At 47.7% G+C, this 72,089-nt stretch overlaps 1 protein-coding gene across 1 annotated transcript; it reads left to right on the forward strand.

Moving 5' to 3' along the window:
- Positions 1-7,373: 7,373 nt before the first annotated feature.
- Positions 7,374-47,069, forward strand: LOC119435579 (uncharacterized; the record flags this gene model as incomplete). The annotated part of the gene is made up of 7 exons (XM_049659871.1): positions 7,374-7,582; positions 11,131-11,522; positions 15,329-15,756; positions 31,222-31,371; positions 32,526-32,641; positions 43,844-43,986; positions 46,918-47,069. Coding segments are annotated over 7 exons (1,590 nt in total), but the record flags the coding sequence as incomplete, so codon positions are not given.
- Between the last annotated feature and the right edge of the window lie 25,020 nt (positions 47,070-72,089).

Raw genomic sequence — 72,089 nt, forward strand, 5'->3', positions numbered from 1 at the left:
TGTGCTCGTGGTCGCAATGCCAGAGCGGTCATTGCATCATCATCATGCCAGCGAATACACGCAAATTGCCCCGAGCGGCCAGCCACACGGCCATTCTCTGTGTATTCCCGGGCTTCTTTCAGACTCTGAAAAACAGATTTATGTAGCACGTATTGAGCAACAGACAGCTGTATCGGGAGTTTTTAATGTTGCTCTACAATTTTCTCTTTGACGCTTTTATAATCAGGACCATACTTCTCGACTTAGATAATTAATTACAAATACCTAATTAAATCTCAGTAACGAAAAAATTATTGGTGGCGACTCCACTGTACTGGAAACAATACGCACTAGGTTTGCTTCGCGTAACGCGGTCCTCTTTTTTTAAATCGTGCTGCGTGATAGCTAGAACACCCTGTATACAAAGTAAAGTAAGTCTGAGAATGACCATTACATATTTTAAATAAACGCGACTTCATCAATATGGTGCTACACTGTATTGCTTGTATGCTAATAGTATTATGTCGACACTTATCGTGAGATTGGTTCTGTCGTTATTTTACAGCGAAAGCGGGATATAGCTGTATGTAGAGTAGCAGGCCAGAGCAAACTAACGCTCCAGCCGACCTCTCTGCCTTTCTTCAAATAAACCTCTCTCTCTCTCTTGTATATGGCTAGGCGAAACGAAAAACCGTTCGTCCCATGTTTCGCTAAACGTCTCCATTGGCTGCGCCGTCAGTTACGTAGTTCTCTACGCCGCACCTAAGCGCGCGCGCCATTGGCAGCGCCGTTAATGACGTCGTTCTCTGCGTTGTACCTGCTCTGCCCGCAGTGCCGGCTCCTCGGCTCGCCGTTGTCGCATGCGTTCGATATGTCGAGTTAGCTCGGTTATTGTAGCTCGGCGTCGTGGTTAGCAGCATCCACCCACCATTTGCGCTTGCGTTCCAGTAGACACACAAACATGTAACCCATAATGGAGAAACGCTTCTATACAGCGTCGGGATTAACCCACTGCTAAACACCGGGGCCGCATGTTTCAGCTTCGCTGGTTAACCATCTATACGGAGTGCTTGGGCGGTTTTTTTTTTTACTTCTGCCCCGCGCTCCCTAAATTTTTTGTTTCATCTTCAGTACCACCCCAGTCCCAATTGTTTCACCAGCACTGTTCTACCCCAGTGCTGCTGCTCTCCATCGAGTAGCTAGCCAAAGGAGCATATTCGTTACATCCACCTTGCTGCTTTTCTTTTGTAATGTCTCCCGCTCTCAGTATCCCATACATCGTTATCTAACGCGTTTAATGTTCCCACGGTGTTGGTAACACTCACACTGTCTTTCGTGAAACATATACGGCAATATCTTGCAATATTTCAGTTAGTAGTAATCAGGCCGACATTTACTGCGGCAGTAATTAAAAGATTGTAACTCGGTTTGCTTGGTGCTTCGTCTTCCCGAGTCCATTAGGATTGGCATCTTTACTTGTGCCCTTACTTATGCATAATTTGTTTGGTATGGGCACCAGCGGACCGTTGTGTGCCGCCACTGGCGCCGTTTCCAATAGCACCGCTGGTGGCGGAATAGACCAACCAGGCATGCCATGGTAGCAGACGATGCGGCTATCAACTTTGTTTCCGGCTATAATGCCTTTCGTTTTCCTAGCCTGCGGTCGTAGTGCAACCACCGCGACCACACCCAGACGACTTCATGACTACGAATAAATGACAACGACTGTGTGACGACGATGGCACGACGACTGCAGCATGACGAGGATAATATGGCGATGTCAGAACGACGGCGACGAAATCATAATGACGAAATGACAGCGCAGTGGCGAGGACAGAATAGAACAGCAAGCCAACCTCCACTGGTTGCTGCTTTCGGTTTTCCGAATAAGGGCTAACAGACCGGCCACAGTTAGGGGCAGTGCCTCGTCGGCGCGGCGGCGAGAGGGAGCGGACCTGGCTACAGTGAACGGGAAGGTCAACGAGCGCATAATGGGTTGTGCCTAGGTAGTCGGCGACATCATCGGGTGGTTTGATTTGCTGTGGACGTGGCGCGTCAACGGTGAAGCCTCTATAGCTCTTTCATGTAATAAGTGCATCAGCGGTGGATGTGGCCCACTTCTCAGTGATAGTACAGCGGGCGGTGGATGGGGCACTCCACACGTCTCGTCTTCCTTGGGGCGGTGCGTGGGACAATTTGCGGCCGGGCTGGCGGCGATGTCGGCCAGAGACAGAATTGCGGCTTTATGGGCCCTTTATGTGGGCGCTGGGGGGAACGTGACGGCGGGCGGCAGCGGCGGAGCTCAGCGCTGCCTGCTGACGCTATGGCGGTGCCTGCGGGATCTATTGTAACTGCGAGATCTATTCGCAGACGATCTAAGGAATGTAAGTCACTTGTGACTGCAACGAACGGTACACCTTACGGAGGTTTTAACGCACAACGACCCTTATGGTATATCGAAGTTCTTCGGAGCCTAACGCGCGAACTTCATACATTGGCTTATGCAGTTGGCGGTCATATTGCCTGGTGCACATATTTCCAGCGTACTTGCGGAGGTCATTGCGTCCGATGAAAATTCCCGACGGGCTTGAGCAGGCTGCGAATTAATCCGGCGAAGAAGTATTTCTTCACATCCCGCATTAGGAAACGATGTGTCTTATCTCCTGACACGTCGTGGTCACTTGGCGAAACAGGCGGGTCGTCACTTGAGTGAAGATAGCCATTTTTTTCATTTTGTAGCTGCCTTCGGAGTTTTAGCAGGACTTCAACCTTTACTCTTCCCACTACGCCCATAAATGTCTATAGGAAGTTGCTGCGAAACAGGACCCATGTGGGTAGAGTGGACTTTCGATTCTGGTACCATGTCCGAGCGGCGTCATCTAAAGAGAAATAGACATGGCGCCACTTGTCGTCTCTGTTCCTTTTCTTGAATGTCGAGACGTTTTCGTGCGTCTCCAGACAGCTTTCCGGGTATTCAGTTAAGGATCCGCGGAACGTCATGGCTTCCTGGGTTGCTCCGGCATGATAGGTGATACTGGCGCGCTCATCGTGGCTGTTTAGAGGTTCTTCTGGGGTAGAAGTTCGTTCTCGGGTGTAAGTTAGTACCCTGGCAGCAAGCCTTGCAGCCTGCGGCTAGTTCGCTGGTTGTTGTAAACACCAAAGCTTGTTGCAAACACCATTCTCTGTATGTAGGCGCGAATACCATGTTTAAAAAGTAGATTCAGGATTCTTACTGTCCAAACGTACCTAAAAAATTTTGGTAATTCTCTCCAAAGAAGATCAATGCCTGTTTTCTATAATGAACCAAGTACATTTTTAAGTAACCATTGTTCGCGACTACTCACCCCTCAGATTGTATTCGTACAGGCACATCTAACACACTGAATGTGCAAATTCAAGGTATTCACACAAGTCAATCAAAGATAAGCCTCCAGATTGAATTTGACATCTTCCCCTCAAATGCTAAACTAATGCCATCACAATATTTGAATGACCAATTACAAGATCACCTTTCTCACCTGGAAACAAGAAATATAATAACAATTGACGCTTCACTGTCAGATGAGAAGGCTAGCGTAGGCATTTTCGCTCCTTCTCTTAGTTAGTCCTTTTCTATTCGCTTTCTGGATTACGCGCCTAATTTTATAGAAAAATTATTCGCGATTGTTCTAGCGTTGCGCAAACTTTCCGCGAATCAATCATCAGCTGTCGTAGTTACGGATTCTCTGTCGGTATGTGCATCCCTTTCCATAGGGAACGAATACAGCTATCTTCGGTGTGTTCCAAAATATAGACCCTACAACCTTACAAAAATCAATTTTCTGTGAATTTCTGGCCACCGTGGTTTATACATAAACGAAATGGCAGATTTATTAGCCAGAACATACCTAAGTGGACGTTTGATTCCTATTTTACCGGGACAACTCACGTCACGGCATCGAGATACAGAAAAGTATCTCGATACAAAAGATACAAAAAGTAGATTCAGGATTCTTACTGTCCAAACGTACCTAAAAAAGTTTGGTAATTCTCTTCAAGGAAGATCAATGCCTGTTTTCTATAATGAACCAAGTACATTTTTAAGTAACCATTGTTCGCGACTACTCACTCCTCAGATTGTATTCGTACAGGCACAGCTAACACACTGAATGGGCAAATTCAAGGTATTCACACAAGTCAATCAAAGATAAGCCTCCAGATTGAATTTGACATCTTTCCCTCAAATGCTAAACTAATGCCATCACAATATTTGAATGACCAATTACAAGATTACCTTTCTCACCTGGAAACAAGAAATATAATAACAACTGACGCTTCACTGTCAGATGAGAAGGCTAGCGTAGGCATTTTCGCTCCTTCTCTTACTTGGTCCTTTTCTATTCGCCTTCTGGATTACGCGCCTAACTTTATAGAAAAATTATTCGCGATTGTTCTAGCGTTGCGCAAACTTTCCGCGAATCAATCATCAGCTGTCGTAGTTACGGATTCTCTGTCGGTATGTGCATCCCTTTCCATAGGAAACGAATACAGCTATCTTAGGTGTGTTCCAAAATATAGACCCTACAACCTTACAAAAATTAACTTTCTGTGAATTTCTGGCCACCGTGGTTTATACATAAACGAAATGGCAGATTTATTAGCCAGAACATATCTAAGTGGACGTTTGATTCCTATTTTACCGGGACAACTCACGTCACGGCATCGAGATACAGAAAATTTTGCCTACAAAATAACTTAGGCAAATTATCGCTGATACCATATCCACGCTTTCAGCGCCTCGATTTTCGCTGGAATAAACAGTGGTGTCCTTCTCGGCAGTTGGAAGTTACATACACCAGATTACGCTATCTCATCCCACAATTGAATTTCTATTTACATAGACCTGGTTTGATGATGTCCCTTCTATGCCACAATTGTAAAGACATTGAATCAATAGACGACTACTTTCTAACAGGCAGACGATATTCAAACCAGCGAAAGACATTTCTCGAAGCTCCACTCTGCAAAATTGGATTAGGGTTAAGTATGCCGCTAATATTATCATTTGGGGCCCTCGGCCATAGGATAAATTCACAGAGACATTTGTTGCGGAGTGTTTGATTTTTTAACTGAAACAAAACGCTAATTAATTATTATTTTAACTGAAACAAAACGCCCTGCTAATTATTGTCACTTTATTCTACCTATCAGATCAGGATACATTTCACTGAAATTGGTTTCTCCAAATTATTTAAAACATTGTATTTATTTTCTCCTTGATTCTAACCCCTTTTAGCGCTCACCCTTCAGTTAGTCTCACTGCTCGCTCGCATACTATAGCCTGGTGATTTCAACATCTTTTTTTTTTCAATTTGCGTTTCTCATTTACAATGAGGAATTTTCTTGGGCTCTGCCACCCGATTTTTGGCCTATCCGCCTTAATGGGTACGAGCCATGACAGAGGCTCATCATCATCATCATCATCATCATCATCATCGCTGAAAGAAGATTAGGCCTATCGCGCTGCCCGGAATGGGACAACCGTGGCATTTAGAACTTCATTCTTTATTTGCCACTTCGACAGAAAGACAGTCAATGGGGAACAGGTTGAAATGCGTTGGAAACACCGCTCATAAACATGCAACGTGCGCAACCGTGCGTCGTAGAGGAGAAAGAAGCAACGTGCGCCACCGTGCGTCCTAGAGGAGAAAGAAGAAACCCCAGCAGTGCGCGTGCCGCTCTAGCAAGGTGAAAGAGACAGCGAACAGCCCCAACCTTTGTTCCTCATGGAAGGCCGACGTCAGCGTTCGTCATCGGAGTCACACGCGGTACGTGTTAACTTCAGTAGCGGCATGTCCCCACGGGGTGACGAGATTCATTTATACACGTCTGTAGGTACATACACTGCATTTCGGACCGCTGTTTAGTTTAGTCGTGCCTCTAGCAAGGTAAAACAACACGACTGAAAACAATTGTACATGTAACGCAATATCGCCTCTCAGTACGGAATCGTAGAACCATTTTTACGTTGCGGACGAGACACTTATCTCGAAGCTTAGCTACACCAACAAGAATAAAAGTTTACAGGGTCTCTTATGCTATCCATGAGACGACTTGAAGGCGCAAGCCCAAATGCCGATGCATTATAGATGGACTCATGACGTACGCATCCCCTTATTTCGCTTAGCCTGTTTCGCTTAGTAATCCCTGTGAATTCGCTTACACATCCTCCTTATTGATCGCTTACTTGATCCGCTTACTCATCCTGTTAATGCGCTTACTCATCCCCCTAATTCACTTCGTGTACTTCGCTTAGTCACCATCTTAATTCCAAAGGTCGAGGGTTACACTCCCACCCAAGGTCGTGGGTTCGAGGGCCTTATTTAACTAAATCTTAATTAACTGTGCCTTAATTAACTTTGCCTTAATTACCACCAAAGGTCGTGGGTTGCACTCCCACCAATGGTCAAGGGTTCGTAGCCTTAACGCCGTTGGCCATGGGTTGGACTCCCACCAAAGGTCGAGGGTTCGTAGCTTTTTTGTACCTTTCTTGCCGCTGACGCGTTTTAGTTCAAGGTCAGTTGACTAATGAGGCATATGTACTTCGCCCTAATTAACGTACCTTCTCATAAATTAAAGGACGAGCTCACAAAAGCGTGAAGTCAACGAAATCCTTGTTGCTTTCTCTGGCATTAGCTTGCATTCTTGTCATTACATAGCCTATTTTATGGTCACCGCAGGAAGACAGCCTCTACTAGCGATTTGCAATGCCCCCAGTCCACCGTCAGCTGGCTCCAACCTGCAAATTTCACAAATTTGTCTCACCATCTAACCATTTAGACCGGTTTCGATGGTTCCACTTCCCTTGACAGGTCGTCGTGCGTGCCGGTGATATTATCATTTGGGGCCCTCGACCATAGGATAAATTCACAGAGACATTTGTTGCGGAGTGTTTGATTTTCTAGCTGAAACAAAACTATTACCCTGCTAATTATTGTTCCTTTGTTCAACCTATCAGATCAGCATTCATTTCACTGAAATTCGTTTCTCCAAATTATTTATTAACATTGACTTTATTTTCTCCTTAATTGTAAACCCTTTAAGCGCTTGCACCGGTGGTCGAATAGACCGCCGGTTGTCTACACCAGCTACATCACGTTACATAGCATTAGGTTAACGCGGCATAAATATGAGATAGAACGTGGTAGCCAGTTAGCTAACCCAGAGAGTCAGAGTATTCTTCAAACACAGAAATAAGCCGGCACCGGTGGCTGTATTGACTTGAAGGTGCCAGTAACCGCGTAGTGTAACGGTCATCTTCACCAATTTACTTATCTTTAGGTTGAGGCTCAATAAAAGGTACCTGAACACATTACAAAGTTATTGACGCGCTTGCTCCTCGTTCTTGCCGATAGAGTCCCAAGAAGACTTCATCGCTCCACCCTCGGCACCATCGTAGTCATTCGAGCAAGCGGACTCCGCGGACGGGCTCGGTGCACGAAGATGTTTCCAGCGCCCCCGCAACAATAGACGATGCGGAAAGCACATCACCGACCTTGCCACTTGCGGAGCCCTCGCAGGCCAGTAAAAACGACGCACCTAGGGCAGGTGTGAAAGCCTCAGGGTACGTGCTGAGTCAGATGAGTCACAAAGAAAGGAATAACAACATCGCTATCACGTGTGATATAGCCGTCTTCGCCTAACGATACATGGTATGCAAGGGTTTCATGCGTGCTCTAATATAGCCGTCCCAAAAAAGCTCATGTCCTGAGCGTAACGGACAGCTTTGCTCGTTACGTGAACATTGACACGCGTCCTTGCTTACCTCACCGGGTAACAAATGTTAAATGTTACTGCACTGCACTCTCGATTTTTGTCGCTGCTTCCCTCAGTTGTCTATGTTGTCGCCGAATTTCGTAAAGGCTCATTCACACTAGGCTGACAAGACACCGATTTTGGTCTGCCGACTGTTGGCGACAGCAGTTTACAGGACGGAAAACGATGTAGTCAACGATCTCAAGGAATGAAAACGCTGCCGTGAACAGTCTGCAGACCAAAATCGGTGTCGTGTCAGCCTAGTGTCAATGAGCCTTAATCAGATTGCGTGCGCGACTCGAAAAGTGTGCCACATTCTCAAAGACACACAAGCATCGGTGATTACGCTGGAATCTTCCCCGAGCAATTTATAAGTAACTGACGTGCTCGACCTGTAGACCAGGGGCGCGATCTTGTACGCGTTCCAAAATGGAACGGAGGCGGTCCGTTCCATCGAGCCGCACACGATTGGTCAATTTGAACCGTGAGCCGCACACGATTGGTCATTTTGAACCGTGACGATCAAATTGGCCAATCGTGTGCGGCTCGATGGAACGGACCACCTCCGTTCCATTTTGGAACGCGTACAAGATCGCGCCCCAGGTTTCGACGATCAACGCATCTGCTCGTCACTCTGGTTCTGCCATAGTGTAACTTGTTTTCGTGGGTACAGGTTCGCCCAATCGAGAGTTAGTTTTGTGGCGATGGTCCATAGTATAATTGTTCACTGTTACGATAACGTGACAATATAAAGATTTACGTATTTAGCGCTTTGGTTATTGCTTGCCTTCCGTATAATATGCGTGAGAAATGGTGGCGGCCAGGGCACCCGCTAAGAGTGGAATTTGTCATTTCATCTTGCTCTTTGTCGCGATCGCAAGAACTGAATGATAACTATAACGAGCTCTTGCTTGGTCTTGTCCTACTTGGATGACATTGTACAAGCGATGACGTGCCGCTGTTTGTGGGATAAAATGCAGTTTTGGCACTGTGAGGCCGAACGACAGCCGCTGCTGTTTTCGCCTCCTTCTATCAGATGGCGCCACAAGATTTAGCGTGTGCCGTGCGTTTGGACTTCGCAGCGCTCTACTAAAAGGCTTTCCAAGGGGACGAGTGTAGCGGGGCCTCATCCGTTTTGGCTGCATCATCATAAACGCCCGAAATGCTGCTTAAGCTATCTATTGGCACGGCGTTTTTGCTGTACGGAGTAGTTGAGAGAGCGGACATGCCGTAATACAACGGCGGCCCTTTTTTTTAACCAAGCGCACGTGGCATGTTTGCATTCGTTGCGCGTTTAAATTTACTCTACAAGTCTCTATGAGTAGCTGCACCAACTTTATTGGTCCATACCCAGATCACTTTCCCTGATCATATATGTTGTTTAGTATCAAGGGGGCGAAACACTCTGTTAGGGCCAAAAGTTGCAGCAGCTTGAGTTTGCCAAAAAGGCTTGCGGTAATATTATTTCACTTATGAAACGCGTCTTATATATATATATATATATATATATATATATAAATCTGAAGTGGCTTGTTGGCCTAGTTGGTACATGGTTATATTAGGAAACTTGAAAAGGGGAAAACTCGAGAGGCAAACAAAGACAAAGCGACAGGAAGGTGGCTGGCCACCTTCCTGTCGAAGCAGCAAAGATTACAAAAGCATACCGCTGCGAATAAATTTGTTGCAGCGGTATGCTTCGGCATACCGCTGCACCAACTTTATTCGCAGCATCCTCCGGAACATTTGCACATGCTACAACCTCTAAAATGGAGGAATATCACATAAATTTATAGCTTGCCAAAATGTATAATGCTTATCACGCTAGCGACGAAGACAAGTACAGCTCAGCATACTCACTCACGAATAAACTGATTCGTTCGTACTCTCTTCACACACATTTCACGGATAAGGCGTAAGTAAATGAAGGACGTGAGTGAACGAGGGCGTGAACTTGTGAGTGATGGTATGTTTGAGTGGAAGCGAGTATAAGCAGGAGTGCCGCCAAACGTCAGTACAAACCAATGTCAGTGACTGACTTTTAGTGGACGCGAGTGTCAACGTAAGTGATTGTCGCGGATTGTGAGTGGGCTTGAGTATGTATGAGAGTGAGTGTCGCTGAGTGGCAGTTGACGCCACTATGAGCGTGAGTGGATGCAGGTAAGTGCGAATGGAAGTGACTATGGATATGAGCGAATGTTGGTGAGCATGCGTAGGAGCGGGAGTGAGTGGCGACGAATGTGATGCACGCCAGTATGAGTGAGTACATAGTCTATACAGAACTATGAGTGTGCAAGTGAGTGAGTGAGTGAATGAGTGCGAGCGAGCATCTGCTTATTCTGCCAACCTGTGAAGACAGGACAAGCGCAAACTTGTGCTGAAGGCACGATAAACAGGAACCACACAAAACCCTGACTATAGAGAAAAAACAAAGACAAAATATGTGAGTGAATTTGTCTAATCAACTAAAATTAACAGCTATTCGTCACACAGACGGTGTTAACCGCTTTCCAGTGTAAACAATGTGCCACTAGTGTGCTCTCCTTCGTATAGGATAAGCATCCAACAATTATTGTGTGAATGCGTAACCACTCTTGCTCAGAATTCGAATATTATAAAGCAATGACTAGGTACGCTGGCTTTGCAGCATGACGTGTCGCTAGGCAGAAGTCTCGCGGATTCGTAAAGCTCCCCTTTCTTTCCTCTCTATCAGGTGAAGTTTCCTTTTGGGAGTTCAAAACACTCCTCTCCTTTTGCTATCAAATACAGTGCTTCTGATTCAGCACCCTTGCTAGATGGCAAGCTGCGTAGCTTAATCAATGCGCAAGAAGAATGCTCGTCAAACCTAGGCTTAGTGGAGACTCCGCATCAATTGTGTTTCGTTTTCCTCAAAGTTAACATAACCAACGACAAAAGAGGCGGACGGCTTATGGCCAATAAAACTTATGGAAACAATATTATAATGCACCTCAGAAAAAAAACAATGGGTTTAATTTACGTTGTATACATTTATCAGACATATTTACACCTGAGCATTTTTTAACCGATATGATTATATTGTATGTTTGTGTGTATGGGGCATTTAAACTTTCTTAATAGGACATGCTATTCAGATAATGTGTGCGGTGGGGTTCTTAAACGATTTTCTTAATTGACTTACCCTAAAGACAGAGCAGCGCGATGCGTAGAGGGTGAATGGAAGGACTTTGAAGCAACGAACACAAAAATTGATGTCAGGCGGTAACTGGCAAAAACATTTTTATTAAAGGAGATAAATTTTGTTCAGTACAGAGACTGGGACATAAAAAGAGAAATGGAATAATGGGACTACACAGCTTAATTACATTAACACTCTTTCAGACGTGGATCGAAGGGACCGTCACCCACAGCTGCTGAGAATTCGGAGTCGACTGCGCAGCGACAGCGGGACTGTGACTGCCCGTCCGAGGTCGATGCCGTGACCGCGCAGCGACCTGAAAGCTCCATGAGCGAGCAGACCGCGTTCGTCACGCCAGCCCCCGTCCACCGACCATCGTGCGCAGACGGGCTGCTGCAGGGTGCAGACTCCGACGCGCACTTAGCCCGAACTGACGAAAGGACCGTCATTCCCAGCGTCTCCTCATCTTCTACGTCGCCGATGCAACCGATTCGCTTGCTGAGTCCCCAGTTTGCCAACAGCGAGGAGTCAGCGCCGCAGAATCCCGAGAAAGCCGGAGTCCCCAGTGGTGTGGGCCCGAGCTCTGGCATTCGAGGTACAAACGCTTTGCTCTTGGCCTCTGAGGTAGCACCGGATAGGTTACGCGGGTGTGTCCTCGGGAGGTTATGGTTTTCATCGAGCCGTTCGTAAAACTGCATACAGTGTGCGCTGTCAATTGCATGCGTGCTTGCCTCCATCAGGGGCCTTGAGTGAAGCCAAAATACTTGGTGTCAAGGCGTTCTCAGATTTGATGACTTCGCGGCTTAATCACGGGTGCCTTAACTTGCCTCGCTGTTAGGTGAGATTCCCGATTTTGCAACTGTGGTCATTGTAAATGCAACCGGAACCTGGTGAGACGCATTAAGAAAACGTGAGCGTTTAAATTCATTACAAAGGAAAAAAAAGAACTTGGAGGATGCCTAAGCTTCGCCTTTAAGCGTGGAACGCGATAGCATTCAAAGATCCCTGACTGCTTGTCAAGCTTCAACGGCAACTGCAGCTTATGTGACCGTAATGCTTACCTGCAAACGCCGGCTGCGAACGTTATGCACGAAATCGAGCTTTCTGGTTCTTTTTATTTTTCCTCCGCACGGCGGGATGCTCCGCTGACACGGATGCGTGGACGCGAGCGACACCTGGATGGTGCTAAATGGAAAGAAGCGCGCTGCGCCGCCCCCACTAAAATAAACTTCAAACGGCAGCTGGAAAATTGGTTTATGTTTGAGTTTGTTTCCGCGTAACATAATTATGTTTTCTCGTACATTCAAATTACAATCCGAGGCTATCATGTCTATAGGTTGTGTGTAAGTCATACTTTACGCATTTTCTGACGCATTTTACCTAAGTAATTTCAATTAGTTCAGTAACGCCTATGCGCCACGCGGAGGGCCTGCGTGGTTCAGGATGCGTGGTTCGGTATGATTGTTCGCTAACGGACAACGCCTCCGACGCAGACATCGGATTTTCTGCGTAACGGGCCCCTTAAAGCTTGTCGCGTAAATACAAGTACAGAATGAAGTCACAGCTTCGCCCGAAATACGAAGCGTTAATTGCGATAGCAAATTAGCGGACAGCTATACGAAAAAGGATAGTAGTTTTATCGGCCGTATAAATTTGTAAACATAGGCATACTAACTAAATTAATAATCATGATGTCACGCGCGCACAAGAAAACATGAAGAAACATGAACACATTTCCCTCGATGACCGCGGAAACTCGTTGTCAAACGCTGGATTGAAGAAGCGCAGCAGCTGCAGCGAGCGAATTGGCCTTCGTGCTGCGTCTCGCCCCTACGTGAACTAAGCCGCGAAAACAGCGCACGGCAGATTGTGTCCCCGACGCAGATGGCTTTCATGCAAGATACAGCGGCCCCGGCGGCTGTGCGCAGCCGCCCGGGACGCCCGGAATAGAACCCCCCCCCCCCCACCTCCCTCCCCTCCCCCCGGAGCGTGGTGCGCGATGGAAGACGGCGCCCTTCCTTCTAGATTTCCGCCCTTGCGTGCGCGAGATTGAACCGCGATCGTCCACTCACCCTCGCACGCTTTCACTCGCACATAGAGCAAACGGCGCGCGGCACGGATTTTATCGCCATTGGACTTTAAACGGATCGTCACGGCGACGACGACGACCAGTGCTGGGCAGCATCAATGATACATCTATCTTAGATTTTATCACGTACTCTTTGGGTATCTTGTATCACCTGTATCATCATACGCCTGCCAAGACGTGCATCATTAGACAGTAGACAGTTTTAGTTTAACGTTAGCGTAATAGCGGAGTTAAGGGAAATAGCGTTACCGTTCCGCAAACGAACTTTGCAGAAAGGGAGGTTTAGTATAGCGCGATAGCGTAGTTTACGTGCGGGATGCTATTCCATGACGCTTTGAATTTCGCATACATAGGGCACATAAGTGTATGTGTGTGTGCGTCCGGAAAGTGCGAGAGGCAGCGCAATGGAAGCCAGGAGCGCGTTGTATTTTTACTTCCCATGTCCGCCGATCTCCAGCGAAACACACAAGCAGTACAAGCTGTCTACCATAGCCTCCGAAATGTTGCCATCTCGGAGGCCATATGCCGCCGTCACGCCTATCTCCCGACTTTACCGACAAGTGGCGGTCGCATCTCGGAGAAAATTTCTCTTAGGCGCGTTCGAAACGAGAAGCGATCTCGAAAATTCCTCAAGGTTAGCCATAACACTCTCTCGTCGAAGTGGCATGAGACTAAGCAAGAGCCGTTTACGCAGTCATTTCCTACGAACGAAGTGAATTCTACAAAAACAATGCCAAATTCAGTTCGAAGCGGGTGACCGGGACCGCCGCCATGTTTTACGTAAACTACGTAAACCACGCTAACACGGTAACGTTAACTCTGAGAAATAGCGTGCGCACGGTAAACGGTATGGGTCGTTTAGCGTTCTGCGCATGCGCGTTTCAATCCCGCTATTCCGGTACGCCCGCTATTACGGTAAACACGCTAAACTAAAACTAGACAGTTTTAGTTAACCTAGTGGTAGAGCGCCCGCCTCGGCTGTGGGAGGTTGTGGGTTTGATTCCCACCGCCGCCGGGCACCCAATGGTTCAAATGGGTACAAGCGTACCCCGGCCTGGCGTTCGGCTTCCTTCAGGGGTGATACGCTTGGGAAAGGAGCCTGCGCCCCGAATTCCCGTAGAAACCAACGTGAGCACGGAAAAAAGGTGATGTCTGGGCTGCTCCCATGGCGGCCATTTCCCATGTGGCGCCCCAAGCCCCTATTGAGGGTGGGGACGCCTTCGGGTTGAGGTCAAACAACCCCTTCCAAGCGTTGAGGTCCCATAATGGCCGAACACCAGGCCGGGAGCGCGATTGTACCCATTTTACCGGTAGGTACCCGGCGGCAGCACTTGCCTCCCACAGCCGCGGCGGATACTCGTCCACAAGGCCGTCTGTGGTTGGACAAGAGGCGCCCAGAGACAAGTCCTGAAATCTCTATTGGGCCCTCTATCGAGATGTGAACCCCCACGACAGCCGAGCACCAGGCCAGGGGACATCTCTACCCATTAAAAAAGCCGGTGGGTTCCCGGCGGCACCTGGATTAGGACTCGGCACCTCCCGCATATGAGGCGGATGCTCTACCGCTAGGCCATCGCTGCAGTTATGATGTACGGACACGCGTGATCAAACCACACTTCGTTCTCACAACGCCCTGGGGTCGTTGTGAGAACGAAGTGTTGGGGCACCAGATGGAGTTGTAATAACGAATTTATATTTCCTGTGGTTCCTTTTATCCGACTACATCGAAACTCCGAGAAATCAACGAAATACGTCAGTAAGCACTGATGTATAAGCAGAGTAAGCGCAGTCCGTGGGTTCCCCTATTTGCTTCAGATTATATAGCAGCAGAATGCGGACGCTTGTTGAATATGCCGATTTTCTGCTATGAAGGCACGACGGCCTATACCACTTCCTGGCTGATCGGCATGCAACATCTTACTTAAAAGACTTGATCTCATAACGTTTTACACATTAGCTTCTGCTGCTGGAGCCAACCATTTTGACGGCATGGGAATCTAACAAGGTTTGTGTAATGATGGCAAACTAATTCCTTCTGTAAAGAAAGAAAAAAGGTAGTGGCTGCGATATTGACAGCGTTCGCCGCCATTTTCACAGCGAATGACGCAGCCGACATCACTCTAGTATGTACATGGCTATCGCTGCACATTCTAAATGAATTCATGGCTTGCGAGGCAACTGCCCAGAACGTGTGACACAGGCATCCCTACAAACATAGCCTAATGTCGCCTTGCCGTCAGGACAGCGGCGTGGTAGCATCGCGCGCTATCGGAAAAAGCAAAACACGTGCCACGTGGCAATGTCCTTCGCAGGTTCCGAGTCACGACGCGTGCCCTCGTTGTCTCCAACTGCAGCAGCGGCCATTGCGGCAGCCGCGTCGTACGCGCCCTTTGTCGGTGTCAACTACGATGCCGTTGCCGTGCCGCGCACCGACGGAGGCGAGGCTGCGATGGGCCCAGAAGCCGCTGCCGCTGCTGATGCTTACGCTGTAGGGGCAGACTCGCAGCTACCTGACACCGGCGGTGGCGCGGGCCGGCCGTATCGGCCCCGCAGTCTCTCGGACGGTGCAGCGCTCAAGCGGCTCTTTGACCTGCTGGCGCAGCTGGACTGCTTCTGGCTGGCGCACGATTTGTTTTCCGGCGACACGCAGCGCGTGCAGAGCAGCATTCGCGTGCTGGCCACCATGGTGCTGCTCCTGCTCGTGCTTTGGCTGGCCGCTGTCCCAAACTCGGCCGAAAAGGTGCGTCCTCGATTCGTTGCCCAACGAGCGCCTGCTTATCTTGAAGTTCCGGAATGTTTCGTCGAGTTTCCGAGTTTTCAGATTACCTCCGCCGTGAATGATCAGTATATAGCTTCAGTCATATCTAGTCTAGTTCCGCGCGGTACGCTTGTGCATCAGGTTTGCTGTTAGGACGGATGATGATCACCTTCTTCCAACTGAATCTCACGCTTCGTATTGCTACCATCTTTCTTGCTTGTGAACATGCAACGTGTGGACGGAGAAAAGTATGGAAATCACTTCCATACTTTCATAAGTGAGATCCAAGCTACAGTGCCTGTGAGGATATGTTAACATGCGCTGTGCATCCACTGCTCAGCTTCTAATCCAGCCTGCAAGCGCTTCTCACACGCGGGTATAATGCTTTTGTTATAGAGGAACAGCAGGGAATAACGATGGCGATTCTTATTTTGCACCAAGTGGGAGCTCGGAGGGTTATTATTTTATAGTGTCAGATGATGTTCAGAGTGGTGTGAAGTTGGTATGGCTGACAAGATTGTTATTACAACACCAGTATTAGCGCGATTACTTCTTTTGGACAATACGTGACGGCATCACTACACAGCGGTAGTTCCCAATCTCAGAGGCACTACTGTAAATAGAGCGTTAGTGTGTTAGTCCACTTTGTAGTTATTTTCTTATCCCAAAGTAAACACTGAAAAAATTCGGCAGTTACTAGAAAGTTTTAGTTTAGCGTGGTTACCGGAATAGCGGGCGTACCGGAATAGCGGGATCGAAGTGCGCATGCGCAGAACGCTAACCGACCCGTACCGTTTACCGTGCGCACGCTATTTCTCAGAGTTAACGTTACCGTGTTAGCGTGGTGTACGTAGTGTACGTAAAACATGGCGGCGGTCCCGGTCGCCCGCTTCGAACTGAATTTGGCGTTGTTTTTGCAGAATTCACTTCGTTCGTAGCAAATGACTGCGTAAACGGCTTTTGCTTAGTCTCATGCCGCTTCGCCGAGAGAGTGTTATGGACTAATCTTGAGGAATTTTCGAGGTCGCTTCTCGTTTCGAACGTGCCTAAACCTAACGAGAGAAATTTTTTCTGAGATGCGAGCGCCATCTGTCGCTAAAGTTGGGAGATAGGCGCGACGACGGCATATGGCCTCTCAGATGGGAGGATTTCGGAGGCTATGGTAGACAGCTTGTACTGCTTGTCTGTTTCGTTGCAGATCGACGGACATGGGAAGTAAAAATACAACGCACTCCTGGCTTCCATTGTGCTGCCTATCGCACTTTCCGGACGCACACACACACAGAATTAGGTGCCCTGTGTATGCGAAATTCAAAGCGTAATGCAATAGCGTCCCGCACGTAAACTACGCTATCACGCTATACTAAAACTCTCTTTCTGCAAAGTTCGTTTGTGGAACGGTAACGCTATTTCCCGTAACCCCGCTATTACGCTAACGCTAAACTAAAACTGTCTACTGACGCTTCGAACGTTTCCTGCATAGAATATGTTTCCACTGCTCTGCAGTCCGCCTTACCGCCAATTCATATATAGTCAGCAGTTGAGTAAATTATCTTAATTTCGCGCAAAGTCGTTGCAGTTGTGTGCAGTGGCGATGTGTTTTTAAAGGTGGGCTTGGTGCTGTCCATGCATACGCTATAAAAATCATGTGCCCGTCGTAAGGCACCACGTGTCAAAGATATTACGCCGCGACTTGTAGAGCATACCACAGCCCGCAGGAGAAACGCAGGACGTACAGCGTTTGGCCGTGCTTCGAAAAATAGCACATTTCTAATTAACTTTAGAAAATTCAATATTTATAAGGCTGCCGCCACCACCGCTGCTTGCATTTCAGCTATATAAAGACGCGCGACAAAGATATCAAGTGCAGCATATCGAGCGAAAACGAACACAGCCCTACGTTAAGTGCACTGACCGTTTTTGACCTCCTTGACTCTTGCTCACGGTGCGTTAATTATGCCGCGAAGCATTGAAAACCATTAGAAGGGCTCAAAAATGATATATGTGTGTTCTGACTGATTTCTAAATAAATATGCTAATTAACGAAACCTATATTTTCATAAAATCTGGGAAATGTTCAGAGTGATATGCAGGCAAATATGAAAGTGTTTATGCTAAGGACACTTTCATCATCTATCACCACTTTCAAAAACTATCACCATCAGCAGTGGCTCGAGCGTCGTCGTCTTCTTCCGCAGCTGGCTCGTTGGCGCCCCTCGGTTTTCGCTCGTGCCGTTGCGCTCGTGCCGTTTGCGCTCGTGCCATCCAACACCTTTTCTTTCAATTTTCATGCGTTGTACGAAGCGCGTAGTTGGTTTTCCTGGTCTCCTCGAAGAAATGTGCAACGAACGCTGCTTATATTTGCTTTGACGACGAAGCATGGTACGGGTACAAACTTATCTTTAATCTGTGTAGGGTAATTGCAGCCATTGAAATATATATAAACATCTGAGATCGTCGTGCGGATATTATGCGCAATATTTATCAGATCTCTAAAAGAACTAGACCTGACAGCAACTTCACATTCAATGGCAGTGGAGGGCATGCTAAATGTAATGTGTGGCATTGGTTTATCATTCATAACTTAATTAGGAGGGTTGGACAAAATTTCTGAATCCTGCTTTTACGCTTATTATGCGTTATACGAGGTACACCTTTCGTTTCCCCAGCGTCTACGGTGAACCAAACAAAACACGTCACCCATATTAGGTTAAAATTTGGACAGACAAGCGGTTCTGTGTAGGCAAAGCTGAAACTGGGTGGGGTAATTGCAGATTCTGCAATAAATTACGCAAGCAATGCGGAGCGTTACGACTGAGTTTTACCAGTGGAACAAAATTGAACCCGTTGCGCTGGCATAATTGCCAATGCCCCGATATCTAAACTTAGAAAAAAATGGGAGAACGAATGTGGCAAATTTACACGCCAAGTGAATTGCGTGTGCTTAAAATGCCGCCTTTAAAAGCAAAATCGGCAGGAATCATATCAAGATGATTGTCGACGGTAATGCATTTACCATTGAATCAATATACGACGCAACGTATTGCCACTGTCCAAACGAGTCACGTATGAGGTGTCCAATGCTTGGGGGCTCCTCTTTCGCGCTTACCTAAGGACATTCAGCGCCATCTAGAAGCGCCGCCGCGAAGCATGGCCTCCGTAATGCATGGCGCGGCGGTGCCTGCGAACACTGAGAAATGTTCCCTCGCTTGCCGCACACCCAGTTTCTCATCCACAGGGACCCAAGTTGTCGAGCGGTTCGTTCAAGAGCGGCACGTACCCAGTACATTCATGGCGCCGCTCGCTGGAGCGTAGGCGTGAAAGACGTTCATTGGAAAGCGGCACCTACCCGGTGCATTTGTGGCGCAGCCTGCTAAAGCGTCGGGTTGCTGTCCTTGAGCAACCATTTGCCGCTTGGTGTTCGGTTGGCGCGGGACGCGTTTCTATGCGTTCACAGGCATCGACTTGCCATACATTTCGGATGCTAGCCCAGGCTTCGTGGCGGCTGCGCTAGATGACGCCAAGTGTTCTTAGGATACGCGAAAGAGGAGTCCCGCTGCAAAACACGCCTCACAACTCGTTTTGACGTTGGTAATACATTGTGTGGGTTATATTGAATCAATGCTAATGCGTTGCCGTCTACATTCATCGTGAGGTGGGTTCTGCTGAATTTTTATGACATTGCTTGCCGCATATGTTGGTGTATTACCTTTCGATGGCAGCAAATAAAATCGCTAGAATTTGATGGGGTGTCCGATTTGTAGTCATAAATAGCCCCGTAGGTAGCGGCGCTTCTGACTACCCACTCTGATATTCAGACAACCAGTTGCAATGTCCGTCAGAACATGAGTACCGTTGGGAGCAAGAGGATAGCTTCGGAAAAATAAACAATAAAACAAAACTGCGTAGGTCTGGAACGATCCGATCAAACGTGCGACGAAATCAAAACGACTTGTCGCTGCACTGTGATTGTTGGATGAGAAGGTGGACGAGAAGTGGATGAGAAGCTGTATTGCACAGATGATATGGCCACTTTCACATACTTAGAGAACAAAATAATCCACTCACGTACCTTAATCATTAAGGCCAGTCAACCGATATTTCTGCGCTTGCGTCCCCAATTGCATAGATAATACCTACACACAAATAAGGCGACACAGCAGTAATTTCTAATTGTAGATCCATTTCTTTAACTGGTACATCCTGTAAGCTTCTAGAGCACATGATCTTAAAGCACATAACGGTTTTTCTAAAGAGCATTGGCTTCTTGTCTCCCTACCAACATCGCTTTCGCAGTGGTTTATCAACAGTAACCCAACAGAAGTAGTCCACGATCTTGCATTTACTGTCAATCACCGCTGCCAGATTGACATGATTTTACTTGACCTTTCTAAGGCACTTGATTGTGTATGCCATAACAAATTAATCATTAAAGTTGAAAAGGTTGTTGGGAAAGGGCTCCTTTCCGCCTGGATAAAACAATATCTAGCCAATCGTTCACAATTTGTAATCTACAAAAAAAAAAATGATCTCTAACACCGTCGCCGTTACTTCCGGAGTTCCCCAAGGCTCAGTTCTTGGGCCATTACTCTTGATAATCTGTATTATAGACATCACAGCTACCATTAGTTGTAATATAAAACTGTTCGCCGACGACTGCGTTATTTATAGCGAGATCACTAATTATAGCGACCACATCGCACTTAATACATCCCTTAACACTCTAGCTATTTGGTGCTCTAATTGGTAGATATCAATTTACGTAAGAAAGTCCTGTGACCATGAACGTAACAAGGAAAACAAGACCACTTCACTTTACATATGAGATTAATTACATACCACTAACTAAAATTCAACAACATAAATATCTGGGAGTTACATTAACCTCAGACCTCAGGTGGGACAAACATATTTCTAATATCACCGCAGGAGCGTTACGCAAATTATTCTTCCTTAAAAGAAGCCTTGCGCTCTTTACGACATCAACGAAGCTACTGGCCTACACATCGTTCGTTAGGCCAGTTCTCGAATACGCAAACACAGTCTGGTTTCCTCATACAATGACTAACATAACAAAATTACAGGCAGTACAAAGAAAGGCCATAAAGTTTATTCAAAACAAATATAAACGCGATGACTCACCGACTAATTTTCTAAGGCGGTCTGGATTGCAAACGCTATCTACCAGAGCAAAACACGCTCGCCTGAAGTTGTTGCAGCTTCTAAGAAATAACTAAGATTTGTCCAGGTACATTTCATTTTCCGAGGCTCGAAAAACACGTAACAAGCATGCGTACATTTTAACAGAATACACATGCAACAACGACAGGTTTAAGTATTCATTGTTCCCCCTCACAGTAGCTGAATGGAACCGACTTGATCCTTCTATAACCGCCACCGAATCGCTGCCCAAATGTACCTGACAAGTAGAAGCTGCAGTACGTAAATAAAATAATTTATCATCGCATGAATCATCGTAACAAATTTTGCATTGTGTTACTCTCGACGTCCCATTTTTCTTTTTCCTTTTTTTTCGTTGGTTGCCGTTTGCCGTTATGTGGACATATGCTACGCTCTGTTTCCAAAATAAATGTTCATTACAGTATTACTTCTAGTCCTAAGAGGATTGTTGTAACTGCCATGTTCTTGATAATTTCTTGCCTATATTTTTTTCCTCAATTCGTTTCTTCTCTCTCAAAGTGTATATGGTTAAAGTGCATTTCTGCACACAACTTTATATTTCTTGACGCGTTAAGTGTTATCTTTCAGTTCGTTCTTATTTCATGTATAACTGGTTACTTACGTGTTCTTCACTGCTAGTATCATGTTAGTGAACTGTCGTGTGAAAACATGCATTTTTGTTTCTAAACTAAGCTTCCTTCTTATATTGCCATCCTTGGGCAATTGTTTTCTTTTTATTTACTTTTTTTTTCAACGAACTGTTCTTCCTAATGCGTACTGATATACATGTATACTGTATCGCCCAACTGCCACGCTCTCAAATTAGAGTAGCCAGTATTGTAAATAAGTTTAAAAAATACCTTGACGGAGGTTCTTGCGATTGTGCTCTAAATCACGCCGTAAAATTGAGAGCAGTGCCCCTTCGGCTGCTAAGGCTATACACACAGTGTTCTGCCGGTTCAAGCTTCTTGCAGGAACACATGCCACTGAAATTTAGGTCGTTCGTTACCGCGAGAAAATTGTTGTTTTTAATGTTGCAGAGTAAAAAAATGTTGCCACTACAAATAACATTCCAGCACACATTGCAGCATAGTAAATTGTACATAACGAAATGCTCTTTCCAAAAACATACTTTTAAAAGCAACACAAAAAAGAAAATATTAGGTAACACACAAAAATTCTAGAAAGCGCAATTTTGGGGGCCAGATAAAAACAACAATAAACAATGTATCTACAAAACCATTAATATCTAAGGAAATTCAGAATATACATTCAAAGATAAATCACCCAGGAGTAGTGTCTAAAAAATAAATGCTCAGTACATCGCCGTTCTTCGGATACAAAAAGAAACTATAAGACCATGAACTGCTTCACGACTCGTGCCATGCGGTGAAGCACTGCCTGGTTTTTGTGAAGTGTAGGTTCACTCCCCATTTATTGCTTCGCATTAAATGTTTTTAGAGCGAAGCTGTTAAGGGCCAGTTCCCCCAGGATCGTGCCCGCGTTAAAAAAAAAACAAAAAAAAACAACGCAGCTACTGCGTTGCCGTTAATCATTCCAGCGTAGAATTTCACTTTTCTGTGAAATGGGGAGGCCCCTTTAAGGAAGTATGAGCCATTCATTCATGGCTATTGCTTAAAGAAGTATGAGCCATTCATGAGCAACTGACCACGTGTCCTAATGCGTTTGAGCAACGCCGCCGCGAACGCGCTCGCAAAAGGGTTCGTCTTCGACGTGCCGATTCTAGCGTGAGGGATTCCGAAGCCTAAGCGAAACGCCAGCGAAGAGCCGCGGACCCCGAGTTGAGGGAGCGCGATGTTGAGACCAAACGTCGGTCAACAACCGCCGACCCCGAGTAGCGGGAGCGCGATGTTCAGGCCAAACGTCAGCGTCGTCTTGCCCTCCAGGAAACCGACAACGGTGGTGCACCCCTCGGCAACGCTTGCGCCAACTTCCCCGGTGCGACGGCCAGGTTTAAACGCGAGTTTCTCAACCGGAACGTTTATGAGACATGTTCGGTTGAGTGATGCCCAACGACGATACGTCCATTCTCATCGTAGGGGCAATATTCACTACAGCAAACCCACCATAGACACAGCTTCACTCGCTTCCACCCTCACAGTAATGAAAGGGCTCTGATTTTTTTTTAACTTTGCGACCTTCGTAACGCATTTTGCAGTTTCGCTATTCTGCATCTTCTGAGGATAGTCCGATGAGAAGTTTAATAAACATTACTAGTTCGCCTGGAGACGCCTCTTTCTAGGACCCATCTCTGTGAGCGTAGCTGGGCAACTCCAGAATATGCATCCAAGCAAATTTGTTTGCCTTTTAACGCGGTTGCGTTAAAAGGCAAACCACTTCGCAGAAACTTTGGCGTCGGCGTAACCATCGGCATCCGTGGCGGAGAAATTCATGCCGAATTACCCCGACCACACAGGCCCTCCACGTGGCGCAAGGCATTAGTGAAAAAAATTTGAATTTTTTAAAGCGAAATCCGTCAGAAAAACGTAAAGTACGGCATAACTAAAACGTACAGACATAATAGCGTCGGACTGTAATTCGAATGTACGAGCAAACTTAATTATGTTAAGGGGAAACTCAAACACAAACCCCTTTTCCAGCATTTGTACCATAACAACAGCGGCGCGCTCGGTTAGGTTACTTGCGAAAACAAGTAACCTAATTTTATAACAGCGCCCTTCATTATAATTGCACCATCTCCCGCTGAAGGGGACGCTAGCACAAACGCGTTAGAAACGTGCAGTACACTCTAGTAAGGGGGAGATGCCACAGCGTCTTACGCAGCCGTTTACACATGCCGGAACGTGCACCGCGTTTGCCGACGCCATCACATGACTGCTGAGAGAGTATAACCCCCGTATTCATAAACGCTCCTCGACTTGAACTTGACTTGCCACCGCCTTCAACGCGTTTCGAACGCGCTGCCCAAGGCGGTGGCAAGTCAAGTTCAAGTCGAGGAGCGTTTATGAATACGGGGGTAAGGCGGAGAGGCCACAGCGTCTTACACCAGCTTCTTACACGGGCCGTAACGCGCTAGCACAAACGCGTTAGAAACGCGCAGTCTTTCGTTAATGTTGGGTATTTATTGTCATCGTGGTGCGTGTGTCCTTCGTGGCGTATCATTCTTTCGCCGGCTGTCGTGTGCGTCGGACGCAGGAATCATGAGCTCCCTTGGAGCTGCATCAGCGGCCCTTGCTGGTCGCGGAAACAGGATTTCCGGGACGCAATTGATCAAGCTGGCATGCTACCCGAAGTGGTAGCCTTAGGAGCTTATCAGATCAACCACGTGTGGGCCGTGACTTTGAAGAGCGCGGAAGCAACGAAGCGGATGGTTGACTTGAAAGAACTACAAGTGAAAAGGCGACGGTGTCTAATGATAGACCCACAAGACCACCAGATCAGGCTCAGGCTACACTGGCTTCTGCACGGGGTGGACGACGAGGATGTGCGGACGGCGTTGGCGACTTTCGGCAAGGTCACCGAGATTACTCGAGAGCGTTGGCGAGTGCAAGGTGTGAGTGACAAGGGGTCCACAACACGTTCAGTGCTCCTCAAGCTCAAGCCGGGCATGAAGGTAGATGACCTGCCTCATCAAATAAGGGTAGGCGGTGAACTGGCTCTAGTGGTGGCACCGGGGCGTCCGATGCAGTGCTTGCGCTGCCGTGGCGTTGGCCATGTACGCCGTGATTGCAAAAGTGTCGCGCTGCTCGCGGTGCAGGCGGTTTGGACACACAGACGCACAGTGCGTTCGCACCTACGCCACGGCGACGGGTCCGGGTGCTGGAGTTGAATCGTCGGAGCAGATTATGGACATCGTTGAAGCAGAGGAAGCAGCCGAAGGTACCAGTGAACCAGAAACGCTGGCAGCGTCCAGCAGCGAGCGGCAATCGACGCTCGACTGGGCGACCGGCGAACAACACAATGGGCCTTCAGTGGGCTCAGTCGTAGTAGAGAAAGAGGCAGAAAAAGTAGAAGAAGCCACCAATTCTCCGGAAATTACCGAGGTTTTGGAGCTTGCGAAGCCACAGAACGCACCAGCAGCGAGCGTCGCCCGGTTGGGCAGCGTTGGTGCCGCAGCGAAGCGCGGCCATGACCAGACCGACAACGCGCCAGCCAGCAGCCACGAAGAGCCAGCCACCAGCAAAGGCGGTCCAGGGTCGGAGGAGTAGCCTTAGACCACGGCCCAATGTGCTGGACAGGAATCCTTGTGACAAGCCCCCTCCGACTGAAAGCGAGGCCGTTCAATGTGACGGCTCCGGAAGCGTCTAGCGTGGCGCTAGACGTGAAAGGTAAGCGCCATGCTCCGGAGCCTACCTCCAGTTATAATCAGACATGTCTTCCGAAACGTCCCTGTGTTTATCTACTTTAAATGTACGAGGATTGGCTGCTAAAAGAAAACAGAGTCAAGTATATCGCTTAATGACTGATCAGGACCTGGATGTGTTAGCCATCCAGGAAACAAAAATAGCAGGGGAGGCAGATACCGCGAGCATGGTGCAGCGTTTCACGTCACGGTATTACGCCGTAGTCAGCCATGCAAATGGTGCGTCAGCTGGGTGTGTGCTTTTTGTTAAAAAACTGTCGGGACTGGTTATGCAGGAAACTGTCTCGTCACCAACAGGAAGGTTAGTTTTATGTGATTTTTTGTTATGCGATAAGGAATGGCGGATTTTGTGTCTTTATGCCCCAAACGAAGTGGACGCGAGAGAAAATTTCTTCGCGAATGTTAAGCAGTATTTGAGTACACAGAAGCGCGTTGTTTTAATGGGCGATTTTAACTGCGTGTTGAATGGGCGTGATAAAACGAGCAGGAGTGCTTTCAGAGACAAAAGCACAGATTTGTTAACAGACCTAATCAAGGAATATGACTTGGATGACGTGGCTGAATGTCTACAGACGGCTCATGGTGTGGAGTATACGCACTTTCAGGGCACTAGCCATGCTCGCCTCGACCGAATTTACGTTTCATTGGACATGGTTCCCAAGTGTAATAATTACCACGTGCTACCAATGTCCTTTTCAGACCACTGCCTTGTTAAATGCCTGATAGGTACGAAGAAACACAGCTGCAGTTTTAATTGGGATTTATGGAAAATTAATACGAAGCTCATAAGTGACAAAACTTTCATTGACACAGTAAAAAATAAAATAAGTGAAATAAACTTTGCATATGCAAGCAATATGGGAGAACAGTGGGAATGGTGCAAACAGAACATTAAAATGAAGGCTCTTGAAAGGTCAAGCTGCATAAGATACGAAGAAAGAAGGAACGAAAGCGCACTAAGAACAATTCTCAAGAGGTTGATTGAACTTGAAAGCAGAACGCCTGGTGCATTTAAAGATGATGTGCGAAAAATTAAACAAAAGCTCCAAGTAATAGCAGAGGAAAAATACCGTGGTGCAATCGTGAGGGCGAGGGCGGAAGCACTAACCGCAGGGGAAGTGCCAACGAAAATGGCGTTAAGGTTAGAAAGGACATACGCCAGTCGAAATCAAATTCATGAGATTGAGTGGAACGGTAATTTGGTAATGGATAACTTTAGCATAGAAGATGTGTTTTTCCAGCATTACCAAGCGCTCTTTTCGCTCCGAAAGGTTGACGTGCCTAAGTTTAAGAATGCTTTTTTGGGTGTCATGCCACAGCTGGACGATGAATTAAAAGAATGATTGGAGCAGCTGATATCAAAGGAAGAGGTTTATCGAGCTATAGATAACTTAAATAACGGTAAATCACCCGGACCAGATGGGTTGAGTGCAGCTTTTTACAAAGCTTTTAAACAGGAAATTACCCCAGTCCTTGCCGCAGTCTTTAATGAGGCGTATGAGCTTAATGTGCTGCCACCGTCGTATCGCACATCTCATACAGTCCTCATACCAAAAACAGATCAAACGGGAAAACTAAGGTTGCCCACGTCATACAGACCCATCTCATTGACAAACGTCGACTATAAGATCTTCATGAAGATCTTAGCAGCCAGGCTTCAGACTGTTATGCCCGAAATAGTAGGCGACCATCAAACTTGTGGTATAAAGGGTCGTTCGATTCTAAACAACATTCATAAGGCTAGATGCATTCTGGAGTGTTGTGACGTTATGCAGGTTTGTGTCGCGGTTCTCCAGATAGACCTCGAAAAGGCATTCGACAGTGTATCACACGATATTTTGTTAGCTCTATTAGAATACATCAATGTTGGTACTGTTATCAGACAAGGTGTAGCCATGGCGTACCAGAACTGCTCCACACAGTTAATTGTGAACAAGACGATAGGAAAGTCAATTAGTGTGCAACGTTCTGTACGCCAAGGCTGCCCTCTCAGCCCTCTTCTCTTCTGTGTGTATATTGAAACACTGTGTCGCTCTATATTGCAGAATGATGTCATTCAAGGTTTTCGCCTGCATGCATCAGAAGTTAAACTCTTGGCGTATGCAGACGACGTAGCTCTTTTCTGTGAAAACAACGAAAGTATTATTGAAGTAGTTAGGGTGGTTAAACAATTTAGTGACATCTCTGGAAGTCCTGTCAATTGGGGAAAGTGCCTGGGGTTTTGGCATGGAGAGTGGCCTTCGACCCCTGACACTTTTGCCAACATTAGGTGGGAAACTACTCCGGTAAAATATCTTGGTGTGCCGCTTGAATTTTATAAGGATAATGATCGGTATTGGCAACAACAAGTGAAAGATGGTATTGGCAACAAGTGAAAGAGATGCGTGAGAAGGTGGACAGATGGAAAGTGGCTAATCTATCCATCTTCTCCAGAGCAACCGTGTGTAATTTGTTCTTTATCAGTAAGATTTGGTACACAATGCAGGTGTTATACTGTTCTCGGCTAAACATTCAGAAATTTCACCGCATATTTGCCGTGTTTGTGTGGGCCTCGAGTTGGGAGAGGTGTAGTCGGACGAACCTATTCAGGCGCGTCAAAGATGGGGGAGTATGTCTGGGACACCTCTTTGTGCGTCAGCTCGTAAACAGATTTATATTTTTTTCGAGACGTCAGGGACCCTTTCTTGCGCACTGTGTGTCAGATGAGAATAAGCAAAGCGCTACCAGATTTTATTGTTGCCACAAGCAGTATTTCCGGAACGCTTAAGGGGTTCTTTAAGGAGGTTGTCTCCACTGTGCTTTTCCTAAGTGTACGTTTTTCAACGGATTACCCGAGTTCTGTCCAAAGAAAAAGGCTGTACAGGGATCTATGCGACACTGAATTTCCGGTTCCTTTATATAGATCCCTTTACAGAGGTAGCCAGGGCCAAAATGTACTAAAAAGGGTAAAGCGTATGCAAATTCCACCAGGGGTAAAAACCTTTTTTTTTTCAAGGTTCATACAGGAACGCTTTCAGTAAAGACAGTTTTGAAAGAAAAGGGTTTTTTTTTGTACCGTGGGGAACACATTGCTTAATCTGTAATCAACCCGAGACAATTGACCATGTTTTTCTACATTGTTGGGAGGGAGTGTTCTTGTGGGATGTTTTACAAAGGACAGTCAAAAAAGAATTCCCTCTAGATCCCTACGGTATCAGATATCTAGCGATTGAAAACGACGGTGGGCTTCCTTTTGATCTGGTAATGCTCGTTGGCCTTCACAGTATCTGGCGCGCTAGAATGGCGGGCTATTACTGTGACCCAGACGCACGACCTGCGCGAATGTACTTCCGAGAGAGTATAAATAAATGCCTTTCTGGAGGTGCAGAAGGCGCATGAATGCGCCCCGGAGTGGTTGTCAAGGTTAGAACCTTTGGCAACATTAAGAGAATTTTGATGTGATTGCAATAATGCTGGTTGGTAAATGTTATATATGATTTTCACGTGCTACTTCGTTGAACTGGGCTGTTGATAAATGAGTGAATTTTGCACATATGAGACAATAAAGAAAAAAAAAAAAAAGCTTCGTGGCGTAGTGGTTAGCGCCGTGCGTTCGGCAGCGCTACGGACACGCTCGTTCGCGCTACGGACACAACTTTCGGAATATTTTTTTTCTCATAAAAGTAGACGTGGCTACCTACTACGGCGACGACGACTACTACGACTACTACGCTCGCTTTGCTGGCGCTTTTATGGGCACGCGCGGCAGATGTGCTTTATTTCGATTAATATACGTCGTTAGCCTGCTTAAAACCACTCTACTTGGTTGGAGGAACGTCCTTTTATATTTCTGCCGACATTCCGATTGACTCCGACGCGGCGAGCAGCGGTAAGCGCAGCGCGCCGTCTGCTCGAGCAGACGACGCGTCTCTCTCGTGTTCGAAATGACGGTATTTTGACTGTAAGTGGTATGAAACCTTCTACCTGCTTAGGATTTGGTGTCTAAATAACGAAAACTTGCATATTTTTGGGTATGGGTGTTTAAATGCTGACGGAGGTCGTAAATTATCCACTGTTGTGCCGCTTCTCCAAGGCCTCCTGAATACGTGCTGCCCCTAGCGGCGGCGCTCACTTCCGGTCACACGAAGTGGCCGCTCTCTCGCCCCAGCGCGGGCGCGCCGTCGGAACACCTTTCTTCTTATACCGTGGTCTGAACCTTTTATGCCAGATCACGGGCCCACATAAAATTTCGTTGTGGCGCGCCGATTTCATGTTCGTATTTTGCAGCAGTTCATTGACTTCTATGAAATGTTAGTGGTGGCCCTCTCAAACGGTTCCTTCATAAAGAACCCGGAACATTTCCTTGCCTCTTAAGTAGACACGACTCTTGTAGTAGGAGCTATAGTACAGAAGTGCGCGACTCTTAACAGCGCTGTTACCGACGCGCTTGTTTATTCAATATTTATTTAGGCAATATTTGCTATGGTGAAGAAAATGTGAAATAACTGCAATGAAGTAGTCTGTGCATGTGACCTGACAAAATTTGTATGCCCTCAGCGTCAGCGTCCTCACAAAACTTGGTAGGTGAACTCTCTTCAGAGCTTTGCCACTATAATTTGCCAAAGAGAAAGTAAACTTGCATGATAATTCCTACGGCAATTTTTCTTGGCGTTTATGGGTTGCTGCTAGCTCTTCAAAAGCCGTTGTCAAGAACCATGCATTCGATGATTACATCTGCTACATATGGCAAAATACAATACGTATTACGAATTCAATATTTCATGAAGGACCCTCGCCGCGCACTGAACCGCACGAAAAAATACTTTCGCATTAAAGAGTGCGCGCTTTCAAGACCGTGGCCAGGATTTTTTTCTCTTTGTTGTCGATTGTGGAACGGGGTGTGACACTACTTCGAAGATCGACTTCACACTCGTAGCAGGTCTCGAACCTCAGATAATTATTACAGACTACAAAATGAATTAGAAGAAGGTAAATTTTATAAAGACTTTTATTTCCACTTAATCAAACATGTGCATCAACGTTTGTGGCACTTGCGACAATAGAGCCCATGGCTCCATAGGTGCGTTCTTGTACGTTCGTTGCATGTTTATTATTATTATGTATGGCCTATTGCGGTGCGGTTTACGGTTTTCTTCTTGCTTTGCCTTTTTTTTTCTCAGACGGACCGCATAGGCTTATGTTTTAGCTTGTGAACTTCTATTGTGAACTTATGGCTTATTTGTCACGACTTCTGAACTACTTCCGGGAACTCATTGTTGGGTGCTTCTTTATCGCCATGGCTATGTTCTTCTCAGGGCTTTGTTGCTCTGCCCCTACAAAAACTTTAATAAAAAAACTGACCGCATATCTGCTTGCTTCGCTGCAAATGACGTCGAAAGACGATAGTCTTTTGCCAGCGCCTGATACGTAACACCCTCTCTTCTCCCCCTCCCACCTCTCAGGCTCTTGCCCTCCCAACTCACTCCTCCCAGGATGGACGCAATGGAGATTTTGCTGAATTCAATTCAAATTTCCCGCGTACGCTGGCTTGTTTTTAACGCGTAGCGTCCCTTCGACACCATTGCTAACGCGTTGATTTCTCATTTAATAAAGTACAAACCAGTCCAATATGTATTCTTAATTAAAGGAACGCTGCGGATCACGGTTATCTGCATATATTTTGCCTAAAATAGGCCTGAGATTTCCTTTGCTTTGTATAATGTTGACATGTATGACCCCGTCTCACCAGTGCAAGTAGCTTGGTTCGCGTTAGCTGGGCGGTTGAATTGAGTGTCAGACCATAGCCTCCTATATTTTTCCGTCAGGCAGACAGAGAGACAGACAAAGTTTTTCTCGTTTAGATAGCCCAAGAAAGACAATCGTCTTTAAAAAGAAGATCTCCGTGCCTTTCGCTGTTGAGATTACGTCTTGCCACTTTGCAGTCGTGGCGCGCCAGCAGCGTGGGCCTGCTGCTGATAGCGTCGCTGACGATGGACCTGGTGGCGGCACCGATGGCTTCACTGCTGCCATTCCTGTGCATGCCACTTTTGGAGCTGGCCGACGCGCGAGCCGCTGCACTGCCCTACTCCACGGTAAAGCTCCCTATAACTCTCTCAATTGACGTTTTTCTCAAAATTTAAGGTTCGGAAATTTAATAATCTTCACTAATTCATGGAACAAAACATAATGCAAAAACTTCTTCATAGACTGGCGTATAAAAGCATTTGAGTCATGCCCTGCGATAGTGCACCCGCATATTTTTAAAGCTATCGAACCTGTTATATAGTACAAACGTGAATTCCGAATGCGTTTTAATGCTATTGTGGGTAGAGCGAGGTAACGCTTATGATGTTTGGGCAAGCCATGAAATGGTAAGGCGGGCGCGCATCTGTTGGTGCTAATATTGCCGCGAGAATTTTGTCGTAGTTCGGGGAGCTGACGTCGGCAGCATGCAATTTCCCACGAAATTTACCAGAGTCTGTCTCTAGTGTATACGGAAACAGCAAGTATGGCCGCTCAGCCAGCGTGAGCATGACGAGAAGTACATTAATTTACCTAAGCTTGGTCCAGTTAAGCTTTCAAACGGATTTCTGGCGTTGTAAATCGATAATTCCCGACAATATTTACGCTACTTCTTATGGCGCTTCTCGTTTACAAAATATTGATTGGAAGCATAAACCAATAAACGCAAAACAAAACATTTAAATAAGGCCACAGTAACGTCTGACATCACAAGCGAAAACAAATACATGTACTAGCCATCATTAAAAAAATTTTTAAAATAATTATGTGATTTTACGTCCAACGCCGCCATCTGATTATGAGGCACGCCGCAGTGGGAGACTCCGGATTAATTTGTACCACCTGGGGTTCTTTAACGTGCACCTAAATCTAAGCATACGGGTGGTTTCTGCATTTCGCCCCCATCGAAATGCGGCCGCCGTGGCCGGGATTCGATCCCACGACCTCGTGCTCAGAAGCACAGCAACATAACCACTGAGCAACCACGGCGGGTAGCCATCATATCCGTGGCAGCTGAAGCGACGGCAGTGCAAGTGGCAGTGCTAGTAATTTTACGAGATAACCACTTGGCCAGCAGCACTTGGAAGTAGCTGAAAATGTCGCAACGCCATCTGCCGGGTGCGCGATGGCAATTTGGAACAAAAAAAAAAGAACATGGACCGGACGTTCGTTACCTGTGTTGGAACTTTAAGGTGAATCTGCAACCGAGAAGAACGCTGCGCAGGTTCGCCAGATGAGTTTCCTGTGCGCCATGCTGCTCGTGCTGACCATGGAAGAGTGTGGCCTCTCGACTCGCCTGGCGCTGCTCATACTTAGTCACACGGGACACAAGATCAACAGGTGCGTGTGACGCAGACCTTGTCTTTGTGCTATTTGATAAACCCCACGGAAGTAGCATACTCTGACGAGCATGTTCGTGAAGTGGGTTATATCTGCAAGCTACGGGTTCTGTTCTCCCTGTCTATATCACTCATGAGGGACAACTGTGTGCAATTTTTTAAATCGGAAATAAGTGTCAAGCAGCAGTCGCGAGAAATATTCGCTATCGCCGGTTATTATTTGCGAAAGCTTAACTAAATGTTGCCAATATTTAAATATAATAGAAGGGTTTGAGCCAACGGAGATTATGACATGGGAGTTACATGTCGACGTGGTCCTTTCAGTCATACGTTTTAACAGCGGAGCTGTTTAAGCCGGAGGTTGGCCCGTATAGCGTAGACCAGTAACTGCGCCTGGCGATGACGTCACCGCGCGTGGCCTAGCACCCACTTAGCCCAGCTGCGCCTCGCTTCGCCGCCGCTCCGCACCGCCACGCCGAGCTGCTAAAACCGCGCACCTGCTCCGTCTAGCCATGATGTCACTTCACGTCGCCGAGCAACCACATGTGCCTCGCTTCACCTAGACATCTCAACGCTTCGCCATGTCGCGTCTATAGCGCGTCGTGGTGCCAAGCTAGAATCTGCGCGTCAGTGGCGAGCCGATCCGGAATGCCGTGCCGAAGCTGCACCCAAAAAGAGGCGTCGTCGAGTCGAAGATCCCGAGTTTAGAGATCAAGAACCCGAGAGTCTGCGGTTGAGTATCCAGCATCGTCGGGATAGCGACCCTGGCTGTAGCTTGGTCGATCACAAGCTCCGCTGTGTGTGCCAGCCTTGCACCATTAGTGCAAGCTGTCGTCATTTTATTGCGATAGCAATTATATGGACACTCCAAAGCAGATTTCTGCCGTCGGCGTCGCCGTCGTCGTTGCCGTCGCCGTGAGGTTCAGTATGACGTCAATGGAGATGAAATCGTCGCCGCGCGCCACCGAACGCTGTATGTGCGAGTGAAAGGGCGCGAGGGGCGCACGCTTTCACGGGGAGTGAACCCACCGCGGAGAACAAACGCGCGTTCTGCGCCGTGCTCCCTTAAGGGCTGCAGAAGTAGGCGTCTCTTTCCTCCTCTACAATCACCATATATGTAGAGCAAACGTACCTTCTTCCGACGCGCGAAAGGCCGTGGGGGGGGGGAGGGGGAGGGAAGGGAGGCGACGTTTAGCTGCGGCACCAAGTGCCTATTTATATCAGAGGCTCCGGCAACAGTCACCAACGCCGCACGCATTTTGTGTGAACACGGGCAAAACGCCGACGGCGTCGACAACATTTCTGCGTGTTGCTGATGCTGCTGCATGTCCAAGTTTATACAGCTGATAAAGCTACTATCATTACAACGTATAGCTCTCTACAAGTTTGCTATCGCAATTGATGCTTCGCCTTTCAGGTGAAACTGCGACAACTTTTTTGGGTTACCTTACACAAATATTAAGCTTAAATAGCTCACCTTTATTAACGGCCCTAGTCCATGGGGCATCATGCAGACGTTGTGGGAAATGTCAATAAATTACCGATAACACCGTATAAAGCAGCTGTGGTTTTGTGGGTTCCTTTTTATAACGATAGCAATTGTATGGACACTCAAAAGCAGATTTCTGCCGTCGGCGTCGCCGTCGTTGTCGCCGTGAGGTTCCGTATGACGTCAATGGAGATGAAATCGTCGCCGCGCGCCGAACGCTGTATGTGCGAGTGAAAGGGCGCGAGGGGCGCGCGCTTTCACGGGGAGTGAACGCACGGCGGAGAACAAACGCGCGTTCTGCGCCGTGCTCGCTTAAGGGCTGCAGAAGTAGGCGTCTCTTTCCTCCTTTACAATCACCATATATGTAGAGCAAACGCGCCTTCTTCCTACGCGCGAGAGGCCGTGGGGGAGGGGGGCAGGGGGAGGGAAGGGAGGCGACGTTTAGCTGCGGCACCAAGTGCCTATTTGTATCAGAGGCTCCGGCAACAGTCACCAACGCCCCACGCATTTTGAGCGAACGCGGGCAAAACGCCGATGGCGTCGACAACAGTTCTGCGTGTTGCCGGTGCTGCTGCATGTCCAAGTTTATACAGCTGATAAAGCTAATATCATTACTCCGTATCGCTCTCTACAAATTTCCTATCGCAATTGATGCTTCGCCTTTCAGGTGAAACTGCGACAACGTTTTTATTGCGATAGCAATTATAAGGACACGCCAAAGCGGATTTCTGCTGTCGGCGTCGCCGTAGGCGTCGCGGTCGCCATCGCCGTGAGGTTCCGTATGACGCCAACGGTGATGAAATCGTCGCCGCGCGCCGGACGCTGTATGTGCGAGTGAAAGGGCGCGAGGGACGCGCGCTTTCGCGGGGAGCGAAAGCACGGCGGAGAGCAAACGCGCGTTCAGCGCCGTGCTCCCTGAAGGGCTGCAGAATTAAGCGTCTCTTTCCTCCGTTACAATAACCACATATATATATATATATATATATATATATATATATATATATATAGCGCAAACGTGACTTCTTCCGTCGCGCGAAAGGCGTGGGGGGACCGGAGGGACGGAGAGAGGGAGGGAGGCGACATTTAGTTGCGGCACCAAATGCGTATTTATATAAAAACGTTGCTAGGCGAGAAGGTGGTAAAGACTTCCCACGTTGCTCGACGAGTGTCCTGTTCTGATCTCGTCGAAAACCTCCGAACCGCCGCCCAGAGGCATCGGCAACGGTCGTCAACAGCAGTGGCCTCAAACATAAATACCGTCCTCTTGTACGATGTGCACGTCACGCACGTGTAAATCTAGGGTGTCGCGTTTAATGAGGACCGAAGATGCGCACCCACTAAGAAAAGATAGCGGCCGCTTGTTTCCAGTGCTAAGCTAGACAGTATTTCACGAGGCGTACGCGTGAGATCATTGCAATTCCTGGTGGACTGTCACATAGTACGTTTTAGGGGCGAAGCACCTTAGGGTCGGGGCTCGTCCGTCCATCCACGGAGCTCGTGGTCTTGCGCGGGCCGATCCTGGAGGTTGTGCACAGCTGCGCCAAAAAAATGCCGCATATATATATATATATATATATATATATATATATATATATATATATATATATGCACCAGCGGAACGTGCATAGACCTTGTCTTTGCCAACTTCAGGCTAGATCCCATCGAAGAACCATTGGCTCCAAATTTCACGCACCACAAAGCAGTGATAATGAAGGGAAAACGGAATCCAAAACTCACCACGACGTACGAGTTATGACAAATAAAACTCGCGTTGTCACTCATTTACATGCGCGAGTGAGCAATGTCACGGGTGATTTACGGTAAGAACGATCCCAAGTGCTTCGCCCACTCGTCATGATTCAGTTTGGGGAGATCCATGATTTTATCGCTATAGCAATTATATGGACACGTCAACCGAATTTCTGCCGTCGCCGTCGCCGTGAGGTTCCCTATAGATAAAATCTTCGCCGCGCGCCGTATGCCCGAGCGGAAGCGTGCGGGGACGCGCGCTATCACGGAGAGCGAACGAACGCACTCAATCTCCCACGCGCAAGCAAGGAAGCAGGAAGCCAGCGCCGGAGAGAGCAGGGGGGGGGGGGAGGGGGGGGCGCACTTCTACTCTGCCAACAACCGCGCTCGTCGCCCGTCCGCACCGTCTCTTATCTCCACACGGCTCTGACCTTTATGCGCCGTGCATTCGCCGCTCAGTTTCCGTTGAAGCGATAGACCGCACGTACCTTCGCCCGCGGCGGCGTATGCTTGCTGCCAGCGTTTTGACAGTCGTTGTCTGCAGTCATTCAGTGTGATCTATTCGTGTTTGTTTGTGCGCGCTCACACCACGCTTGTTCATTCAGTTAGTAATAGTCGGGTCACATTTTCCAACGCACGCTACACATGCAATGCTGCCCGGATCGGCAGTGCAGCGCTACAGGTGTGTCCCTTCGCACGCGCTGCCCACGGGAAGCGCTTCTCATCAACACAACCGTTTCACACGCGCCTTCTCGTGGTCATCGAGTCTCTCTTCATGTCGGTCTACTTACGCCGCAGCACACCTGCTTACTTAATCAGCTCATGTTTACTACAATTCATATTGCTACCAAAGCCGCTCACCTTACTTCGTATGACATTGCTGTGTTGCTATCGCATTTATTGCTTCGCCCTTAGGGCGAAACTGCGACATTTTTTTTTTTACTTTCGCGTGCTTTTCTTCGTCGGCAGTAAGGACTGCACAAAATTTGGATACCTTAATAAACGGTGTTACCGCTCATTTTTATGTCCCTCTGGGGAACGTTTTCATTGTGGGGTATGTAAGATAAATAAATGTTGGCTCTTTAAACCTCAATAAAGAACTGGGAACGGAAATAACTAGGAACAGGAATAACTATAATACCAAGAGAAGGAAAGCGCAGTCGAGGACGGCAGAAAACTAGGTGGGGAGGGGCCTTCGTCCTCCAGTGGACATAAATATAAGCTGACGATGATGATGAAATAACTATAAAAATAATTCAAAAAATTATTTTTAATTAATATTTTTTGCTTTTTTTCGCGGTTGCGAACCTGCGATCTCGCGAGTTCGCGCATGATCGCGCGCGGCATTCCGTGGCAGTTTTAAGCAAGGAGCCCAGCGAGGTGACATCAGAACGCGATCCTTTGTTGCCGAACGAGCCTTGTGTCGCCTCGATGACCACACCACCAAGGAGCCTCGGCAAGAACAAGAGGTGCAAAAATCCTGAACAGCGATTCACGCAACATGATCTTCCACTGCTACACGTTTTGGCGTAACAGGCAGCCTGAACGAAGCGTGGAGGACACGAGCAAGTTTGTCGCCGACATGCTCGGTGTCAGCGAAAGGACTGTGTTCAGGGTGAGGGAGGTAGTTAAAGCTTCGCATTTTTCGGGTGGCAAACTGACGACGCCCTCGCGAAAGCGCCCACGCAATGCGGAGAAGAGGAGACGCAGCGCGAAGTTTGACAGCTTCACGTTGTGCGCGCTGAGGTGATGTGTGCACGATTTCTTTCGCCGCAACGAGATACCGACGGTCGAGAAGATAACTAACGAGTTGTCGGAGCGTATGGAACTCCCATCACTAAGGCGGTGTACTGTGCGTCGCCTGCTTGCCGAGATCGGCTTTAAGCAGGAAAAGAGAGGCCGCAACTCGCTGCTTATCGACCGGGATGACATCACCGATTGGCGGAATCGATACCTCCGTGACGGGGAGCGCTACCGGGCGGAAGGCAGAAAGATCTTCTACCTGGACGAGACATGGGTGACGGCGGAACACACTCGGTCGATCGTGTGGACAGACACCGTGGTGCAGAAGCGCGGACGCCTGTTCGCTGGAGCAAATGGCCTGACGACGTGTCTAAAACAACCTTCTGGGAAAGGTCAGCGCCTGATCGTGACGCACATCGGCAGCGAGGATGGTTTCGTCGACGGCTGCTTGGATGTATTCAGAGGCCAAAAGACAGGCGACTACCACGAAGAAATGGACGGCAATCGTTTTGAGGGCTGGTTCAATAACGTTCTGCAGAAGTTGCCAGCTAGTAGCGTCATTGTTTTAGACAATGCACCTTACCATAGCCGGCGAGAAAAGAAATTGCCGAAGACGGCCTGGAAGAAGGAAAAGATACAGGAGTGGCTCACAAGCAAAAACATCACCTACGGTGAAAGGATGATAAAAAAGCAGCTGCTTGAGCTGGTGGCATCTGTAAAGTTACGCTTTCTGAGCTACATCGTAGACAACACAGCTGTAAGCGCCGGTTGCATTGTACTCAGGCTCCCGCTGTACCACTGCGAATTTAATCCCATTGAGCTTGTGTGGGCCAATGTCAAAAATGGCATCGCTGCGGACAACAGAGACTTCAAGCTGTCCACGGTCGACGTCATCTTGAGTGAGAAAATCAAGCAGGTAACGGCGGAAGACTGGAGGAATAGCATTCAGCATGTGATGTACTTGGAGGCAAAGTTCAGACTTGACACGTCTGGGAGTGAGCACATTCAACCCATCATCTTCCAGCTGGGTGAAGATGACACTGAAGAAAGCGACTCCGAGTGCGAGCTGTCTGGCATTGAGCCACTCGCCGAAGCATAAAGGCGTCTTATTAACAAAAGAACAGCCCTTATTAGGGCTACCAAAATTTTGCCGGTGGGTTCGCAACAGCCAACCATCCATTCCGTGACCTCACAAATAAATCAGCAGTTCTATTTATGGCATATTCCTTATAATAGAAGCTCAATTCTGATAAGCAACGTCCTGCACACATTGTGCTCGATTTAAGAAGTGGCATAGAAACACATTTAAATGCTGGCATATCTGAAATGAAACACTATTGTTAACCCTGATTATCGTTGGCGGGCTCAAAATGCTCATTCGGGCAGCCACCGTCGAGTTTGACGCGCCCCATAGTGAAATAGCAAAAGTCGGAGCACGCTTTATGGTTCTGTTAGCAGTCTGCACTGGAAATCAGTCATGTCATAGCGAGTGGTGGTGAAATAGCAGCAGACAACACGAAACTTGACAGCCACTGTCAGCAGCTTGAATGCCAAAGAACATTCATGTGGTTGCATTGTTTATTTTGTAATCTGGTTCACACAAGTAATGCGAATAAGAGAACAGATATAAGACATCATTAGCTTAGTGAGGCCCAAAATTCTCATTCAGGAAGCCACCGTCGAGTTTGACGCGCCCCATAGTGAAATGCCAGCAGTCAGAGCACGCTGTATGGTTCTGTTAGCAGTCTGCACTGGAAATCACAGTCATGTCATAGCGAGTGGTGGTGAAATAGCAGCAGACAACACGAAACTGACAGCCACTGTCAGCAGCTTGAATCCCAAAGCACATTCACATTCATGTGGTTGCATTGTTTATTTTGTTGTCTTGCTCACACAAGTAATGCGAATAAGAGAACAAATATAAGACATCATTAACTTAGTGAGGCCCAAAATGTTCATTCAGGCAGCCACCGTCGAGTTTGATGCGCCCCATAGTGAAATAGCAGAAGTCGGAGCACGCTTTATGGCTCCTTTACCAGTCTGCACTGAAAATTGAAGGGTTGTCACAGCCAATTTTCAATTTATTAATCTGACTCGAGCAATTAATGTGAATGCAAGCACAATTATTAACGTGATTAACTTTGCTAGCATTTTTTATCATATTTACGTACCGGAAAAATGCTCAGTAAAGTTGAACGTGTTTTAGTGAGTCACTTTGTTCATTACAAGCCGTAGGCAAAGTGACGGACAGATTCAGACAGTGATATTGGGGAAGTAATAAATGGTGAAAGTTGCAAAAGCTCTCACAGCACTGGTTTGCTGGACTCCATTCACTAGAAAACTGCATTTGTAATGATGAAAGCGTCAAGACAGGAAATGATACCCCACTGCACAATGTTATATATGTGTACGACCACATGTGACGGGCAGCAAAACCATCTGTTTATTAAGACTGAATGCAACAACATAGCAAGGTGCTGTTTCACAATATGGCACCTTTTCATGTGCACTTCTGGCAAGCTACCGTATGCACTGATGCATAAACACATTAACAGGGGTAAGAGACGAAGTAACTGTGCAAGCCACGTGATGCTTTTAACATTTTGTATCTGTCAATGTTTCTGTTGCCACAACTGATAGAACTTTCTTTGGTGCAAGTTGGCTAATCACGTTGCGGCAACAGCACAAGAAGCAAGGTCAGAATAGTTAGTGGTAGGTTTTTATGGCGCAAGGGCTAAGGTCAGAATAGTAGGAGAAAACAAAGCAAGGTGACAGACTGAGGAGGCAAGGTAGACAAGAGAGAATGGCTTTAATGACATCAAAGAGACCAGCCCGGCTATTCACAGGACTTGGTGCTTTGAATGAGACGAGTTAATGGAATTGTCGAAAGTCGTGGCTGCAGCATGCTTACAAGAACAAATGCAAAAATAAAAGGATAGAAATAGGAATAAATACATACACGCACGGAAGAACTCACATATTCACACACATGAACACAAACGCGAGCGCTAAAACTAAGATCTAAAATACAAAAAAGGGCAAAATAACAAATATACACAAACACACAAGAAAACACGCACACACATTTAACGCAGACGCGAGTAGATCTATTTGGAGTCGGTTCACAAGCAGCTGTGCCTACTTTGTCGTACTTTTTTTTATGTACATATTGGCTCTGTTGCCTTCACTGTCATAGGAATTTTTTAGTAGCGACATATCACGACAAAGCGCAAAGCTGTGTTGTGGGAAAGCAAGGCGAGCGCTGACAGCACAGCTTATGCGCGATTGTGTCACAGCAGGCTTTCTACAGCTGGCGCGTGCAGTGAGCGAAGAGTTCTAAGCCACACAGCGACGCGAATTCATGCCAAGCTCCCTTGCAACGGCACCAGTGTATCAGTCATAATTTTATATTAGCATTCAGGCTGACATTAAGGAAACAAACACTGCTTCCAAACGCCTGACCATTAACAATCCAATGACATTCGCTCAAGCAGCGCGTGTTAGTCACTGATTGTTAGCATTGGTGGAAAGCAATCAATCGACGGTGCTACACAACACTCGAACGACGCTGCTAGACGCTCGGCTATCTTATCACACTGCTGCCAAAGATTGGTCGTTTGCACGCTGAGCTGGCAGCAACGAATCTTTGCGTTGGAGGTTGCTTTCACAATTTTTTTCTGTTGAGAAACTCGCAGGTTGGTTTCACCCGCGCACGCTTTTCTCATTTATCCTGATAATGGTTTTGCGCGATCACTTCACCACGTCCGACGAGAAACGCAGAGGCACAGTACACAAACACACCCGCCGCTCACAGTAGGTACCAGGCTTTGGCGAACTCTCCTTGTCGCAACTTCACTCAGGAGCAAAACAAAACACCGCGGAACAAACACGTACGATGTTTGTTTGCAGTGGTATGTCGCCGCGGGATCCTGTTTCCACACGAAGCGCAGCGCAGCGCCACCGATGTTCGCTGCAATCTTTCTTCGCCGGCTCACGGCTCAGAACAAACGCACGCGGCACAAATTGTGCATCGTAAGCTCACAATAATATTTCCTGCATGACAGACCACGACAAACAATTAGAATTCACTCTGACGAAGGGAGACGCACAAAGCTGACGCGACTCGGCCCAGTTCGAAGCGAGGGCGGCCATGTTAGGCATGTTCTCCGTCGGCGGGGACATCGGCCGTCCGGCTCATGACGTCACCTGAAGTACGCGCCTATTTGTGCCGGCTCGTGTGCATCCGCCTTTGAGGGGCAAATGCCGCTGTCTTCTAAAGTTGTATCCGACTATATATTTGTGCAAAAAGAAAACAGCAAACACTTGACAAGCATGGACACCCATCAGCATACATATAATCACCGTTAACGTAAAACCTTTCGTTAGCTTCTTAATTATAGCTGACATTCTGTTGAGACAGCAGACTTAGCAGATATGGGAGTTACATAAATGTAGGCTTATTTTTCTAACGGCGTGAAGTAAGGGTCTAGGTGACAAGAATATGTATTTTAACCAATACCGTAATGGTTGCACGTTCAAGAAGGCACGTGGTTGAAGTTTTCTGACACGAAGTAATACGTTACCTTGCTATAGTTGAATGGTTGCTACGCACAACAAATCGCAATTAAACTAAATTACCTTCTAAGGTCCTGCGTCTGAAAACTACGATATGATTAGGAGACACGCCCTAGCAAGGACTGCACAATAATTTTGACCACTAGGAGTCCTTTAATGGGCCCGTAAATTCACATTCAAATTTACCAAACAATAAGCTGGAAGGTCCGCTGGGCTAAAAGCCGTGAAAACGGCTTGACAGGGCCCAGGTTACCGTTAAATGGCAGCAGCTGTACAAGGTGGGCAAGTTGAGAGGATAGATATGATCAAAGCACGTGAGCGTTTTTGCATTTCGTATCAATCAGAATGCTGCGCTGCTGTGAGAATCGAAACCGCGACTTTGAGCTCAGCATAACAATGCCATAGCCACTGTACTACGACGGCGAGTGAAAATCGCAATCGCTCACTGCGCGGACCTTCGGTGATTACGGCAATGTAACGCAGACCTATTTTTCAAACCGTTACATACTGCGCGTCATACAGTTCGTCCACTGTTCTAACGCAACGTGTCAAATACATGATTCCGGACTAGCAATGTCAGAGGTTGCAACCACAGATACAATTTGAAAATTACCTCCCAGAGCTGCATTTGGAGCAAGGCTACCGCCACCTTCCAGTCCTCCACTTGTGGAGATGGGTTCGCACAAGGCTTACCCCGTCGAGCGGCGGTCAGGAAAGGGCACGACGCTCCTCCACTCCGCAACGCACAAAGGCGCTACGGCAGGGTTCATCGACTCTCCGACACGGCACAGAGAAGGCTCCGGAGTCAGATCACCAACAAACACGGGTTTATTCACCCGCGTTTCTTCTCCCAACAGTCACGGCGCTTACGGGCAAAACCTCCCCGCAAATCCGATCGAGTACGCGTGCCCGCTTAGCTAGGAAAAACCGAGTAGCGGTCCGCCAAGAGCGAGGACGAGGAGTCGCGAGAACTCTCATGTAGAACTCTCATGAGAACTCTCTCGCGAGTCTCATGTAACCACCTCATTGCGGGCCTGTGAGCTTCTGCCGCAGTGCGGCGGCGAGGAAGCGCTCAGCGGATGAGAGCTCGGGTGGAGAGGGTGCCCGGGGGCCGCCACTCGGGAGGCCAATCAGGCGAGTCCTGGTGAAGTGTTCGCGCGGGACAAGTCCAATCCCGGGGGAAGAAGCACGGTGTGCGCGGGAAAGTAGCTCCGGCGCGCTAGCCGTGTCCGGCATGTTGTCGTTACAGCGGCGGTTCCCGGAGACCGAGCTAAGCGCCACGCGTGAGCTGGGCTACGAGGCGCGAGAAGGCACCTCGATCCCCACACACTTCAGAACTTCGCTTCGAAGCACCCTCTATTCAACCAAACGAAACCTTTGACTTAAATGCAGGAAAATGAGGTCCCTTTACCGCCCTTGTTATTCTTTAAGCGCTCCCGTACTGCCTACCACGTACAACACTTCCATTTCAAATTATTTCTGTCGCGAAGCGATTTCTTCCCAGAATCTTCCCGAAATAAATGGCGCCATAGTGTGACGCTGATTTGGTAAAACGATTATCTCGGCAAAAGTTTCGCCATGCGCTGTTTCGACATCGCTGCGCAAGACTTGGTCAAACGAACCCTTTATTGGGATTCTGCTATGCAGCATCCTGGCACTCGTAATAGCCGTGGCCGTGACAATGACGTGCCTGCTGGATGCCTTCTGCGTCACCGTACTCATGATGTCTACCGTAGAGTGCATCGTGGACGAGATCTACTTCCACGTTGTTCAAGCCAACGTGCCCGCCGGTGAGTGAACTACTTCGCTCAGCCAAACTCACGATGGTTGACCATAAATGCCAGAGACGCTTTCTGCGGTGCGTGCGAAGCATAGAGTTTCATATAGTTACTAGAGGGAACTGTGACAGTAATGTCTACAGAAGTAGATGCTTCTGTAGACATTACTACAAGATGCAAGCAGGGTGGTTTCTTCTAGCATGGCAATGATGGGTGGTACATGGATTTGCCTAAACTTCGTCGTTCTGGCTTTAAATAGTTTCGGCAACTTTGCAAGGTCATCATTTTTGAGAAAGTACTGCGTTACAAATAATTAAATAAACATAATTAATCTTGTCCGACGGCAGGATTCGAACACAGGAACACTAGCACAGAAGCCCGATATTGAAACCATCACGCCACGGATGCATGGACAAGCGAAAACACTGCAATTAGCAGTGATTGTGCGTGCTAGCAGAGTCTGCTACCTTCTGCATTTAAAGAAGTCGCAGTTTCGCCCGATACGCGAAACATCTATTGCGATAGTAAAATAGTGGACAGCTTTACAAAGCAGGGATAGTAGCTTTATCGGCCGTATAAATCTGTAAACATAGGCATACTAACTAAATTAAGAAGCATGGCGTCACACGCGCACTAGCAAACATGAATGCGGCTCACTCGATGACTGCGGAAAGTGGATGTCAAAAGGCTGAAGTGAGTCAGCGCAGCAGCAGCACCAGCGAACTGAGCTTCGTGCCGGCGCTCGCATCAACGCGATCGAAGCCGCGAAAACACAGGAAGGCCAGACTCTGCCCCCGTCGCAGATGGCTTTCAAGATACAGCGGAGCAGGCGGGCGTTCGTGGCGCAGAAACCCCCCCCCCCTCTCCCCTATGCCTCCCGGCCCGGCGGGAGTGTGCGGCCGCAGTAAAGCGCGGTCCCTCCACTTCCCTACCCTCCCTCCGGAGCTTTGTGCGCGACTGGAATACATCGCTTGCTTCCCTTTTCCCGCCCTTGTGTGAGTGAGCCGCGATTGCCGGCTCACCGTCGCATGCTTTCACTCGCACATACAGCGTATAGCGCGCGGCGATGATTTTATCGCCCGTGGACTTTATACAGAACCTCACGGCGACGACGACGACGACGGCGGAATTTCGCCTAGTGTGTCGATATAATTGCTATCCCAATAAAAACTTTGTATCGCTTTGAAATTTAGGCCCAGTTAAAGCGTAAAAGACGAAGCTTCAATAACGTCTGAAGCCCCAAGCATGAAGATCAGACAAATCCATGCACTAGGCATGGTAGTTGGCACGGTAGCTGAACGATCGCAATAACAGAGTTCTCTCTACTAATTGTGGGAAACTCTATGTTATGGAGGGCTGCAGAAGACTAGACATTCTTTTCTTGGGACATGACGCAGCGTAGGGGACCCTGTTATGGACAATGTCGCCTGGTGGCGGCCCGAAACACTCCATGTTTAGCTAACTATGGCTAAGTGATGATGTAGACGACTTGCTCGGCATTTAGTTTTCTTTTTTTTAACTGGTCCCAGACGTTCTCATTGTTATTTTTGTAAAAATAGCCTAAAATTGCCGTACGTCGATTGTGAGTCAACGGAATGTGAAACTGAAAACAACCCTAATTTCTAAGAGGACATCACATCTGAAGACCGCGGTTCGCCTCGAAACATTGTTTGAGGCATCCAGAAGGCTCACTACTAAACTCTCCATTATGTCTATAAAATTAGCGACCAACGGAGCCGCAAGTGCCGAACACATGAGCCGCATGTACCTCGGGCGAGCCAATCATCTTAGCCATTTTCGCGTACTGCTGAAAACAAGCTCCCTAAGTAGATCTACTTGGTCATCAACACTGGTTTTGTCTGTAGATCGGTGGTGGACAAAAAAAATAAAACCAACATAATCACCACGCTTGGAGGCAAACTGATAGGATTCGTTTATGCCGCTGGAAGAGCTCCGCCTCAAAGCTGACACAGAGGCAGGTATCTTTAGTGACGGATGAAACTTATCATACGCACAAGGGAAAGGTCAAAACGGGAGACATCTAAAACTTGAGTATAATAATAACGATAATAATAATAATAACTGATCATGTTTATTTAACGTGCCCAGAACCAACCCTAAGGTCTGAGTGCTGGCGCACGAATGCATTAAAAACCGAAAACAAGAAAACTGCAGGATAAGATAATTTAAAAAAGAAATAAAAAAAAACAGTTGTGAGAACAGCGTACCTACATAAAGCGCAAGGTAAATACAAAAAAAGGAGGACAAAGGCAGTTGAACAATGCGTGAAACTGTGACACAAGGCAGAACTCGGGAAAAGAACGATGACAGCGAGTTATGAAAAATATCAAGATGGAAAGGCGTTGTAAAGACTAGGTATTCTGTGGATGGTTGAGTTTTGGCGATGACGGGCAAGAGCATGAAAATATGTATGCTCTCTGGTGACATTGCACGGAATACGAAATACGATTAAACAGAGCAGTTCGGGAAAGTTGATACCATGAAGGAATAATAATAATGATTGTAATAAGAAGGATAAATTAATGTTCTCGCTGTGTTTTATTTCCACGCAGCCAAATTGGGAGACAAAAGAAATAAGCTCTAAACGGCTTGAATATAGCCCTCCTCCCCCCCCCCCATTCCCGGGAAAAAATAATTACTTCTGAATTTTCTTATTTCGCATACAGTGTCTACTTCACGTCGCGTATTGAAAATAAACAAGAAGGGCAGCTGGCAGTATCATATACAGGCAGTACGATGCAAAAACGAAAGACTAGTCCTGTTACACCAGTTAGCATAAAGCCCGCATAGAAAATATGGTAGATGCAGCGGTAACAGTATTTCTTTGAGGTGAATGGGTTTCTTGTGCATCATCCGGCATCGCTACTCACGTTTGAGGCAGTTCACTTACGTACCAACATTTGGGCGTACGTCCGCAAACAGGAATGTCCGACCCAGGACAACGGCCTTGCCACGGAAGTGGAGCAAGCCCCGGCTCGGTGCCGCAACCCCAGTCAATGGAGTCGACCGAGCACCTGTCGTACTTCGCCTACCGCCGCTACATCTTCAGCGAGTGCACCACCTACATCCGGTGAGCAGTAACTCTATGGCGCGCAAAGAGAACGGCGTGCGATGTGCCTCGAACGTTGCCCAGCGCCTTCGGACGGCGTACTGCACAAATACGAAATCAAAATGAGAGATCACCCTAAAATCCGACAATTATGGTGTTTAGTGTCCTGAAGAAACACACGCGCTTGAGTTGACGTCATGGTTAATGTGAGGGATGGTGGCATATTTCTAACGGGCTTTTAAATTTAGCCACGTGAGCGTCTTACTGAAATAGCAATTATACTAACACTTACTGACACTTTCGGCGCATTCGCATGGTCGGCGCCGCCGCCGTCGTGTAGTCACGGTATCGACGCCGCATACGCGGCCTCCACGTGGACGAGACGCGCAGTTCGTTTGGCTGCAAACGCGACAAAGCGAAGTGGATGCGCCGTAACATATTGCGCAATCCGTTCTGCCTGGCTTCCTGTGCTCACGTTGTTGTCCTAACAATGCGTTGTGGTAGCACAAATTGGTGGCGTTGCCGTTGACCAGGTATGTGCATACCAAGCCGTCGTGCATCTACTGCTATGAGCGAAACAGACAGGAAACATCAAATTGATCTACCTGATTGATTTATTAAGCTCTGAGACATGCCGTCGGTTTTCCGTAGGTCTGATCTCATGTACAGTCCGTAGGTGCGACGGGTTTCCTCAGCATGCCAGCATCGTGACACGCCTGGTATCCACCGGGGCATTGTTCCTGCTGCTCAGAAGCAGTCTCCTAGGAAGCCTATAGGCAACGGTCTCCTCGCGTGTAGCGTTGCGCCATTTGGCTTGCGCGTATTGGTAGACCAGCGTGCGAGGAGCTCGAGCGGAACGCTAAACTTCGCTATCGCTTACAGCGCTTCGCCTTTGGCAGAGCTGCCAACTTTGTAAATGCTACTACCCTTGGATTGCCTCGACTGCGGCTGGGCATGAGACCCGCGACCTAGAGCTCAGCTGCAAAACTCCATAGCCACTGAGCCACCGCGGCGGGTATATATAACCCACTGAACACACATTGGTCTAGAAGCCGTCTTCAAGACGTCTTGACAAGATAAGCAAGACGTCTTCAAAACCATTTTAAACGTTGACAGGACGTCTTGGAGACGTTCTGGCAAGATATTAAGACTTCTTGAAGACATCGTACCAAGATTTTGTCGGACGTCTTAAAACGTTCTGTAGCCGTCTCTAAGACCGTGTAATGCACCGCCAAATTTGGGATATCTGACGCCTTGCAGGACATCTGGTAGACGTCTTAAAGACGGCTAGAAAGCGTCTTGCAAGACATCTTGCGAACATTTTGAAAACGGCCACAAAACGTTCTGCTGGACGTTTTGAGGATGTCTTGAAAACGTTTTTAAATGCTTTGAACATCTACTTGCCAACTAAGGCATGACCTTTTCTAGCCGTTCGTATTTAGCTAATTAAGCCCTAAATTGGTTTACAGTATTTACAAAAGATAGTGAGTGTAAATATACTTAGTCTAAAGTGCACAGGACGTGAAATCTGAACACGACGTAGGTTATTTCAACACAATGTATTCCATAAAGATACCAAGTCTTCCCGTTGTGGAAAAAAAGTGAAGAAACAAATAAGGAATAAACACGGTGACTGTCAATATATACATACTATATTAAGTACAACGGATTTGAACTCTCTAAACTTTAGTTCAACACGTAATCTATTGTGAGCTAGGGGAAGCACTAGCATACTTTAAAGTCTCTAGAAGCTGAAATTACGTCATATTACAATCGAGATGGTCTGTCTCCTTCCGATGTCAACTATCCAACGAAATGTTGCGTAGCTTCAGTGATCTTGCTAGACACGGCATACATTGCTCATTATGGTCCGGGAAGACCCAATATAATTTTACTTACGTTGTCAACACTGATCTAGATTTGCAGATGGAATAATATCAAAGACTCCTGCAACACTATTACAGAATTTTTCCTTGCATGGATGTTTGGCACACTCAAGAATTTAGATACACCAAACACCCTTCCATTATAGCATTAATTATAAAGGAATTGAGTGTCTCCTTGTTATCTGCTACATAGAGAAATCAATTAGGATGTTCGTATTCTTTGCAATATTGAAAAAAGGTTGGCTTTACCGACAGTACCAATCCCTATGGCCCATTTCTTACAACCTACCATAGCAACACTGAAACATTGGCAAAGCCACAAAAGCGATAAACACGTGTCAAAGCCACGTAGGCTTAACATAAAGCAAGATTGTTCACACAAATGAATTGCTAAAGTGGTCAATGGTTTGAAAGAATTTTTAATAAATCAGTAACATGCCACTACATAAGCAAAATGTTTCTAATGCACTTCCTAGAGTTTTGCATTGTGGCTGTCTGTTATAATTGGTCACTTCACAATTCAGGGAACTGGCTTAGACATTTCCACAGGCTGATGATGCACCCGCAGAAAATTTAGCGCGTTCTAATGATGCTTGGCCTCAGATTTTGCACCTGCAATTAGAAGGTAAGACAAAAGATTAACAAATATGTTACAGTGAAACTTCGTTATAGCGAAACAGGATATAACAAATTACTGTATACAACAAAATGACGTTCCCGCTGAAATCACCGAAGAGATGAATGTTTTTATAACCTCGTTTCAACGAAGTAAAATTATCCTGCCAATAGATACACCAAACTTCAGTTTTCTCCGAAAAAAGAAATGCCCGACCCTTGCAGGCTCGCTTCTGCTTTCCGCAGGGTAGAGCACACATTCCTTGCCGATGTTTAAAACGTTTACGTATTTGCGTTGAATCCACCGTTCAACACTGGCCCTTGTCACCACTACGCGTAGGTGCGCATAAGCAGACTCTAGATCGCCGTGGCAATTCCTCTCACTGCGGCACCGCACAGGCTAGTTAGTGCAGCTATAGGCGAGGCCTCAGAGATTGCGCCGGTGCAGTTTCAGAGGCCACGCCTCCTTGTGTGTACCACGTGCTGCTCGCACATGACGAGCATTGTTGGTGTCGCAGCGTGCAACCTATTCAACCGTCACCGTTTCAGCGGTTTCGCGATGCTGGAGACGACCCAAATAAAAGCGGTAACGAAAGATCATCACATTGAAACAGAAGGCAGCTATCGTAAAGGCAATCGTGTCAGATGCTAAGAAGTGGTGTGTTAAGGACACCGAAGTTTCTTTTGCTGTTTTATCAGAAGTTCAGCGAGCACGTGGCCATGTAGTGGTTCTGCTGGCCGAAAAGCCGTCTTCTTCTATACAAGTTGAAATTTGTGCGCGACATTGCGCATGTATTGCAGTGAACGGCAGTAATGAATATAATGACGTAATTTTGGCTCCCCCTTGGGCTTCGCTATAAAAAGATTTTATTGCATATGACTGGTAAGAGTTCCGACTCATTTATACCGCAGCCTTGTTTGGAAACACTAACTGTTAGAAATCCGACCTAGGTATCTTCCGTATGCAGATGCAACAATGCCATCGCTGCGATTCGGCCTTATCTGTAGCCCCGGTAGCAAGCTCCCGATATACTACCGTGAAATCCGGATTCTTGGCGATAACAACATCCTTGTCCAAGAAGGCCAGTGCCATGGTTGGAGGTTGCCACGTCATCCACAACTACATCGCAAGCGACATTTTTCGTTTTCAAATCATACACATGCTGCAAGCCCTTTTTCGAAATTGCATCTTTTGTTGATTTAAATGTAGTAGCAGTTTGCGCCGAAAAACAATTCTACACCGTGTCCTTCACATGTACCAGTTCCTGATGCAACGTGCAGGCAGGAACATATATGCGCCGCGCGTCATAGGTTTTCAGAAAACGTGACAAGGCCTCCTCTTGGGACATGTTGAATGGCAGCGTCGACTCAAGGACGCGCGGCCAAGCGAGGTCACTGGTCAACTTGAACGATGTTCTACGCAACGAATGAAACACTTCCGGGGTAACCGCACTCAGAATGTTCGCGACGTAATTTGAGCCAGGCGCGTAGCCCGGATATTTTTTTCAGGGGTGGGGTTGGGGGAGCTAAAGCACTGCGATCGTCCTGACTGTGGTGCTTCGTTCTTTTAAGCTCCCAGGCGTCGGAGAAGCGTTGAGACGCGAATGCCCATAATAGCCGCACGTTCGAAGGATACGCGCCTTTGTTAATATAGGCGACGTGCCAGGCACAAAAGGGAGCAGGGCGCCGGCCGTAAAGAAATAGACAAAATTAGGAGAGGGGGAGGGGCGGAAGCCCGGTCACCCACCCCCACCTGATACGCCACTGCCCTGAGCGTTCTGATTTAGAGCAAATTTGCCGGGATCGCCGTAAAATTTTTGCTTTAAAATCCTCGCGACCAGATTTCTGACAATGACTTGCACAGATTACGTCCGAGTGAGCATAACCGGAAATGTTCATTCGTTCCATGAAATATCGTTGAGGCCTGCACCATTGCCCGCCACGCGCGCCCTCGAGCTCGCACGGCCCTCGCCTATGTCACTTGAGTGAGCAAGGCCATCGCAATTGTTCTGAAACCCTATGAAGTCAATGTCCCACGTTTAGGCCCGCTAGTTGCAGCATGAACAGGCAGATGTGAAGATTCAGAAGATATGTTCCAAGCATTGTATACAGAACAGCCTGCGCGAATCGCGACTATCTTTACATCAGCGAAAGCAGTCTCTCTGAAACCGCTTGAAGCAAGAAATTATGTCAAAGAGATGAATTAGAAATGAATCAGAAGTGAAGAAACAATGTCGTTTACATTGCAGTTGCGGAGCACGTGGCAGGCTGAATATGCCACCGACGAGAAAAGGCTTCTATCATTGCTAAAGAAACTGGATTTGAAAAGAGTTTCCCGAATACCTTGCTATCCAGACTACAGAAAACTACAGAGAAAAAAAACGCTGTATCGCAACGATGGCAATATCCTGCCTGCAGACGCAGAATGCCGTCGTTTCGAGCAGTTCGTGTTTTGATCAAGGCTTCCGTACGTCAAATTCTTATTAGCACTTTTTGATCGGCGTCCTTTGTTTGTTTTTTTTCTTCTTGTAACATGAACTCCAGAACCAAGAGAAAACATAAGCCAGATGCAGCATTGAATTTGAACTGATTATCCTAGCTGTTGCAAAGTATGCAAGTCAATGTGAGCAAAATTCTACGTATTAATCATTCTTGTGGTTTAAATTAGGACTGATAGATTTGTCAATAACCAAGTGAAGAAGCATAAAAAAAATTCGGTCGAAACTAGCAGTTAATGAGGACACAAAAATGCATATGCCGCACATACGGGCCACACTTAGAATTTATTTATTTAAAGGCGCAAACGATTTGACATTGCATCCGTGTGTTATTCTTAAGGCCAACATCTTGTTCTGTCATTACTGAGGCCTCAATGGCGTATTCACTTTCTTCTGTCATCCTCGCCTCAGTCATCATCCTCGCCGCGGCTCAACCTACTTAGCGGTTGGTTCAGCTTACCGGTAACAACATACTCAATTAAAATGACAATTACATGACAAGCGCCATAGGCTAGTCATATCACTACTTCAAACCATTAAGTTATTAAGCACCTGGAATAGCATGTCAGGCGAATAGCCAGGCTACCATCTCCAGCATTTCATTAAACAATGTTTCTCTCTCTCTCTGTGACACAGAAAGCAGCTTAATAACGTAATGGTTTGAGGCATGTGATATGACTGGACCATTGCACTTGCCTAAGTGCTATCTGCCACATGCAATGTTTTTTTTTTTTAATTTGGATCAGTCTAAAAAAAATAAACCTTGTAGAATGAGAACATACGGTATGTTCTCATTCTACATGGTCCTTTTTATTTCAGCTGAACTAAATTTTAAGAACATGTGGCAGACAGCACAATTGTGCTGTCCAAATTGTTCTAAATTACTCGATGAGGCTGGCCTATTACTTCTACGAAAAATCAAAACTTTTAATTGAACAATTGACAGTTACAATAAAGAACTTTTATTGATTACCTCACTGCACATATTTTAATCGTAGCTAGTGATTATGCCAGGCATATCGACTTGGAACAAATTCTGAGGATGGCAACGGTTTCGATATATGCAGTATCAAACTTGCAGTAAAAATGCACAGTTTTTAAACTTAATTTTTAAGAAAAGGCTGATTCATACATTGAAGCACACACTAACTGGAACGCCAATGCATTTCGGTGGACACATTCAAAATTATTATATCGAAACTAGCGTAGTCCTCAAATCTCGTTCTAAGTCGATATGCATTTCATACCCACTAACTACAATGCGTAGATTAAAATATGTGCTGCAAAGTAGTTAGTGTTTATTAGCGCAATTAAGTAAATTATTCGAAAAGCATATTGATTTCTCGTAACGTAATGGCCGCCTTATCGAGTAATTTTGATCAAGGGTTATAATTGTGCTATCTGCCACAGGCATTTTTTTAAAATTGTTGCCGCTAAAAAAAGACACCATGTATATGGACACATAATCCGCTCTGGAACAATAATGCGGCCTGACTTGTAAACTATATTTCCGCATGTCTATGGAACAATAGGAATAAGAAATGACCTTTTCAGCGGTGCAAATAATTAATCTTGCGATAACAAAGGCCCATCGTTGTGCGCATCACAGGAAACCACTCTCTCATGCATCGGTCTGTTTACCAGCGCTTCAGCTTGCTGATACAACGCTGCAAGTGTCTAAGTTTGCTCAACGCTTGACGCTACGCGCGAGTAGATTATGAGTTGAGGTTATAACTTGCAGCACAAACGCCGATGCGAATTAATTTAAGCCACGCACAGTTACTGGGTTAAATTGATAGCGCGAAAGAAAATTATGCGCAAAACGGCGTGTTCCTGAGTCAGCATCCATGAGCAGGCACCCACAAAGTCGCAATATTTTAGAAGTGCCACAAGGGACGCGGCATTACCTCACTGGAGGCATGGACCACGCCGCCCCCTCAGGCCGATGCCCGACGAACTATCAACTCCTTATGGGAGTTTGTGCGCGAGGCCGGCTTGACCGGCAGGTTATGAATGTGTAGTGTTTTCTTGTTTTTTTTTGTGTGTTTTTTTTCCTTGTGAACCCCGCCATTGACCCTTACCCCTGCTTAGGCCATTGAGCCATTCTTTTCATTAAAGTTCTCTCTCTCTCTCGAAGTGCCAACCAGCAATCAATAGATTCGAAACGTGGGTCACTGTAGCTCGACCGAATGCATATTACAAGTTACATTACCGTCACTAAACGGAAATCAAAATAATAAAACAGGTGGCCCACACGCAAACAGTACAATACGAGTTGAAACGTAACACATTGCAAGCAAGCGCAGTAACACGCAACAGCAAGCGTGCGATTTTACGCAAGAACAATGGGGATCAAGATTCCAGGCGGGAATATTTTTGAACGGCGCTACCGCGCCAGCCAGGAATTGAATAACAATAAACATGCCAAACAAATTATGTCGGCTACGCAAGTTTGCCTGATCGCGTTCGTGATCGCCAACAATGCGGGAATGGTGGGCCACTATAAGAGGAAGCAGCGTTCTGTATCGCCAAACGAGCGACGCTAGTTGAAGCCCTAAAGTTTCGGCATGCCTACAGCAGCAGCTGTGATAAACCTGTCATGAGTATTTGACTCTCCTTAACGTTAAAAAATTATGGGGTTTTACGCGCCAGTACCACGATCTGCATTATGAGGCACGCAAAAGTGAGGAATTGCGGAATAATTTATACCACCTGGGAATCGTTAGCGTGCACCTAAATCTAAGTACACGGGTGTTTTAGCATTTCGCCCCCACAGGGACACTAACTGTCCCGAACGCATTCCACGGACCATGGATGACTGCAATAAGGAATTAAATTTGTCAGTGCAGCGCTATATCTCGCACGTTGTCAGGATCATCGAGGAAAACACGAAAACGCGTCATGAAAGTTATTCACAAATGGATATTCGCAAGCATTATTTGATCTGTGACAAACATGTATCAACGTTTAATTGAAGACAGCGGCAAGCTCACAGTATACTTTTCGAACGCATCGAGCAAACGTGGCATGCCCATACAAAGGGCATTTGGGGGTAACAATTCCCAGAAATAAGGCACTTTCGTGCGGTACTCACTTTTTTTGTCCGTATCGACGAGGCAGGATCCGCTTTCCGAGTCAAAGAAGCGACGCCGCGTACTCCGAGGGTCAGCAACGGTCCTTGGTTAACGCATCGTAGACACAAAATGGAGAGCACGCTCTGCTAGTTTTCAAAGAGAAAAATAGTTGCAGTGGCTTAGCTCGGCTATGCCAGGATATACGTAGCGTTAGCAAAGGTTCAGCTGATTATTCTTAGCTTTCGTGGTTGTCTCCTACGCTCAACCGCTAATTGCCAGGCAACTACTTCGGGATCCGATGAGTCAAGCTTCTCCGTTCTTCTGCGCTGTTGAGCAGCATTTGCGCTCTCCTTCTCCATGGCTATACCACACTGGCAAACGCCAGTCAGAAGCGCAGCGGCTCCAGCGCAGTGTCAGACGACGACTGCACAGCGAGCGAGCGCCGGCGCCAGTGCGTCTACCACGGCTACGACGTCACTCCTCTGGAATGCGCATACCGGCGGCGGTGAGTCGCGCGCGGCGGCGGCGGAGTGAGCGAGAGGTGCCGGCTCTGGTGCGCAAGCCGTGTGACATCACTGATCCTTGCGCATGCGCAGCACGGCTCTTTATGTGCCGCGCGAAACGGGCTTGGCTAGGCCAGTGTAGCTAACGCTACAAAATAAGGACGAGAACCGACTTGCCCGAGCAACCGGCGCCGCTTCCCGCCGTGAAAGATGTGTAAGGGGAAAGATTCGAAGGGCAGGTCGTGAGAGAGAACGGCAAAGTGAGGTTGGAGGCGTCGAGAGAGAATGGTTGTGAAGAGGCAACGGCGCTATGCAGCCAGGGCCGTCGGGCATGGGGGGAGGTAGAAAATTCCAATCTCATCCTCCTTCCATGTCTGCCAGTCACGGCGCCGTTAGCCTTTCGTTAGCATGGAGAAAGGAAACTCCGGAAACGCGCTCGTGTAGAGCGCGCGCACTGAAATGCGCAATGCTTGCAGCGTTAGCTCCGGATAGTTAGGAATGGTGAAATCGACATTCTCAGGAATCGCTACACCGATTTCGATGACGTTTTTTGCATTTAAAATAAAATGTAAAATCAAGTATGGGCTGGAAGCAGATGTTGATTTAATGTCGGCGCTGTCTTTCGAAAGAGTCTCGAAAATTCGAAAGTGTCAAGTTTAAAACTCTGCGACATAGCAATACTAAACGATATCGCAATTTTGTAATGCGCACCTAAGAACACGTCCAAAGCAGACAGAGTAGATTCAGTATACGCGGCTCTGAAAGATACCGCGAATTATCGAAGGTGTTTTATGTTGGGCAAAGCCCTTGTAAACGTTGTGAGAAGTGCACGTGGACTGTATACAAACTTCCTTCGAAAGCAAATTTGCCCGCCTTAAGCGCTCCAATCTAGGTAGACGCTGGCATAATACCCCCCCCCCGCCATGCATCGGCTGTATATGGCTGCACTGAGCTGCTGGCCAACCGTGCGCAGTCCTGGTGACTGCAATATCGGTTTTGGTGCAGTGTTACGAGTTTGTTAAGTGCGCGCTTCTATTGTGAAAAATATTCCAAGTAAATATACAAAGCAAGGTCATTCAAAACATTACAAATATGTCGCAAATAAACGTTGCAGTATTAAAATTTCGGGCAAAGCTTACTACAATATGTGGTGCACTTCTAAAATCGCCGTGCGGTACGTGGTTGCAAATAATTGGGCAAAACGAACACGTCTAGATGAAATGCCATGATATGCTGCTCTCCCCCCAACGTGCACATCATTATTTATAGCGCCAGTTTTAGCTATAGCTTTTGAGCGTATATAGGTATTTAATTTGAAAGAGCGATGAAATGAACGATTCAGTCTCACAACTTCGGAGTACACGACGGTGAAAAGTGTTATAAGAAATTGATGAAGTTGCGATACTATAGTTTTTTTTTTTTTACTACTGGATTGAACAGCTGACAGCGGAATTTTGATGCAGCTCAATGTGCAGATTGCCGTAGGAGCTAAAAACTGTCAAATAACGCGCTGGCGGGGAGGTTGAACTAGCATCGTGCGAAAAACGCCCATTGTGGCAGCCTGCAGAAAACCGCACAGGTAAAAACCCGATCGATCTTCTGCCACAAAAATATATCATCGGACTCACCTGTTCATCTATCTGAAATTAACGCTCACACTAAATTTGCGCCGCTGCTCAGCGTAGGCACACGTTTTTAAATTCTGTTACCCGCCACGGTAGGTAAGTGGCTATAGCATCGCGCTGCTCAGCTAGAGATCGCGGGTACGACAGGATCGAAACGCAACAACGATCGTGTACTTAGATTGATGTGCATCTTAAAGAACCCAGGTGGTCAGAATTAATCCGGAGTCTCCACCTACGGTCTGCTTCATATTTGAGGCACGTACAACCCTTGAATTTATTTTTCACTTTTTCAGTTTCCTCAATTAACAGTGGTTAAAGGCCTTAGGTCTTGCATGTATGCTGCCTTCAATCTAGCACATTTTTTACGTTTGCTTCATGTTTTTTTTTTCTTCGTGAAATACGTATAGACGCTACGACCAGACGTACAGCGCAGCCAATGGAATTGTACACCTTACAGGATGGTAATATGACAAACCAAAGGAAAGGCAGTGCATGTACATGTTTTTAAGTACAGACTGCGTGGCCAGTATGGGTGCTAAATATATAACAACCGTATAAAGCAGCGGAAAGAACTGAAATGCATATTTTATACATATACCTGGATAAGGATCCGCACAGATATCTTCGAGACGTTTTTACAAATCGTATTGTAGCCGTCTTAGCAAGATGATAGCTTAAAACAGCTTAACAAGACACCTTCAAGCCGTCCCTCGCAAGACATCTTCAAGACGTACATATAAAGACGTCTTGTAGCCATCTTGAATAGTTGTAGACGTTCTAGTTCATTTTGGCTGGTCCAAGACGGCTACAAAACGTCTTGTGTTCAGTGGGCACGGTGCAGCGCACTCTGTTGCGCCACTACCGGTTCCAACTCTGGGTTCCACTGGGACGAACGGAGACACGTGGATCGACTGGCACATGCTGTCCAGTCGAGTGACCTTAGAAGCATGCATCATAACTTAATGGAAAGCTTTCCACCTGACTCATCGAAAATCACAGCAGGGCGAGCCCACACTTCGAGAAACTTCTTCTCGCCTAGGTGATGCCGCTCCCGGGTCAGATGGAACCACACTTCCTTCCGCGCCTTTCCAAGCACTTCGTGAAGACCCGGCGCCCCTCCCCCGAAAACAGCATCACAGCGTGCTATAACCAAACTTGGTATGAGCACTCGACAAGAAGAAGCACGAAGTGGTTGATCGCCTGGCTAGGCAAAGGATGCAGGAATCGAACGGTCTGAAATGGAACGCCCGGGAGACTAAACAAACTAGCTATCCGTTGGAGGAGAGCAGCAGAAAGTAAACACTGCGAAAAGATGGGAACTGTATCCTCCTGACCGCCACAAAAAGGGCACACTCCACGAGCCGGGATGGCTGTGAAGGGTCTGAAGCTAATCGGCAAACAGCCTCGTGCCAGGCGGTACATGAATGTAGCTCGCCTGGTGTCAAGTAAGCTTGCCGTAATCAGCTTCCAGCTTGGCCTGTGAAAAGGCAGGTCATACCTTTGGCAATGCGGGGGGAGACCGGGGGTAAGCATATCAACTAGTTCTTGGAGCGGAGTAGAAATTACATTGATGTCGGAATGATTGCGAAGGCGTGCCAATGAATTGGCAGCCATCGCATAGAATGGGGACGGGGTTCCTGAGCGAGGCACACAGTGAGAGAATGTGCTCTGGGGAAACAAACGGAGTCTAGTGCTAAGAAAGAATTAGGAAGTAAAGCTTCGAGTCAGGAGCATAGATCTGAGCTAAGGGCAACCTGGGTCCACCTGACGTGTAGTGCGGCAGCTACGATGCCCAAGTCGGGAATTCCGAGTCCTCCCTTATCCTTGGGCAGGCTAAGTACATGCCTATATTGCTACACAGCCAGTTGTCCCTTTCCAAAGAAACCGAGAGAGAATTCACCCTCTCCAACATGAGCTTGGTTCGGGTTGGAACAGGGGACACACATGCTACATACGTGAGAAAAGAAAAAAAGAAGAGACCTAAGAATGTTCGCTCTAGCTGTCAATGGACACGACAACACGTTGAACTCCTGAATCCTGGTTTCAAACTTCCCTTTAGCTTGCTGCCAGTTTTCAGAAGACAGACCGTCTGGATCGAATTCGAAACCTAGAATTCGCAACCGCGTTTTCACGGGTAGACCATGAACGGGCTGCGGGCTGGGCAGAGTGGAATTCAAGTACATGGCTGCACTTTTTGACCTATTCAACCTCGCACCGCTTGCCCTGCAGTAACTGTCCATGATGTCCAGGACGGTGCATGCTGATGCCTCGTCCGGGACGACAATAGACAAGTCGTCTGCATAGGCGAAGAGTGCAACTGGAGGGGAACCTGGTGGAAGTAGGAACTTGTCAATTCTACTATCACAGGATAGCCTCTGCAGAAGGGGTTCGATTGCGAGTACGTAGAGAGCAGGTGAGAGCGGATCTCCCTGCCGTACACCACGACCCACAACGAAAGCCTCCGAGACGCGATCCTGTATGAGAACAGCAGAAGTCGGTCGAGAGTACAAAGCTTGGACCATACGCTGAAAACCCACGCTAAAGCTGGCCTCCTTCAACACCCGAAAAAGGTACCTATGACTAATGATATCGAAAGCCTTCTCCTGATCGGAGCAGAAAATACCAGGAAGTTTCCTGGTATTTGCCCACAGGAGAAGGTCTCTAACCGCTAAACCGTGAAGCTGAGTGGAACGCCCCTGAACGCAGCATGCCTGGTATGGACCCAAAACAGTGTTGAGAACAGGAGTGAGTCGCATACACAGACACTTTGCTATGAGCTTGTAATCGCCGTTCAGAAGTGTGATGGGCCGCCAGGCTCTTAGATCAGTGCTTCTCAACTCATCCTTGCACAGGAGAGTGATTAGCCCCTCTCTTTGAGACGCTGACAAAGTCCCTTCACTGAGCAGCCTGTTCAGCAATGATGTGAAAGGCTTCCCTAGCAGTCTCCAAAACTTCACATAAAATTCAACTGTCAAACCATCGGATCCTGGACTGCGACTGTGCTTCATATATACTTCAATGCTGAAAAGAGCTCGTCTTTAACTATGGCTGTGTCACCAACTTCCGGCGGTTCAGTTGGTGGAACGAATGGAAAAACAGCCGGAGTGGCAGCTGGCTCAGCATAAAGGTTCATGTAGAACTGCCTCGCCAGTGCAAGCACTCCATCTGGTGAGTCGACCATGCTACCATCACTTGGATCTACTACGGAAGAGAGAGTTGTGCTCTTCCTTGAAAGATGTCTGCGGAAAATGTTTCTGCTGCACCACGCTTCCATTTCCCACCGCTCCGGTCGGGTTATAGCTCTCAAACTATCCCAGCGTCCCTGTAGGAGAATCCAAAGCTCCTTCCGGAGTGAGGCCAGCGCCGGACCAACCCCAGGCCCACAAGACAGTGGCCTCGAGAGCAGAAGGATCGCGTCGGAGACGATTTTAATCTCTTCGCGCTCCTCCCGCGCTCGACGCTTGCCCCAAGACCTGAAGCACTCACAGACACTGACTTTCACTTCGTCCCATTCTCTCCCTTCTAGATTTGCTCTGTTGTGCAGCGAGCGAAACAGAATGGACGATACCTCTGCGCTTGCCTGCCTGTCTTTAAGGAGCCGTGGGTTTAGACACCACGGTCTCTTCCCCTGCGGCACTAAACTCGAGTCGGCAAACCGCAGTATCAGGAAGCAGTGGTCGCTAAGAGCAGAACGAATTACCTCGGAGGAATGCATACTGGGAGCCAGTGATGACGAAACATAAAACCGATCGATGCGGCTCTCCACCCCCCGCCCTGTCCAAGTCATTCCTGACCCCACAGGGCGAAGCGCGCGCCAAGCATCAACCAGTCCCAGCTCATCAACGAGCCCCCGTAGTACAATATCTCCAGCCCTATCCCTGAATTTCGGAGTACCTCTTTTAGATACACGATCTACCTGCTCTAACACACAATTGAAGTCGCCTACAAGAATAAGCCGAGAAGGGCCCACTAAGTAGGGATCCAATGCAGCAAAAAACTCTTTTTGACCTTTATCTCTGTTTGGAGCATAAACATTAACAATTCGAATGCCAGAATCAAGATCCACTGACAGAATGCGGCCCTCGGCATCCCTGGCATGGCGTAGAACCAGGCCTGTGAAGCGCGGCATCAAAATTATGGCCGTGCCTCGGCAGCCCGACCCGCCATAACTCCAGAAAGACCTCGTGCCATAAGTCCTGTCAAAGTGGCTGATCTGACCTAACCTGTGGACATAGGTATCCTGATGTACAAGAATATCTACATTTGCGGACCTAGCTAAGTCAACTATCGCGAACCGTTTTGAATTTCGGGTCAAGCCTCTACAGTTAAAGGTGGCTAGTTTTAGGGAGAAAACCATATTGGGTGGAAGAAAAATTTAGCAAAAGACTAAAGAGAGCTAGAGAAGAAACAAGAAAGCTAAGATAAAAAGGGAAAGGCTAGTACTGGGTAATACTAGCCGCAAATAAATCGATGGTGCAACTGCCTAAGCGGGAGTCTCCTCGAGTGGAGACCCCGCGGCTGTTGATTCATACGACTTATCTGATATGATCGAACAGTCGCAATCGAAGCCCTTGCAGTGTTTACAAGGAGAGTCCTCCTCGCTTTCTGAAGAGTCCTCCATTTCTGACTCTGATTCTGAAGCCCCCACAGCAGTGCGCTTGGTTTTACGAAGACCATGCTCCGAGCTATGGGAGCCACCACCTTCTGAGTTTGAGGACGCCCGCCATGAGGCCGCCGATCCAGAGCGCTAGCTTGCCACGATTTTTCTTTCGTTTCTTGCCGAGCACCTCGATGAAATGGCCCCCGGCGTCCAACCTAGCAAGCGGTTCCGGCTCGCCAGAAAGCCTGGCCTCCTCCGCGGGCACCGCCGCTGCCGCGGGGGAAACTACGGGAGCCGCGACCACCTCCTCGCCACCTCCCTCTCCGCTCGTCGCCACGACGAACAGGGAAGTGAGAGCATCGGCAGCCGCGGAATCTACATCGACTCCGGCAGTCTCCCTCGCTCAAGGAGCCCTGGCTGTCTCCGTTTTCCGACGCAACTGTGGGGCTACCTAACACCGAAGCAACCGCCGGCTCTGTCGCAGATGGCTGCGGCTCAGAGCCCGAGGCAACTGACGGGTAGGTGCGGACAGGGCACGACGAGACCGCGTGATCTCCGCCACATATCGTACGCACGCCGCGTCGCAGCTCTCGTGACCGAACTGCTCGCAGCGTGCGCACTTCGGCGTCTCACACGCGACCACGTGGTGCCCCTCTAAGTTGCACCTACGACACAACCGTGCAACACCCTCGTACTCGCACTGAACTACCCTATCACCAACGCGAAGAAGGTTAGGGACGGGCCGCGCCATCTCCATCCGAATGCGCCGGTTGCCTGTACCGACACTAGCAAAACCCGGCACGCACTCTTCGGAGATCCCTATAGGACCCTTCCAAAGACCTCTAGCTCGGTTAAGAGAGCCTGGTCTGGCAGGTCCAAGGGGTAGCCAAACACCCTAACCATCTTCGAACGAACGCCACGATACTCAAACTGAATAACAACGTCTCGAACCTTCAAAGCGGGATCAGCTGAGAAGCGATCGACCGCGGCCTTGGTCTTGAACGTAACTTCGAACCGGCCGGCGCCGAAATCCTGCACAGATTTCAGCTCCGACAGCGAAACGCGCTGCACGAGCGCTTTACAAACGTCCACATTAGTCGCTCCAAAGAACGTGAACGGCCGAAACCGCGAAGGGGCCACCATCGCGGTGAAAACCACGTGGCGGCCGCGTCTAGCCGAAGTTAAGCTATAACAGACTCGCTGCAATGTTAAAAACCTCGACTAAAGAGAAAAAAAAAACACGATGTTCTCTCACCAACTGCTGAACACCTGGCTTGAATCCTCAAGGACCCGCGCCGTATCCAACCATGGAGAAGCAGCCACTGACAGCAGGTCACGGGTCAGGAACGCCGCACGATCACCAGGTCCTGGTCATGGCGGAACGGAACGGGAGCGTCCAAACTCGTCGACTGCGGGAGTGAAATTTGTGATTTGCTGGGTGCCGTTGTCAGATGGACCCATAGGTACCACGCCCCAGAGCGTACATGTACTCATCAACCCAGCATCATTCGGTACATTGACCCCGGCACCCCCCCCTACCCGGGCTGACTGGGTGGGGGACTTGGGTTTGGGCCAACGGTCCTTCCCGGACAAGGGGGCCTGTTATGAACGGGTTGGCGTTTCATCTCAGCGCTGCCATCCGTTGTTGCGGGTCGGAGATTAATCCGCCGCTGCTGCCAGTTGTTGAGACTCGGGTAGCGTTTAGGCCGGTGATCCTTCAGCCAAAGGGATGAGTACGTCCGGGAGTAAGAGCGAGCGAAAAAAGGGTTTATTTTACATATTTACAGTGGCTCCAAATATCGAAGCCCACTCCATGGGGGAGCACTTTGAAAGTCTAAGCTCACTACATGTCTGAGCACATGTCAGAACTCGTCAGGACACACCACTGCACGCAAGGTGTCTCCTTATAAAACCTCGGTCTTCCCCAGTTGACCCGACTAGGGAATCAGATGACCTGGATGCGGCCAATCAGACGGGCCGTCTTGTTCGCTGAACTCCGCCTCTAATGTTGCACCTTCGAAGCAAGGACGAGGCAATCCGGAAACAGGGGGTCGACACTCCTTCCACTAAAGTTGGTGACCTGTTTCTTGCCCTCCGTCGGTCATCTTGCCAGGGTCGGGAGAATGGCCTTTGCACTAATCCCCGCGTCTAACGAAGGGTGGCGCTTGTGGTCGGTCGCTTCTAGGTGAGCTTTGTCCGAACGTCGCATGCCACTGTCGGGCCGCGTCGCCAAGTAGGCGGCCGCTGATGAAGGGGGTGGAATCGGGGGAAGCACTCAAAGAATGCGCACTGCCGAGTTGGGGCGCTTGTTTGCCTGTCTCGTCGGTGTCTGGCACTGTCGCCGTCTGAGCGACGCTCATGAAAGGGCCTGCCTCGATGGGAAACAATGAAAGAATGCGCCCGGCCGATTCGGGACGCAACAGGCCACTGTGGAGCGGCACTAACCGTGCTATTTCGCGCTTCACACAAACAGCCATGCCGGTCGTCAGGGAGGGTGCCGAGCCGATGTCAGATGGGAAGAGAACTCAATTTGTATCATAGGCGCCGACTACGGGGGGGCTCTGGGGCTCGAGTTCCCCCCCGGAGATCCGTAGCCTACCCCCCTCCCCCGCCTCTCAAATCTCATTACCGGAGTTCTGTTACCCACATAATTTGATGATTCTCTTCCGTTGCCTCCACATTTTCACTTTTGTTGTGGCTAAAAGCTTACGGCACTATTGTTGGCACGGACGTGCACGGCTTTTAATTTATACTTTCGCTTTATTTCGGCAAATCCTGACAATAGGAGGACAAGCGCATTAGAAGCACCAGCGGCGGCTACCTCATCAGTGTTTCCTCACTTTAACATTTTTTTAAAAATTTCCGCTGAGAACACCACGCACAGAAACAATATATTTCAATATATATATATATATATATATATATATATATATATATATAAAGGACAAAGTTTATTATATTTTTTTAAAGAGAAGGAGGTAGTCAACTAAATGGATAGCCTATACCTAGAGAATGAATATCTTGATGTATGTTCACCTCACTTCAAATTACTTTGCGTGCTTTTCTGACCCTGAAAAAAAGACCTGCAGACTTCAGTGACCCCTTGAGCAGAATTTTCTATCAGTTGTGGGTTCTTGGTGTCTCACAGGAGACCAACCACCGCGGGTTCGAGCTTAGCGAGCCACAGGGCCGCGTCAGCCGTCGCCTCCAGCACCGTTCGCGCGCGAGCTCAGAGGCCGCAAGGGGCTACCGAGCGACGCACGCAAAAACACAGTAAAGCCCTGAGTTGACGGAAACCGTTTACTGAAACCGTCGGCACCAGCACTGCACAAACGCCCGCACGGAGGGGAGCCAAAGGGGTCCCGCACCAGGGCGAAAATACAATAACAGGCGCCTATAGCACGTCGCGGCGAGAGCACAGGCTCAAGCTGGGACACGCCGCTAGGAAAAGTCCCGGCGGCTATGCTACTTGCTCTGGCGATAACCAATGGGTCAACTCGCGAGAGCACGGGCAATATCCTTCGGCTTAGGCTTTCGGCAAGTGCGGCTCGGCGAGGTACGACCTCGCGCGAGCACTAATGGCACCGCTCGTCGGCTTAGCGTCGGGAAAGGATCAGCACAAAGTACGCGCTCCCCGCACGGGCAAAGGCACCGTGCGCGAGCTCCAGCCCTAGTCACAAAGGTGTCGGCGGACGAGAGGAAAGCATGAACGTACCGTGCGCTGGTCCCGGAGAGAAGTCCACGCTTCGCCGCTAGCGACCGACAACCGGCCGCGTCGTGACGTCAGCGCTCCGCCCTCACCGCGAACCGCCTAGAGTCACTGGAAAAATTGACTCTAGAACCGCCGCGTGCGCAGCGCCACCGCGGGAACCGGCTAGGCGGCGCGGCCGGAGAAGGAGGCCAGCGGGGAACGATGGCGAGGGATGGCAGAGCAGGCGAAGCGCGCGCAATCATGCCGGCGCAACCCTCAATCCCCACACAGTTAATAGAAACTTTTTCACGTGCCGTGAAAAGCACGTGAGTGATATGTATCTCAATATTAATGCAATATCCAGTAGGCAATGTTAACGACTGGCGACAAAAAAAAGAAAAAAAAAGCTCTTTTAAGTATTTACAACATTTACGCATTAGGGATGGAAACATCGCCTCTTGCATGCAGAGGCCATAAATACGGGTGTTTCAGCAAACACTTTCAACAAATTTTTAAAGGTTGCGTGTGGCAGATAGCACAATTCTAGTTTATGACGGCTAGAATTTGTAAATTGCAACATGGGCCATATAGTAATTAGCTAAAATATAATTGGTTTATTCTCTTAATTAGTCGATTATGCACTTCAATTTTTTGTGCAAGTAATGTCCACCTCTTCGAGTAGACGAGCTCATGAACTAGAATTGTGCTATCTTCCACAGGCAACCTTAAAAAATTTTTGATAGTGTACGCTGAAACACCTTGTATACAGAATTCACCCAGTAGCCGAAATGATGCCAAGCCGGATTCACTCGAAATCAGAATAAATAGAAGTCTAGAAGTCATGCGCAGCAGTGCTTATACTCGGACTCAAAGTACTAAAAAAGAAAGTGAAGTTTGGCCAGGAAGGGCGAAGCCGTATTAGTGATAGCGAAATAGAAGACAATTACACTCAGGAAGATTCTTACCGTGTAAATCCGTGTAAGGATTGCACCAGTGTAAAGGCCGCACCCCCAACTTGACAGCCAGTATTAAAAAAAAAAAAAGACATCCAACCGAGAAGCAATCGCGTTCCGTGCGCTGATTCTAATCGGGCTCAACAGCGAATTGTCGCGCGCATCGTGCTTTCGCGCGTCGCTACTGGATGTCGAGAGGAGGCGATCGCGGAAGTTTTATACTCGCAGTTGGAAAAATCAGGTCAAATGGCCCGGTCCCATGAAAGGCCCGTCAAAATCGCAACAGAAAAGTGCGGCCCTTACACGAATCTATACGTTAGTTATAGTGGGCATATAAATTGTAGTAAACATTTACCTAAAATCAAAAAGCACGAGTATAGTGTAATGCAGGGACCATGTAAACCTGTAAATACCTCGCTGGATGACCTCGAGCACTCGCTTTCACAACGCAAGCAATACGAAGAACGCCGGCAGGGGAGGCGAATGATTCGTACAGCCGCGCGATTCACCGCAACTGCGAAAATTAGATTCATCATTATTATCTGCCTATTTTTATGTCCACTACAGACGGCCTCTGTCAGTGATCTGCAATGACCTTTGTCTCAACTCTGCAACACTAGGGGCGCGGAAAGACAGCCCAGCAAAAAAGACAGCACGCATGAAGTTAGCAGCCATCCCTGCTCGCCCTTCATCATTGCACCCACCAATTATTATCAACAATTAGATATGGCACGCGGGCTGCATAAGCGTCAGCCGCGCACAGTCATTCGCAGCTACGGCAGGGCTAGAGGAGAAGACGCGTGTTCTCCTTCCCATTCGCGTGTGATTACGTGACCTACAACTAACCCTAATATTGAGCGCGTAGGAAAATAATGCCCATCAAGCCGCCATCCTTTTCGGCTCACTGTTACGTGCTTTTTCCCGCACCCATAGTGTATGGGTCACTCATGTCTATGGATTTTGGGTTTAGTACGGAACATCACGGTGACGATAACAGCGAAAACTTGCCTGGAGTGTCGATATAATGGCTTTCGCCATAAAGCGAGAAATAAAAAAATTGTTAGCAAAGGGTGTATATGATTACATGGGTAGGATTCGCAAAGCTGGTCGGGCCCCAGCCCCCCCCCCCCCCCCCCCCCCCCGGTAAAATGAAAACTTTCCGCTTATGGCGTGTAGTGATTTGATAGTAGTGCCGGTGGTTAGGACGGTGCATCCTCGAGCCTTGCGCTTGGCGTCTGACGTTACGATGTGGTAGGCGACCGAGGGTGACTGGCCATGGGCGTCAGGAGACCAAGCGGCCGGGACGAGACGCAACTTTTTCAAAAAAAAAAGGAAAAAAAAAGAAACTGTGGCTCCAATCCACGCTGTGAAGGTGGTTGGACACCCACAACGATTACCCATTGTGACGTCACTTGAATTAACACACGTGGCTCTACAGAGAGTGAAACTAGAGAGAGAGAGAGAAATAACTTTATTTTGTCCAAAATGTGGTTAGAGGAGGGGGTAATGACTAGAAGCCTCCCCCGTCCCCCCTTTAGACGGCGGCCGGCAGCCCCTGAGCCGCGGCGGCGTCTTCAGCCATTTGGACTACTCTCGCTTGAACATCCGGGTCCGAGCTGAGCAACACGGCCTCCCATTGCTCCTAATTTCTTCTTATTAAACTGGGTTGTTGTGGTTTTGAACAGTTAATTGTTATATTGTTTCTTTGGGCATGCCCAGATTGTGTGTTGAAGATCTGCTCGGTTGTTACAATGCTTACATATGTCTGTGTATACATCTGGGTGATAGTGACTGAAGGCAATGGGGTTGGGAAAAGTGTTGGTTTGTATTAGCCGCCAAGCCACTGATTGCCACTTGTTTAATGAACAATGTGCTGCCGGATATCTAGCCCTGGCTAGTCTGTAATGATCAATGATTTCCCTATAGGAAACCAGCCTATCTCTGCCCGACTGGCGGAATGCGAATGCGTCCGTGTTGGTGTTGGTGACGTCGTCTCGGTCTGCGAAGCCTCGAGCCGCGTCATGCGCATTCACGTTGCCTGGCAGGCCAGAGTGGGCTGGTGCCCGGATGATTTGTATTCCCCTAGCTCGGTCTCCGTGGAAACCAGCCTGGAGGATTTTTTGCGCCTTTGGCGAGATGCGTCCTTTAGCGTAATTTAATATGGCGGTCTTGGAATCACTTATTATAATTTTATATTTGGGAGAAGATGTCATTGCTAGTGCAATGGCGACCTCTTCGCCTACCTCTGGCGTTGTTGTTAGGATTGTGGCTGACGCAATTGCATGTCCTCGATTATTGACTACTGCCACTGCCATGGCATCTTGATGTTCGTGGTCGGCTGCGTCTACATAGAGCACATCTTTAGAATTACCAAACCTGCTTCCTAATGCTTTGGCCTTTCTTTTCTTCGTTCTTCGTTGTGCGAAGGATGCATGTGTTTGGGTAACGGGGGGATATATAGGTGTCTCCTAATGTCCGCAGGTATATCTGTTTTGATGTCAGTTCTGGGTTCATAGTTGATGTTCAGTGATTCCAGAATATGTCTTCCAGTTTGACTTTTGGAGAGCCTCTCCATCTGGGCAGTTCTGTGAGCTTCTATCAATTCTTCTATGGTGTTATGGAGCCCCAGCGCTTCAAAACGTTCATTCGAAGTGGAGACCGGGATCCCCAGAGCTTGCTTGTAGGTTTTCCTGATCATGACGTTGATTCCTTTCTTTTCTTCAGTTTTAAGGTCTAAGAATGGCGCTACGTAGACGATCCGGCTGAGAACAAAGGTTTGAATTAGTCTGATCAAGCTATTTTCTTTCATACCGTGGTGTTTGTTTGCTATGCGCGAAATAAGACGCGTTGTCTGATATGTATTGCTTTCTAACTGTCTGATGGTTTCAATATTGTAGCCGTTGTTCTGAATCCGCATACCGAGGATCTTTATACTTGTAACCAGCGGTATGGGTTGTCCTTGGTTTGCGAAGAGCTGTATATTGGGGACTTCGGTTTTCTTTTTCCCTCTTGACGTTGGCTGGTATAGCAGGAGCTCGGATTTCTGCGGGGAGCATCCCAGACCTCTCGACCCAACGTATGCTTCTACCGCATCAATCGCCTTTTGCAGTGTGTCCTGAATATGACCATCACTGCCTCCCGCTATCCATAGCGTAATATCATCGGCGTATAGGCTATGATTTAGATCTTCAATGTTATTAAGTATTTCTGGGAGGCCTATCATGGCGACATTGAAGAGAAAAGGCGAGAGGACAGAGCCTTGCGGCGTACCTCTGCTTCCCATCTCTAGTTCGTCCGACGCCACTCCTCCTATTGTTAAAATTGCTCTTCTGTCAGATAGAAAGTCTTTGATGTATTCGTACGTCTTACGCCCAACTCCTAATTTTTCCAGGTTTTCCAATATTGCTTCATGTTTCACATTGTCAAAGGCCTTGGTTAGGTCTAGTCCCAGTATGGTCTAGTCCCAGAAACGGCTGCTCCCAGGGAGCAGCCGTTTCCGTCTATTATTTGGTGCTTAATTCTCAGCATTATGTCTTGCGTCGATAATTTCGGGCGGAAGCCCACCATTGTGTGTGGAAAGGCTTCTCTGTTTTCCATGTATCTGTTTAATCTGTCGAGGACCACGTGTTCCATCAGTTTCCCAATGCACGAGGTCAGCGAGATTGGTGTGAGGTTGTCAAGCTGTAGTTTTTTGCCTGGCTTCGGGATCATTACGATTTTTGCTGTTTTCCACTGTTTCGGAATTTTGCCTCTTTCCCAGCAGATGGTCATGTATTTTGTGAGAGCTTCAATAGACTGATCGTCCAGGTTACGAAGCATCTTGTTGGTAACTCCGTCTGGGCCCGGAGCAGATTTTGTGCGAAGGTTTTGAATAGCCCCTTGTACCTCTGCCACGGTAAAAGGACGATCGAGTGCTTCGTTATATGCCCCTGCGTTTGCCTTTAGATTTTTTTGGGATTGGATCCTATGTATTTGTCTTGGATTTCTTTAATTAACTCCTTGTCTGTACCAGGGTAATTATGGATTATCTTGCTTAGATTGTGCTTTTGCGTCGTCTTGCTCTTATCTGGATCAATTAGATGTCTAAGAACATTCCATGTTTTGGCGAGACCAATCTGTAGATCCATTTCTTCGCACGTGCTGTACCAGTTTTGTCTGGTTAGTTGGTGAGCGTAATTTTCTATGTCCTGATTTAGCCTTGCAATGCGTCTTCGTAGGTTACGATTTAGCTTTTGTTTGCTCAATCGTCTTTGCAGGCCTTGTTTCGCTTCCAACATGTGTAGCAGCTTCGCGTCGGCTTGCTTTATCTCTGCTTCCTCTGGTATGGTCTTAGTTGCCTGGTCGATACATTTGTGCAGCTGTTCAACCCAGGATTCAATGTCTTCAATATCCTTTGGGTTACTGCTTTTTTCTTCGGATTCGCGTTCAGCCGTTCTTATTTTCCAGAATTCATCCCATTCGGTGATTCTAATTTGGTTGCCTTCTCTGGGCTTGGTTGCTCCTGCAACTAGTGTGGTGGCCACTATGTAGTGGTCACTTCCTAGGTTTTCCTGTAGATTTAGCCATCCCGCATCAGCTTTAGCATTTTTTACAAATGTCAAATCTGGCGTTGTGTCCGTACACACGCTGTTCCCCAGCCTGGTGGGATGTGCTGTGTCGGTAATCAGAGTAAGACCCTCTCGCTGAACGTCCTGCCATAGACGTCTTCCCTTCACCGTTTCCAACCTGTAGCCCCAGGCGGGGTGGCGCGCATTGAAAACTCCTGTTATTATTAAAGTGTGCTTTTTTGCTATATCTAGCGCCTTCCGGAAAAGATTCGCGAAGCTATGTTTTTTCTTAGGATTGCTGTATACGTTTAGTACGAAGAGACTGTTCTTGTTTCTGTTTTTTGCCGATATAATTTCAACGAAAACGTAGTCGATGTATTCTGTGCCTATATCATGTCGGATGACCGGCAGATTGCGTCGGACCAGTGTCGCAACCACAGGCTTGTTGTTACTTCCATCCATATTGGCCAGGTCTCCTTGACAGAATGTTTTATATCCCGATAATTTGGCAGTGCATCCGGTTTCTTGCAGGCAGATTGCGTCAGGCACTGGTCACATAACTTTATTATCTACAAACTGTTGCAGGTTTCCTCGTTTCCTACGAAACCCGCGACAGTTCCATTGCCATATTGTATAAGTGTTATTAGTAGTCATGGTGACGTTATTGTCTATCCTTTGTAGCCCTGTTTACGTCAGCTGCGGTTGGCCTAGAGTACGGTTTTTGGGTCTTAATGGGACCGACTTGTCCCCCCATGCCTTCCGTATGCGTAGCATTTTCTAATACAGCAAGTCTGGCATTAATATTGCCCATGTATTTGGCCATCATTCTTTCTATGCTTGCATTTATCCCTTCACTAATGGAGCTACTAAGAATTTCTAGTTTGCGATCCGTCTCCTCACTAAGTAATTGTAACTTCTCATTAAGAAACTTTTCGTCTATGTACTGTGGTTGTGGCGGCTTGGCTACTACTTGTTCTTTCTGTGTTATTTCGGCAGTAGCCCTCCTTTTCATGGGAGGGGATGCGGAATCTTGGTTAGCGTTAGCTACAGGCC

This window comes from Dermacentor silvarum, unplaced genomic scaffold, assembly GCF_013339745.2.
Source record: "Dermacentor silvarum isolate Dsil-2018 unplaced genomic scaffold, BIME_Dsil_1.4 Seq80, whole genome shotgun sequence".
NCBI classification, from domain to species: Eukaryota; Metazoa; Arthropoda; class Arachnida; order Ixodida; family Ixodidae; genus Dermacentor; species Dermacentor silvarum.